This window comes from Camelina sativa, chromosome 3, assembly GCF_000633955.1.
Source record: "Camelina sativa cultivar DH55 chromosome 3, Cs, whole genome shotgun sequence".
NCBI classification, from domain to species: Eukaryota; Viridiplantae; Streptophyta; class Magnoliopsida; order Brassicales; family Brassicaceae; genus Camelina; species Camelina sativa.
In genome coordinates this window covers 25868996-25930564 of record NC_025687.1, presented here as the reverse complement: position 1 = coordinate 25930564, position 61569 = coordinate 25868996, and the positions used below count along the sequence as shown (strand labels likewise).

The 61569-nt window shown below is 37.6% G+C and overlaps 1 protein-coding gene and 1 pseudogene across 1 annotated transcript; both read left to right on the top strand.

The window, feature by feature from the left end:
* LOC104779319 lies at positions 9772-20301 on the top strand (annotated as a pseudogene).
* Positions 48739-49898, top strand: LOC109130896 (uncharacterized mitochondrial protein AtMg00810-like). The gene is made up of 2 exons (XM_019240988.1): positions 48739-49588; positions 49672-49898. Exons 1-2 carry the CDS (start codon positions 48739-48741, stop codon positions 49896-49898), a joined length of 1077 nt encoding a protein of 358 aa, XP_019096533.1.

The following is a 61569-nucleotide window of genomic DNA, read 5'->3' as shown; positions in this document are numbered from 1 at the left end:
TCTTGTTGATCCAAGTAGCTGATTAAACCATTAAAATCAGTTCCCCTACCCATTAACCAGCCCCTCTTTCAAGCCATGTTTATTCTTGTGTGTGTGAGGCCTATTTTTGGGATTGAGCTTGGTAGAAAGTGTTAGGTTTGAACTGACAAGAGTAAAGCCTTGTGTAGTTCTAGTTTGCATTTTTCAAACTAGATAGGACTAGGTGGTTCACTTGTTGGGTTTGGGACTCGGCTGTTATGAAAAGAAAAGAGGAAAAAGAGAAAGAAAAAAGGTAGAGTCTTTAAGAGGAGAATGTGTTTAAGTAAAGCTCTAAGTGAAAGGATGGGAAGTAAAAAAAAATATATAGCTGATTTTGTTGAAGATGGTTCTAGTTAAAGAAAGGAAAAGAAAGAAAAGAAATGTCTAGCAAAATGCTTATATGTCTTAAGAATAAGAAGAAAAGAGAACCATAGCAAATAAGTAAGAATCCCCCATCCCACTAGAAAGATCAAATAAGAAACCTCTCCTAAGACTTTAAAACCAAAAGAGAAAAGGGTGAAAAAGAAGAAAAGAAGTTAAAGGGTAGCACTAGGACCAATTGGGTTTAGATTGATAGGATAAACACTTTGGGTGCCTTTGGGTAGACAAGGTTTTGTTCTTGTATGTGTCTAAGTGTTCTTACCTTTAGCATTCTTCTAAAGCTCAATCCATTTTTTATGAGAGAACCTTGATATTGATAAGCCCTACTCTAAAAAGAGACCATCATTGTCTCTAAACCTTTTACTGCCAAGCCAAATGAGTTTAAGCATTGCATAGAATTGATTCATGTTCTTGATTAATGAATGTTAAAGGAAATGGTTGATTTGAATGCATGTGGATGTCTAAGGCTCAAATCAGTGAAGGTTGTGATATGCTTGTCTAAAGTCTTTAAGTATAGCTCATTCAACTTGCATCATAGTACTAGTAACTTGGACATTGATTCTAGATAGTCTATTTGCAAGCTTTAGGAGCTGAGATCCCACTTTCAAACCTCACCTACCTTCTTTTGTCTTGATTATTTGCTTGAGGGCAAGCAAAGACTAAGTTTGGGGGTGTTGATGTTCATATATTTTACCTTGTTTTCCCTTAGTTTATTCACAACTTTTGCATCTTTTGCTATCCATTTAGGCCATTATTGTGTAGCTTTAGGACTAATCATGCATTAGAGTATAGTTGCATTGCATTTGCATCTTTTCATGCATAAACAGGTGATTTTGGAGCTTAAGGAGCATGGAAGCAATGCTGAGGAGAAGTGAAGCAATCCTGAGGAGAAAACAAGAGAGTTAAGGCTGTAGAATCAAGGTCCGGAGTCCAACTCGACCGCACCACTCGACCACCACTCGACCGTGTGCTGAGGAGGACTCGACCGAGTGGAGAATGCACGAGAGAAGCCAGCTCGACCAGCCACTCGACCGAGCACTGGTCGAGTTGACCGAGCCGTTGACTACTTTGACTTTTTGTATTTTTAGGGCTTCCACCTCACCTCCTATATAAGGCCCTTGTACCTGCAGCCACCAAAGAGTCCAGCTTTTTAGAGAGTCTAAAACCTAGTTTTTACCTTTTTTAGATTTTATTCCTTTTGCACTTTCTTTTATTTTAGATTTTGTACTTGTTTAAGAAAGAAAGACTAGATTCTTGTATTTTGTTTGTTTCATAACTTTCAAAATATTAAGATTTCGAGTTTTATTTCTTCATCAATATTGTAGATCTCTGTTTCATCTTTCTAATGATGCAAGTTTCAATATTTTCTGGGTTTTTGACATATTTCACCATGTGTTCTTGTGAGTAGTTTGTTTAGGACCTTGAGGATGGGTTAGGCTGGGTTGATCTTGTGGTTTGTTTGATTTGGTCAAGCTTGATTGTTGTAGATCTCTTCTAGGCTAGATGATCTTAATGCTGATCCTATATCTGAGAAGGTAGGGTTTGATTTCAAGCATCTTAACATCACACCAATGTCTAAGGAGCATAGATAAGGCTAGATCTAGAGCTTACCATTAGGCTTGCTAAGAGATTAGAAGTCTTGTTTGGTTTGAGATGTATTGCTTAATGCCTGCTTGTGTAGATTCTTTACTTTGTGAGAACAAGTCTAGAGATGCATGAGTTTGATTGTTTCTTGCCATGAGAGTGGATTAAACATGTCTTAGAAATATATGTCTAGAGATTAGCTCAAGTTGTTTGAGATTTGTTGACCAAGTTAGATAACCTCAATCATAGTCCAGCCCATGAATCCCTCCTCAAGGCCTTCCTTGTTTATTGATTTCCTAGTTTAAATCCTGTTGTTTGACCGTTGTTTGATTTGTTTTTGTATTGCTCTATTTTTCTTGCATTGTTCTGTTTTCCAGATTTGTCCAGCTCGACCCTGCACTCGATCTACACTCGATCGAGTGCTTGCTCGAGTTCATCCCCAGAATTCTTGTTTATGCTTTGTAGTTGTCCTGTCTTGTTTCCTGTTTCATTTTAGTTGCATTTCTGTTACATTTACTTGGTGTCTTGTTCATTACTTGTCTTGCATTAGTTCATTACCATAGTTTCTATTTCTGTTCTAGCTTCATAACTGTTATAATCATTCTGTTTCATTTACATTTAGCACCTAGTTCTAGTAGCTTTTACATTCTACATTTTATATTTCATCATAGGATTGTTAGTGACAAACATCCTTAATATTTGACTTGACTTAGACATATATGCACCTTTTGATTGCTTGCAAACACTCAGATTGGATTGACACCTCTTATACTACAACAGCATAAGGGAAATTGAAATACTTTGCTTTCACCATTGTTCATCATCATATTATTCATTCACATTCTACTTCACACCACCACAAGAAAAATATAAGTTTCAATTATCTACTTATTTTCATGAAATTTGCTTTAGATTTGTACCGAGAGGGAAAAATAGAGAGGCGAATGCCTTAGCTAAGACTGCTTTACGAAATTCTTCTATTGTAAAGACCCAACTTTAATTTATGAAAGTTTATGATTTGCCAAAAAAAAACTATCTTCATCCATCAACTTAGCCCTTTTTCATCTCATCCACGATCAGATGCCAGCTTTCTCTCTCCCTCTCTCTATGTAGGTTTGCTTCTGTTTACGCCAATGTTAGATTTTCTTCTTCTTTGTTAAAACATTTATGCCAATATTTAACCTATATGTATATATATATATATATATAGATGTTATATATATAAGTATATAATATGACAAGGTTTAACTTAACTTTTCTTTTTGAGCTGACATGTGGCACTTTGTTTTTTCGACACTTGTTCTGTATTGCATTCTTTAGTAAACGTTTTGTTTTCAACGTTCAATTTTTCGTAGATTGGTTAATGTTTTAGGCAGTAACGACTGTTATTTTTGGCTTTAGAAAATTTACCTGTAGAAGTTTTGACTGTTAAAATTTTAACTATAATCTGATTGTTTACCAACAATTTTTAAAGTTGTAGCTGTTATTTATTAGGGGCATTTTCAAAAATACCCCTTTTCCATGTCATTTTTTAAAAATACCCATTCATGTTGACCATTTTTAAAACTACACTTCTTTATGTACAAAATAACCAAATTACCCTTTGTTTGAATGACAACAAAAATGTACAGTCACCAAAATCAAAAAACTTTCCCGCCAAAATAAAAAAAAAATCCGACCAAAAATGAAAAATTTTCCCGCCAAAAATGAAAATTTTCCCGCCAAAATAAAAAAAACTTCCCGCCAAAAATTATTTTTTCCCGCAAAATTTTTGAAATTTATACCTTTTAAAAATCTTGTAAACGCTTTTAAAAACCTTGTAGTAAACATTTTTACAAAGTGTTTAAAAACCTTTTAAAAACCTTGTAAACGCTTTTAACAACTTTGTAAAAGCGTTTACAAGGTGTTTAAAAACTTTTAAAACCTTTTAAAAGCATTTTTAAAAACATTTTGAAAAGCGTTTAAAAATCTTGTAAAAGCGTTTAAAAGGTGTTTAAAAACATTTTAAATACCTTTTAAAACCTTTCAAAACTCTTTTCAAAATCTTGTAAAAGCGTTTACAAGGTGTTTAAAAGATTTTTATGTGGTTTCTACCTTATAAAACCTTTTAAACACCTTGCAAAAATTTTTTGGCGGGAAATTTTTCCGAATATTTTTTGGCGGGAAAATTTTGTTTTTCTTTTTATTGAATAAAATATTTTTCATCTAAGGGTAAAATCGTCATTAAAAATTAAAGGAGGGCAAAAATAAAATGGCCAAAAAGGGGTATTTTTGAAAAGGGATATTTCAAAAAGGGTATTTTTAACAAATTCTCTATTTATTTTTATTATTATTATTATTATTATTATTATTATTATTATTATTATTATTATTATTATTATTATTATTTTTATTATATTAATAATAAATATAATTATGTTAAAACATTAATTCATATATCAATTTGATGACAAAAATAAATTTTAACATAGAAAATTTAAAGCTCAAGCTGTTACTTTTATCATTAAAATAGATATATTAATAATAAATATAAATTATATTAGAAATGAACTCATGTAGAAACTTAATGACAAAATAAATATTATTTATGATAAAATAAAAATTTAAGATGTAAGTCAATCAAATATGTGATTTTGCTTGAAAATTAATTAAAAACATACAATATATGATTTTTTTTCCAGTGAAACTTATTATAAAAATGACTATTAAGCCACATGATCGAGAAATATATTAACAATAAATATAAATTATTTTAGAAATGAACTCATGTAGAAAATTAATGACAAAATAAAAATTTAAAAATTAAATCAATCAAATATATGATTTTGCTCGAAAATTAATTAAAAATATGAATTTTTTTCCAGTGAAACTTATTATAAAAATGACTATTAAGGCACATGATTAAGAAATAGATTGCATAATAATTAAGTTTGCAGAGATGAATGGTGTTGACTAAAATTTACCACAAAATCCCAGCTGGTTTGCACAGATGTTTGCACTTATGGAGATGGAATTTGTTTGAGTGTACAAGACAAATATGAAACGTTTTATAGTAAAAAAAATTATATAGGCAAGTCTTTAGAGAAAATCCCATAGAATAGGTTTTAGTTTGTTTTAAAATTTTAAAAAATTATTATAGTGATTATGAACAATTTTTTTCATAAACTGTTTATCACTATCATTAATGATGATAATAAAAATAAAAATAATAACTATTGAAATGGATCTTAAAAAAAAAGAGAAAAAATGAGAATAATTAATTTATAAAAATAAAATAGTTAAATTATATATGTAAATTGTGTAGAACTTTTAAATAGAATGGGAAATGAACAAAATAAATTTTTTATACTTCTTTAATTTTAAAGCCTGGTTTTGAGGCTTTAAAAAATCTGAACGAAGGAAAACTTAAAAAAATAGCTTTAAAAACTTAAAAAAAACTAAAATTAAAAAAGTGTGATTGGTAAATAAATGATTGTAAAGGCTTTAATATTTTTTAAAGGGATCTTATTCTCTTGTACCCTTATATCTTATTCTCTTGAACCCTTATAGCATATTCAATCACTGACTTATTGAGATATAAGCAATTTTTAGTGAATCCTAAAAAACCAACATATATCTTCCATGGTGATGATTTTTTGTGTTATTTGGAATGGACTCAATATGAATTTAATGTGGGAAAACTCATAGTGTGGTGTGGAGCTTGTATTCGAGATTTCAGATTGGTTATATTTTTTTGTTAAAATCATTTGTTTTGTCCCAGTACAACTATGTGCAACTAGTACAACTAAATTTATGACTAAAAAAACCAAAGAAAATAATAATAATAATAATGTTGTATGAGATTCATTTCTTTATTAATAACTACAAGTCTACAACAATCATATTATTTATGTTGAAATCAAAATTATTTAATTTTCTATTAATAACTATCTTGTTGTCATACTTTTACATTAACTACCTTATATTTTTGTGATTACTTTGTAAATAGTCACCACATTATTATTTAAAACAAACAAATAAAGTAATTTAACAAATATTTTGATGTGAAAGTATAGTAAATATATTTTTATTACGTAATATCAAAAGTACAACTATAAAAATGAACTTATAATAAGGTACTATTGATAATAAGTTTAAACTACAAAAGTACAACTGTGTTTATGCTTGTATAATTTCATGCTTGAGTACAACTACTTGAAAATTTATTAATATTTCATATTTTTAAGTTTTATTCACACCTAATTCATTTATTAAAATATGTTATCCTTTATTTTAATTCATTTTAATTTAATATTTAATTCTGAAATTCATTTTCAGCTTAATTTCGAAATTCATTTTTTATTTCTAGTATATCTAAGATATCATTTGTACCGTTTGAATTTTTACTTGTATTTCACAAAATTCAGTTGTATTAAAATCTTTTTTCCACGATATATCACAAGCCAATATGTGTTGGTACACTTCAAGAGCTTCCGCAACATGCCCTTCGTCACAATGAGAGTTGATGATGTGATTATAGACGTGATCACATAGAGTCAAGGAATTATGTTGTAAAGATTAAGCCTTTGGCATGAGTGCAAAGTTAAATCTGTAAGTCATATGGCACGTTGGGATCATGTTTTAGAGGAGCTGCGGGATCTCGTCAGAGAGCGTGCGAGGTGACAATAATCCTTTAGTCGTTATAGTACCTCTACGTAATGCAAGCATTGGAATCTTAAAAGAGGTGACAATAATCCTTTACACCGCAAAACAACACATTCTAATTATAGAAGAGAATCTGTCTAAGCTTGTAAACATTTAATTTTGTTATTAGATAAAGTAAACATGATTAATGATATTCATTATACATGAGGATGTAGTTTTAGTTACTTAAGAGTTAAGATACATGACTCTTTCTCCAAAAAATAAACCATTTTTATCCATAAAAAAAGAACTCCAATTAAAAAAGCCAAAAAAAAAAAGACAATGAAAATCTAACCGTAAAAAAAAATTTGCAATGAAACAAATGACAATTATATACTAAAAACTAAGATAAATCCGTGTAGCACCGAACAACTCCGAGTTATATACTCTTCTACGAAATCCGACAAAATAAAATCAAGCGTTGAGAATTTTTGTTTGGTTCTTTAATGAAATGCAATGGACGTGGGTTCCATTATTACATCCATGATGCGCGCCTATTAGTGGAATTGGCAATACTGGCTGTGTGGGACGACGTCATCATATATTTACTTTTATTTCATTTTTTAAAATTGTATGTACGTGGTAGACTATTCTAAATCATATACCATTTTTAATATAATATATCGAACGTGGAGTCATAAAAGTTGTCTATAAGATACAATTTTATATCCATCAACCGTCCGTTCTTCAGCTCTTTCTCTCTCTTCATTGTTATAGAAGCAAAAACAAATGCAAACGATATTTGTACTGATGTATAGAACTAGTTCTCATCATCCATCACAAAGGAGTTTTAGGTGTATGAGTATGTTTCGAACATTGGCACATTACGCATGCTTCCAAACATAGTTAACAAAAAATCACTATGTAAGCGTAGGATCGTGTTTGAACATTGTGCACATAACCGATATAGAAGCACAATATTGGCGAATCCACGTAAGAGTATGTTCGGTTTATGTTGCTTCCGAACCTATAGTAGACACATAAACATCATATTTTGGCAAGCGCAATGGCTAAAATCTATAACTACACTAACAAGGACGAAAAACAGAAACATAGACAAATTGGTTCAAGTAAACATAAACAAACAAGTCATTGGGTTCAAGGTGCTTTAACAATTATAATCCATAGATTCTAAATTATTTCAAGGCATTAGTCAATAAACTTGACTATTAGTTTGCTAAACTTTCATTTACAACATCCTACCAAAATTAACATCAACAATCAAGTTCAATAAGTTCACAATGCATTCTAACATCAACTTTCATTGGCTAGAAAAACATTGCTCAATTCAGAAATCTTCAGGTATTTTATCGAACACTTTTGATGCATAAAATAATTTAGAATCTTAATTAAGGTTAGAGAGACAGGGACAAAAAAGAGAAAAATAATTAATCTCGGTTTGATATGGTTAACAGAAAACCGAAAGTTTTTATATTAAAGTTAATAATTAATTCAAATACCGGGGTAAATTTGGAATTTTATTTTTGTTGAAAAATCGTGGGTATGAAAATAACAACACTAATTATTTTGGGTTTTAAATGACACATTTATATTATTTGATGTATTTTTTCCAATCCAAAACAATTGGATATTAAACGTCCAAATAAAAATAATTTCGGGTTTTTTTTGACATTTTCCCTAATTAAAACCCACCTTGATAAATTTATGAACTTTTTGTTCTGAAATTCCAAATTTCCAATGTAGCAAAAAAAAAACACCTTATTTAACAATATGCTCCCAATAAAAGACCCAACTGTATTTTACAGGGATTATTATAGAAATAGGCATTTATTTAGCTAAATATTTGAAATTAGGGACTTTTGTCCATACTTATAAGAATAGACATTTTTTTGACAATTTTATCCTTCATTATCTGTATCTTCTTTCTTCCTTCTTCTCCGACCAACACCATCACAAAGCACACTTTTCCACCATCAACAACCATTTATGAGAACCAACAAATTCAATGAATTTAATAAATTGTGTTAATATATAAAAGAAACTAAACCCTAAAAGGATCATTTCTAGAGAACCCTTGGGTTCCAATCATAAACAATAATTGAATTAAAACTTCTAATTCATTTTCAAATCTGAACCAAAACTAAAAGTTACATGTTTTGTGATTGACAAATCTTGAATAAAATTAGTAGGTAACTGATTCAATTGCCAACCTTGAACGATGGTAACCATCTTCAAGGTGGAACTCACTATGATCGTCACTACCGTTGATAAGATTCGAGATCTTGTCGTCATCTTCTTAATCGTTTGGAAGTCAGAAAGGGTGAATTGTTGTAAAAAAAAGAGGGCGGATGAAACTTTCATCACTTGAGTTCAGATCTGCGTCGAGATCCTACAACCTAAGATTCTAATGGATATACGACCGACAAAGCTTCATAGACGATTAAGGATTTTTTTTTAACCATCAGAATGACCGACGGTCGGAAAGACGCAGGTCGTCGGAGAGATCTAAGCAGCCAATAAATCTCTCTTTGATTCACGATGAAGAACTGGATTTGAGAGTCTGAGAAAAATATTGGTTCACTGTAGAGAGAAAGAGGAAGACAGAGTTGAGCGTTGATGATAGGGAAGTAAGGGCAATTTTGTCTTTTAGGTCAAAATAAAATGCATAATCTTGTAAGCACGAACAAAAATCCCTAGTTTCAAATATTTAGATAAACAAACGCCTATTTCTATAATTAATCCGTATTTTACATTAATAAAAGACCCAATATTATACAAGACTTATATAAAAGATTTCTATTTACAAAGATTTATATAAAAGACTCAAAGCTTGTATATAAATAGGTATCATCCATCAGGTTATAGACGACCGCAGTACTATCTATTCTTCAACTTTCGCTCCACACATCATTAAAGGTCAGCTCTCTCTCCCTCTCCTTAAGCATATTTGAGAATTGTTTAAGCATTAAGTTCTCAGATAGATTTTTATAATCGTCTGTTTTTTATTTCTGCAAATGGTCTTCCTTCAGTCTAGATCCTGTTTGTTTATTGTTTTGAATTTTTTTTTATTTTCATTTTCCCAACCTATTGAAACACAAGTGGGTATTGATGCAAATTATTAGCTAAACAGCGCAATACAACACCATGTCTCAAGAATTAAAAGGGGGTCATGAGTGGGATGACGGATCCGACCATGATGATGTGACAAAGATACATGTGATGAAAGAATGAGATGCGAAAGAATGAGATGCGTGCTAGATCTACAGATTTGTATGACAGATCTGTATGTGCGATGTTTAACAGAGAGATGAAAGGATAGTGAAGAGACGACACAAGAGATTTGTTAACGGGGTTCAGATGACCTACATCCCCGGGGCCAAGTCCAGAATCATTCACTAGAATTAGAACGCAAAAGTCACATTTGCTAATGGTATCTAGCACACACTTGTGCCTACCACTCTAATCTACATGAACTAAAGGAACCACCACTCTTTGTCTTTTCCGCCGAGTGTGAACCTCTACAAAAACCACTAGCAGATTCTCTATCTTACTGGTGAGACAACACCACACACAACATGTGTGCTTCTCTCAACTTTAGGTCTAGGGTGCGTAAATTGCTTCTTGTTACCACTTCTTCCTTTTATACTTCTTAGAGTTCTCCACAAACCCTAGGTTCCACAAGCTTCTTCCTCTTTTCTTCTAGGTAAAAGCTTGTTCTCTTTTTGTCAACTTGACCCATACTTTTGTTCCTGTCGCACCTAACACAAACATGCTTTTATGACACAGCCGTTCCACTATTTGCTGCAACTTGACGCTTTTCCGCTCTGTTGACTACCCAACCTCTTCACGAGGTTTACCTTGTTTCCAGCTCAGTTTCACTACACAGCCACTACAAGTTGTATGCTCTATTTTCAGCTATGTTGCACTTCAAGTATACTCAACTGCTAAAACCTATTTCTGCTCTGTTGTGCTTTTCAGGTTTACGCAACTGCTAATGAAAGACTTGTTCTCATGAGCTTAAAGCATGACTGGTTGAGCTCTCACTTCTTGGATCTTCTCGATAAGACTCCAAGGTTCAGCATGTCACTTCATTCCATGTGACTTCACATTGAGCTGTCTTGGCTGAGCTAGTATTCTCTGATTCTCTTCATGAGGAATCATTGCGTCTGTGTCTGTAGCTGGTTACACATTCTCCAACTTGTTCACTGCTTCTATGTCTGAACATGTGTTTGTATCAGACTTGTTCACTGCAACATTCAATGAATCTGTGTCTGTACTCTTGGTTGTATCAGGTTTACTCATTGCTTCTTGATCATCTCTCTTGTGTTGTAGAACCAGTAACAACACCAATATATCTTCAATCTCTCCCTTTGTTACTGAGTTATAGAACTCAAGCTTTCTCTATTCTTGCACTTGATGATCTTCAAGCTTTCATGTTGTAGCATAATCTTTGGCAGCTTCATTGTCCTTAAGAGGATTCTGTCATTGTGATCTTCTCTCTTCTGTTTCAATAGTTGCTCCTTTACGCCTTGTTGTCAGTCTTACAATTCTGTCAACACAATGTATCTTCAATCCCTCCCTTGTTGATTGAATTGTAGGACTGACAAACGTTGATGATCTGCAACCTGTAAATATCATGTTCTTGTTTCTTTTGGCACATCCGTTTCAAACAACTTCAAACTCGGTCAACACACAAATCAATCTCTTTCTTGTTAGCTGAGTTGAAGGACTCTAACCCTCCCTTAATCATAACCCATCAAGTTCTTGATTTTGGCCTGATCACATCTTCAGTGAATATCAAACGCCTCCAAGTGTTGCCTGCAACCACGACATAGCATAGCAACAACAACAACTAGCATATGGGAGTAAATCAGAGAGTCTCCCTTTATAGCTCAGTTTGATATTCCACTTCATACAATGAAACCAACTCATCATCATCAAACCTTGGATTTTGAATGTAACGCCATCTTCTGCATTTATCAAACACCTTCAAGTTGTGACAGCAGCAATGACACAAGCATAGCAGACCCAACAACTAGCAAATGGGAGTAAGTACAAGAAGTCTCCCTTTTAAGCGCAGTTTGATATTCAAGCAATCAATGGCACTAACTCATCCTGCAAGGCAGCCATAAAAGCTCCCTCTGCTTGAGTGCATAACTAAGGTAAAAAGTAACATATCAAGAGCATAGTCCAATAAAGAACTCATTATGCAAAATAATGATCCTCCTCTTGCTTTGATGTTAAGAGTCTGCTCAGACTTGCCTGAACACTGCAGAAACTTCACACATACCAAAATCATAAAACCAGAACACGATATCAGCCATCAAACCATTGACAATGATTACTTGGTTACAATGACACATATGAGAGTAGCTCAGAACTAGTTAACCCATCTTCAGAAATGTACCGCTGTCGCCAATAGGATCAGGATCAAAGCCTGCCGTACGCACATGATAACTAATTTCTGAAGACGAAACACAAACTAGTTCTGAGCCAAGAACACTTCCTTGAGAACACAACTGTGAGAACACTTCTTTGAGAACACAACTGTGAGAACATCTTAAAATCCTCTTTGAACCTGATGACTCTTAACTCAATCATAACCTCATTAGCACTAGCAAGAATGGTGCTTCATTTCAAATCGCAGCCTTTGAACAATGGGAAGCAAAACTGATCAGAAGCAATAACATGATCATCAAAATAATACCTTTGTAGTCGCAGCGGAAACATAGACAATTCTCTCGAACCATGATGATCTTGTGAAATGTAGCACTGACTGAATAGCCTCAACTTATGTCTTTGCTTCTGTAGACTAGCTTGTTCAAGTAGTCTTAATCGAAAACTGTTTTTCATCCTTGCAAATATAGGCTTCAAGACGGTCTTCTTTACTAAGGCAGATCAGAGATCCATATGCTGTACTTCATGAAGTAGAGGTATCTTCCAAATCAACCAGTTACAATACATATCACACCCATGCTTTTCTTGAAACTCCTCCTGAACCTCAAACAATATACATACCAGAGATTTGTCACAGATTCACACACACACACTAGTTGCTTGCAACACCGAAAATACATCATGACCATAAAAATATTCTTCACCTTAAGAGTAACGTTGAGATAAATTCAGATGAATATACCTTGAGGAAACCTTTAAACAACATCTTTTGATCCCAACAGTGAACCAGTGAATAAGATAGACGATTGCAGCTTCTGAAGCAGTTGTTTTTTGAGTATTTGGAACATCCTTCTTCAACACACAAAAGAAGAACCTCATAAACAATCCTCAGATTTGAAAACTAGAGCAGCAACAATTTCTTGAATTTCAAAAGCGATGTCCCAACTTTCACTGACAAGACACTTCAGCTTCCTGGGTTACAACTTAATCGGTTTTACTCAACTCTGAGTATTCTACCTCAGATTGATTCCGAACAACATCTCCTTGCAGATGTCACTTACGCTAACCTTGCAGAACTGAACCGGAGTTACACAACTCTGAGTATTCTACCTCAGATTGATCCCGACCATCTTATACTACTAGTGAAAGTGAATCCTTCTCTTAAACTTTAATAATCGAGCGCTCTTACTCTTCTCTTCCAACACCCAGAGGTCTTCTTGAATATTCTGCAACAACTTACTTGTACACAATCCCAACCAATACAAGGCACAACAGAGAACAAAACCAATAACATCTGATAAGAGCTTCAAGGACATTCCTCACTAAAACCTCCATTTTCAACAGAAAAATATGGGTTTCACATCTTCATAGTAACACTTCTCTCGTGACAATAAGTCCCAGCAGATATTAATTCCTTGTAATCATATTCCATCACGCAGAAGATTTTACTTACATTGACATAGCTCTGAGGTAGTGACATAGAGGTGAATGTCTGCCTTGAACACTTCAGACTTTGGTGCAAGATATTCACCTTCAGATCAGATGACTTTCCACACTTCTTCACAATCAACTTCGTATTACTCACTGATGGATCATAATACTTTGATTGTGATTACCATACCTAGGAACATTAAGAACTTCTGTTTCTTTTTCCAACCATGAGGTCTTGATTTGAGCTTCTTCTCCAGCCTTGATGCTGAGCCTGCCTTGATGCAGAGCATAGACGAAATAACAAAACAGCCCAGAAAATTCCAAACTGTTGTGGGATGATTAAGGACAACAATGTAAGGCCACAAGAGAAAGCGGATCACAATTTGGGTTTAGATATTGAAAGTTAAGAACAATTTTCCAAAGCAGATCGAAAATGGTTAAACCTGCGAACATCTAACTTTGGAAACAGTTTCCCATCAAATGACACAGAATCAGAAGGATACCTTTATATCATTGGAAATATCCTGCTTTCAAGATTCCAAAACATCTTTCAATGCTAAAATTCGAGGTCTATAGCCATGTCAAACGAAGATGCAAAGTCAGACAGAAAACAGCTTCATGAACCTGCAACTCCATCAAACTCATAACTTCTTCATATCTTCTTCTTTTATCACTATGAGTTAGTTGTTCTCCCCCATGTTGATTATGTGTTTCAACCAAGAACTGTTCCATAGGAAACACACAATCAACACAACACAGACCTTGTCTCTTTGTAGACTTCAAAGACCTTGATATATCTTTCATAAGAACTTGTTAACCATCCTTGATACACGACATCGACGAAGTAGCAATTCAACCCAGAAAATTCTGCAACTTAGTAGCAAGATCAACATCAGAGATAGGGAGCCATAGGTGAAAGCAGATCATGGTTTGGGTTTACGGTTTGGAAGTTATGACCAAATTCCCATAACATATCCAGAAAGATAACCCTGCAAACAACCAGCTTCAAAAGCAGATTCCAATAATATCACACAGAACCAGAAAGGGATCTTTATGTCCTTGAGAAGATCTCATTTCCAATTTTCAAAACATCTGACAGCACTAGAAGCCAAGATCTGTAGTCAAAGGAAACTGTAGAAGAAGAACACATACCAGCGACACAACAATTTCCTTGATGTATGAAATTATAACAGGACTGCAGATTTCAGTATCAGAAAAATCTTTCATTTGATCTCTTCTCAAAAGCCAGCAACATTTTTGAGGTCCATAATCCAAATGATTATCCTGNTCAGATGACTTTCCACACTTCTTCACAATCAACTTCGTATTACTCACTGATGGATCATAATACTTTGATTGTGATTACCATACCTAGGAACATTAAGAACTTCTGTTTCTTTTTCCAACCATGAGGTCTTGATTTGAGCTTCTTCTCCAGCCTTGATGCTGAGCCTGCCTTGATGCAGAGCATAGACGAAATAACAAAACAGCCCAGAAAATTCCAAACTGTTGTGGGATGATTAAGGACAACAATGTAAGGCCACAAGAGAAAGCGGATCACAATTTGGGTTTAGATATTGAAAGTTAAGAACAATTTTCCAAAGCAGATCGAAAATGGTTAAACCTGCGAACATCTAACTTTGGAAACAGTTTCCCATCAAATGACACAGAATCAGAAGGATACCTTTATATCATTGGAAATATCCTGCTTTCAAGATTCCAAAACATCTTTCAATGCTAAAATTCGAGGTCTATAGCCATGTCAAACGAAGATGCAAAGTCAGACATAAAACAGCTTCATGAACCTGCAACTCCATCAAACTCATAACTTCTTCATATCTTCTTCTTTTATCACTATGAGTTAGTTGTTCTCCCCCATGTTGATTATGTGTTTCAACCAAGAACTGTTCCATAGGAAACACACAATCAACACAACACAGACCTTGTCTCTTTGTAGACTTCAAAGACCTTGATATATCTTTCATAAGAACTTGTTAACCATCCTTGATACACGACATCGACGAAGTAGCAATTCAACCCAGAAAATTCTGCAACTTAGTAGCAAGATCAACATCAGAGATAGGGAGCCATAGGTGAAAGCAGATCATGGTTTGGGTTTACGGTTTGGAAGTTATGACCAAATTCCCATAACATATCCAGAAAGATAACCCTGCAAACAACCAGCTTCAAAAGCAGATTCCAATAATATCACACAGAACCAGAAAGGGATCTTTATGTCCTTGAGAAGATCTCATTTCCAATTTTCAAAACATCTGACAGCACTAGAAGCCAAGATCTGTAGTCAAAGGAAACTGTAGAAGAAGAACACATACCAGCGACACAACAATTTCCTTGATGTATGAAATTATAACAGGACTGCAGATTTCAGTATCAGAAAAATCTTTCATTTGATCTCTTCTCAAAAGCCAGCAACATTTTTGAGGTCCATAATCCAAATGATTATCCTATGATGATACTTCCCTTTCTTGTGATCTCAACTAATCAATATGACCTCAAGTCTTCTTCTTTAGCTCGAAGCATCTTTGATAGGCTGAGACAAACCTCTGCAACACAACTAATGCAATTCAGCCCCTCCCTGATCACTTGTTCACCATACTGTTTCTATCTCCATCAGATCGCAATACTCCACGTTCTTCCTCAAGCGTACATAAAGGCTCAAACTGAACCCAAACATGTGGTTGACGTTGAACTCCACAGTCACCTGCAGCTTTGACCTATCTTCACCATTTTCTGTAATGGGCTTAGATATTATAGCACACTAGGCCTTTGCACAATTACCAGAAACCTAACATAACACAAGACCACACAAGATCAATTCTTCAATATTAGTGAGGATCAAACTTCATTCCTCACACAAGCTCTTCTTCACTTCCACAGAACCCAAATTCAGAGATCATAATTCTTTTCCGAGAATCACTTCCTTTCTTTTAAAACTGGAGAAAATAACCAGGGGTGTTATTAACTCTTTCTCTAAAATCCCAGCACAAGTAACACTTGTGATTGCAAAGAACCAACCAAAAAACCATTGAATCCTCAGCGGTGGAGAGACGAACGTCTTCTTCCCTTACTCAAAATCAGATGTAAACCACAACACTTCGTCACTCTCATTACTGTTAGAGACACAAAACAAGGACGCACCCTAGATTTGGATTATCAACTATGAGCATCTGGTGACATCTTCTTAGCCTCCAACTCTCTTTATAATTTTAAAAATGATGTAGTTCCACCTCAAATCCACGATATATACTTCATACTGTTACCAAAATCTCCAGTGAATTTTATGAAATGTTCAAGGAACAATTCACAACGGCTCACAGCTTTTCCGGCGTCGGAACATAAACTTCAAAAGCAGTGATGAAGGCAATCGCAAAACTTGAAGGCTAATCTTCCAAACCAAATCCAGAAGCTTTAAGAGAAAATACATGTTGATTCATGCTTCTTGTGACAAAGTAGAGACAATGGAAAATCCCTGAGCATCAACAAGATCCTCTATTAATTTCAAGGTGAAGACCAAACTGGAGCAGAAGATTCTCGTTGACTTGTTGATTTTTTAAAACCCGATCCACACATGGCAAGAACCCTCACGTGTCCAACACCTCAAAACAACTCCTTGTGGGCTTTTACTGGGCCTGATTTACGAATTTAGATGAAGGCCGACCAATAACACAAAATACCCATGTAAGAAACCCTTTCTCCTTTCTTCGACTACAATTTCTCACGACATGAGAACCAAGACATCTTGAAGACGACACTGAAAATCCTGGTGAACTGTACAAACAAAATCCAGCGAGTTTGTAAACAGATCTGCCGTCGTCATCTTTCTCTCTTTCTCTCTTTCTCTTTGTTCTTCATTTTCACCAACCTGGAGAGAACCCATCACTTGATTTTCTTCAAATAAGATCATAGCTCTTCTTCCTCATCTAGACACATCTCAGGATCTAACCTGTTAGAGATAATATAATCTTAAATCGGTTTCCTGCTCTGATACCAATTGAAAGAATGAGATGCGTGCTAGATCTACAGATTTGTATGACAGATCTGTATGTGCGATGCTTAACAGAGAGATGAAAGGATAGTGAAGAGACGACACAAGAGATTTGTTAACGGGGTTCAAATGACCTACATCCCCGGGGCCAAGTCCAGAATCATTCACTAGAATTAGAACGCAAAAGTCACATTCGCCAATGGTATCTAGCACACACTTGTGCCTACCACTCTAATATACATGAACTAAAGGAACCACCACTCTTTGTCTTTTCCGACGAGTGTGAACCTCTACAAAAACCACTAGCAGATTCTCTATCTTACTGGTGGGACAACACCACACACAACATGTGTGCTTCTCTCAATTTTAGGTCTAGGGTGCGTAAACTACTTCTTGTTACTACCTCTTCCTTTTATACTTCTTAGAGTTCTCCACAAACCCTAGGTTCCACAAGCTTCTTCCTCTTTTCTTCTGGGTAAAAGCTTGTTCTCTTTTTGTCAACTTGACCCATACTTTTGTTCCTGTCGCCCCTAACACAAACATGCTTTTCTGACATAGCCGTTCCACTATTTGCTGCAACTTGACGCTTTTCCGCTCTGTTGCACTACACAACCTCTTCACAAGGTTTACCTTGTTTCCAGCTCTGTTGCACTACACAGCCACTACAAGTTGTATGTTCTATTTTCAGCTCTGTTGCACTTCAAGTATACTCAACTGCTAAAACCTATTTTGCTATGTTGTGCTTTTCAGGTTTACGCAGCTGCTAATGAAAGACTTGTTTTCATGAGCTTAAAGCATGACTGGTTGAGCTCTCACTTCTTGGATCTTCTCGATAAGACTCCAAGGTTCAGCATGTCACTTCATTCCATGTGACTTCACATTGAGATGTCTTGGCTGAGCTAGTATTCTCTGATTCTCTTTATTAGGAATCATTGCGTCTGTGTCTGTAGCTGGTTACACATGCTCCATCTTGTTCACTGCTTCTATGTCTGAACATGTGTTTGTATCAGACTTGTTGACTGCAACGTTCAATGAATCTGTGTCTGTACTCTTGGTTGTATCAGGTTTACTCATTGCTTCTTGATCATCTATCTTGTGTTGTATAACCAGTAACAACACCAATATATCTTCATGTGATAGGTGGTAAAGAAGGCATAAAATTCATCAAGATTGACTATATCAAGTCTGGACAACCGAAAAATGGATCACTCCATGGATTCTCGGATATAGGTTTCACGCAGATGGTACGAATTTAAATATGCTAATGAATATCCCTTTATTAATTTGTGTTCATGAGGGTAATTAATATTGACTTTCTTTCCACCAACCTTTACACAGTTTGAGATTAACCATCTAAAAAATGAATATCTTGAATCCGTTGAGGGTTACTACATGGCAAATGGTGATAACATTGGAGCACTTCAATTCAAAACCAACTTGAGGGTCTCTGATATCATGGGATATACTAGAAATTTAAACTAGAAAACCACGGAAAGAAAATCACCGGGTTTCGCGGATCTGCTCAGTTTGAACTAAAAAAACTTGATGCCTATTTCACTCCGATTACTCCTACTAGAATGGAAGCACATGACAGTGTGATGAGGGAGCTGACCATGACAGTGTAACAAAGATTCAAGTAGGTATTAATACTAAAGGCATACAATACATCAAATTATATTATGTCGACAAGGATGGACATCCGGGAAAAGAGCAAATACATGGTTCTGAGACAAGTCCAAGTAACAAGCTAGAACCGGTACGTGTGAAGATGAATATTTAAATATTAAATTTGTTTCTAGGGGATAACGCGTCTTGGTTTTCTATATATTAATGCCAATTATTTATTCCATTTCTGTTGTAGTTTGAGATAAACCATATCGACAAGGAATATCTGCTATCTATTGACGGTTACTACGACGAAGTTTCTGGTGTGATTAAAGCACTTCAATTCAAAACCAACATAAAGACTTCAGAAGTAATGGGAGACGATGAAAAGGGTACAAAACACACTTGAATGCACCGGCCATGAGATCATTGGGTTTCATGGATTTGCTCAGGATAACCTAAACTCTCTTGGAGCTTATATCATATCCCTTCCTCTGACTAAATTAGAATACAAAGGTTGTGGGGGTAACATATGGGATGATGGTACTTTCCAGGGTGTGAAAAAGGTGTGCGTTTATAGTGTGAGTGGTATAAGGTGTATCGAGTTCGAATACGTTAACGGCGACGAAGTGGAAACCCGTGCGCACGGGATGAAGCTTAACACGGTTGAGTTAATAAAAGAGGTCATAATTCCTAAAATTCTAAATTATTGGTCGAACTCATATATGTATCTATCTATGTCTGTTCTTGAACAAGACTTATATGTACAAGCTCATTATATTTTATAGGAGTTTGTACTGGATCCAAATGAGTTTCTCACGTCTGTGGAGGGGACTTATCAAGATCACCGTGGCTACACGACTATTACGTCGTTGACTTTAAAAACATCAAAAGGGAAAAGCTCTCTAAGAATGGGATATGCGTCGGCGTCAGATAGCAAATTCTTGCTCGAGAGCAAAGGTTGTGCTATTGTTGGGTTCCATGGAGGCTCTTCTGCTTCTAATCTTCATGCTCTAGGAGCATATACTTTTCCGATGAATCAATCCTCTTCATGAGGTGGAGAAACTAGATGCACAAGCTGGTGATGGAGGAGTTCCCCAAGACGATTGTGGTTTCAATGGTGTTTGATCATCTTCATGTTTGAACTCGAACGAGACTTCCCCTACCAAGCTTTATCATGTTTTTTGTTTTTCTTTGTTTCTATGTTTCTTTGTTTTTAATTATCATGTTCTTTAATGTGTCTTAATTATGTACTCTACATACATATTCGCCCTATTAATCTTATATAATAAGAGAAGGTTTCTTCTAAACTTTGTTTGAGGCGATGATATCTGGAGCTTTATATAGTTGACACTTGTCTATTGCTAATTAAATTTTGCCACAATTGTCAATTTAATCTCTTTGTAATTAAAAAATTTGCCTTAACAAACAAACAAATGGGATCTGAACATGCAGCCCCTGTGTTTCTCTTCCTCCCATACGGTATTTAAATTGAAGCTCGAATTTAGTTTTAGTTTTGCATTCTGCTTTTGAAAACGTAACGTCTTGCGATCAAGCTAAATTAAGTCATTTGGTAATTGTTTTCTTATTTATTTTCAATTAAATATTAGTAATCTGTATTCCATAAAATTATAATCCAATAGAATTCAATTTCTGATTACTTTTATTATTATTATAATCTCTCTCCGTCAATCTACTAAGAATCAACACCCCACCCCACACACTAACTACGTTTCTAAAAATGTTACAACCTAAAAAAATTGCTCTCTACTCTACTATAGAGTTACTTTCTAACGATGACCACCGATAAAAATAAGATTGTTTTTGGGAAGCTCCATACTTTAGAAGAAACAATCTCTTACTCAGCTTTAAATGTCTCTTTCTAGACGAAAATGTAAATCAACTACCTAATTCACGCCACACCTATCTCACCTACTGATATATTAAAAACTTCCTCTCTAACTAATTTTTTACTTGCTTTCAGACATGCAACTCGCCTATCTGAGTTCGAAGATCTGTTGACTCGGGGAAAGCAGTGTCTCTCTTTGGGAAAAACTTGCCATTGAAACACATGCCAAACTTCTTACACTCTAGGCAGACTATTTATATTTGAATGCAACATCGTCAACCCAATGTTTTTTGAAATCCAACAATTCCGCAAAAGATATTATATTTCATATACATCTGGTTAATTATGTATTTGTTTTTTCCCCATTCTCCAACATGTAATATATATTGTTTCCAATTAAATCAGTTTTTGTCTTACTTTTCACATTAGTTTTTCCCAATATTCGTACAATAATCTTTTAAAATGAACAACAATCTTATAGTCTTTAATATCTTCCCCAATAACTATTTCAAGGCAAGTAATGTCCCGTCAATTTTAGTTGGCAAAATTTATTAAGAACCAAAAGATTTGTACATGATTGAACAAATAGAGACTTACGTCAAACAAAAGGATGGAGGCCAGGTAATATGACTAATTTATATTTTATTTTTACTACTATTACTTAAAACATCGTCTTGACATTTTTAAGGAACATTTGTTTTTGGTGTAAAACGAAAGTGGTTGAAGTTGTGTATTGTGCAATAGGTGGCACTACATTTCATGCACTAACTGTAATTTGAAAATGAAAAACTCTGGTTTGACCTTAACACGTCACACTTTCTCTCCATCCGAAGCTGTGGGAATACTCCGGTGTGTTATTTTCAATGAGTCTGGAGTGTGGCAATCCGTTGTTTCATAGTTCTTTTCATATGTTTTTTTATTTTATTTTGTGTACTAACTATTTGAAGGTACTATTCAAACTAAAATTGCCAACCCAAGTCACTTTTTTATTCTTAGGCCAACTTAGATGAATTGGACGACGAGGTGGCTTAGCTCATCAAAGAATTAATAGGGAAGACATTCTATTCCAATGTCAAAGAGTCTACATACATTTTCACGGCTCTGTGTACCAGAGTTTCACTGTCAGTCTGTCACATCTATCAAAGACGATCAACACCACTTACCCTTAGAACTTGAGACACACATGCGGAAAAAATTTCAACAAGGAATCATAAACCATTTACGCTTGAATTTTTACATTTTCAATTTTTCATTTTTCTCTTTCTTATTTTAATAGATAACTACTGATGATGTAAACCAAAGCTTAAAACTGAGGTTGAAGACTCTCCAAGATTTGCAAGGGATAAAGGCATTGATTGGGGTTTTAACATTACTGGTCTTTTGTTGACAGGAAATAAAACAACAAAAGTAAAACAACTTCTGATTTTGGGATAAACCAGCATGAAAAGGGAATAAAATCACTTGCCGTTTCATCTGCAAAGCAAAGACAAATACAAGCCACATAAAAAGAAGTCAGTACAAATTTCATATTTCACCGTATATGTATTACAAATTGGTAGCATCCCAAAACAACACATTCTAATTGTAAAACAGAGAGATATTTTAATCTTTTATACATTTTGTTATTTAATAAATTAAACAAGACTAATAAATTAAATTATACATCAAGGTTTGTTTTTAGTAATGGAGTGTTGGTTGGGGTTGGGTATGGATTAATTATTATTTATGCTATGGATTGTTCAAATCTCCTTGTGATGATGATGTCAAATATTGACAATAAGCCGATCTTTTTATCAGAATTGAATGATTTTAGGTTTTTAGAAATTGATTTGTTGAATTTAGTATTAGACATATTTAAGGATAATATATGTACCAAGTGAAATTTACAAGATCATGAGGTTTCTATTTTTCTCACTTAAGCTTGTGGGTAACTCTCTTTTGAAGAGAGAAAGAGTCTTTTTCAATAATTTAATATATTGAAAAATAAAAGTAAAAATAAATCTGTGCATAGCACGGAAGTACCTCTAGTTACTAATACGTTAATATCTAAAATTTGAAATTTAAAATTTAGAAACTCTCCAAAGTAGTTATATTCAAATCATCGTAAATTTAGGAACGTAAAGTCGTAACTTACAAAATATTTTTGTTAAGAATTTTATTCAGAAAAATCTATAGTTTCATTTGAATATATAGAAGATTAGATGAATCGACGAACTTATCCTATAAATATATTCATCGTGTGAATTAGTGATCTATATCACTCTTAATTCACCAAAAACTATCACATATATCTCCAGAAGCAAAATGTACTCACAATAGAGATTTAATATAAAAAATGAAAGCACCATCAACCAGCACAAAAGTCGTCAAACATTTCAATACGTCTTCATGCGTTACAAGATACTCCATATGTAGAAACAATACACTACACAGTTAGGAAAACCCTTTCTAAATTGTTCTCGATGATGAAACTGTAAATCTCTATATATGATAAATTTTATAGTCAATTGTATCTTTCTTATAACTTACTAACGTTATATGTTTTTATGTTGTTTGTTTACAGAGAACAAAAATGAATTTTGAAGTGAATAAGACAATTGAGTACAGCTTCTGAAGGTTACACTTATGCAATATCTTACGAACCAACAATTATTTTTTTTCATTATTCTTGTGATTTTAATTAGTTTTTGGTATTTCTGTTTAGTTTATAACTCATTCATCATCATCGTTTTTTTCCTATTGTAGAGTTCATGGAACAAACTTTTCTATTTTCTTCTATTAAAATTTATAATTGGTTGTAAATTTCATATACTTGTCATGTATGGGTCATGTAACTTAATTAGTGTCTATGGTAAGTCCTCTAAACATACAGATTAACAAAAAAACGTTTAATATATCAAATATGGGTACTTTCTTGAATCATTAGACTGTTTTCTATTTTTTTTTTGGCATCATTCGAGATTAGGATTGATTGCTCAATCTTTTGGTAAAACAGTCCTTATTATAGCTTGATCATGTCATATGATATGTGTTTAGATCGGTTTGTCTCTTTTACGTGTAAATATGTAGGTCCCGTAATGTGGTGAAGCAATTTATCGTAAACTTCATCCAGAGTAGGAGACTTATCACGTCCTTCAACTTTGTAGAAACTAGGTTTCCACAATGAATTTATTTGATAGGGAAAAAATTTAAAGACGTATTCTCTCAAAGAAACTCGATTCAAGCTTAAGAACAAAAAGGGATTTAAATCTCTTGGGAAAGAAGTTAGGTTTTCGCTGAAGAATAATGAAGAGATTAGGGTTTTAGTATTAATTGCTCGATGATTTACAATGGAGAAGTCTCCCCTTATTTATACTTTTTGTTAGATTACAGAAAATATCAACTTTCCTTATCTTGTTTCAAGTTATAAGGAAAATTGCACCTTCTTCTTCAAGTCGGTCACATGGCAAATTGGGAAGTCGGTTGGGCCTCCTTGTCCGAACAGGCCTCAAATAAACCATCATGATTAGAACTGAACCGGATTCTCGATTAAGTAATCGATTTATCTTTCTGGTTTAGATCGGTTTGTTGGTGGTGCTAAATCCCGCACCAACAATTAGTCCCCCCCAGTTCAGACTATTCGGAAGTAAATTTGAATTTTGGAACTTTAGGAAAGAAGATATCTGATCTAAACCATAAAGAGAAGTAGGTTAATTTTTTCGAACCTCCACCACGTGTCACATACGTCGCATCGGTTAGGTCGGAAGCTGAAAGGTCGCATAGGTTATGATGACTTTTTGTAGGGTTGCCGCCCACCTGACTCTATAAATACACAATTCTCCTCGTCATTTTTCATTTTCCGCCAACAACACAATGTATTGCGCTCTATTCTCTCATCTCTTTGCTTATTTATTTACTGTTGCAAATTCCGGCTTTCCTCCGCACTCTCTGATCATCTATCATGACGAGCACTTCGGAAACTGTCTCTTTGCCTAAAATCGAAGGTGATCAACTAATTCGGTGTAATTCCAAGCGCAAAGCTTCCAACCCAGAACGTGTCACGCAGATCGGAAGTTATGTCAGATCGGGCTCTGAAGCTCAACCACTTTTCGCCCGGTGTTCGGGTGGGGCTTCCTCCTCTCGAGCTCAACCCCGAAACTTAGGATCGGATCGCCACAAGGATGAGAACACCGAATCGCCCAATACCGATCTACGACTGGAAGAAGATCGGTTCATTCCCCTGGGAATCTCGATCGAAGACATTCTGCCTGCATTAGATCACAAAGGGCGAATTGGAGGCGAAAAAACTTTGAGTTTGATCAGATCGGTCAAAATTATGCTGAACTCTTGCGGTCTGGGTAACAGTGGTGTTACAATTATAATCCCACGGGATGACCATCGTCCCTGGAATCCTCCTGAAGGGTACGTCTGTTTGTATGAGGACAATTTTACTGAGTGTCGCCTTTGGTTTCCGATTTCGGCTCTATTATCGCTGTACGCCCAAAGACGCAGGATTCCGATCTGCCAGTTCGCTCCAGGCAGTAATTGTAACTTCGTCGCTGCCCTTACTATAGCGGCTGAAGTGGGAATCATGATCAGAGTTCAATGCTTCGAACAACTATCGAATTTTAAAATATCAAAGAGCAAGGAGAAATATGAGGTGAACATGAAACCGAAGCATAACTTTCTCCCTGGCAAAAAAGTTAGCAATTTCAAAAAGTGGGCTGCCCGCTATTTTTATGTTTGTGTCGACCAATGGTTATTCGAGAAGCTGCTGGGCTTCCATCGGAGAGTGTGGAATGGAAATCTTGGTAGATTTTTAATTTCCTATTTGCTTTGATTTGACCGTGGCATTTTTGACTTGCTTTAACTTTCCGTCCTTTGTTTTCAGATCGCCCATTCTGTCCAACACGTCTAGCTCGCGGTTATCAATCCGTCCGAGACGCACTACTATCCGGTATTAATCGGCAGTGGGAATTGATCACTCGTATTCATGTCAAAAGAGCGATAGGCAAAGCTAGGACAACATTCCCGAGTTTTGCAAGTTCATTGGGGCAAACCTCGGACCCTGTCGGATCATGCGTTATCGAGGCCAGCTGCCTTCAAGTCGTCCATCCGAACTCTCACACTGAAGTCCGATCAGACCCCGACCCTGTTCAGGGTGACGACGAAAACGTCGATATAGTCGGTCTTGAGAATACCGTGGAAACAGGTAACCCTCCTTTAATTCTGGAAGAGGCAGACCCTCCGATCGCCGAAGAGAATGTCCCCTCGCTCAAAACCGGGGAGAGAAGCAAAAAGAGGAAGAAGAAGCAAAACAACGGGAAGCAGATCGGAGACGACTTTGTTTCTGAACCGCAGCCCGTGGTCAATCGCAAGCGTTCGGCTGAAGATGCCGGACTGGAATATGCTGACTGATTCCGCATAAAAAGGAGAAACGACAAAACCAATCGATTCGCTTTTGACAACTTTGGCGATAGTCCTTTGGTTACAAATCGAGCAACCTCTAGCGAACTCTTTTGGAACCTGAAGGTATCCACTCGGATCCTTCCGGAGACGGACAAATTGGAGTTCAAAAAAGCATACCTCGACGTCGCCGAGTACCACCTAATGGTTCGTATTACTACTTTCCCTTAACTTGTTCATAGTTCGATAAGATAAAGGAGTGCTTAGAACAGATCCGGACGGCTAGCAGGGCCAAAGATGACAGGATCAAGGAGCTAGAGGCTATCATCGTCAAGAAATACGAAATCATTCCTCAGTCTGAACTGAATACGAAATCATCGCTCTTGAAGAGGAGAATCTGAACTGCAACAAGAGTGTGATGGGCTGAAGGTTAAGTTGGACACTGAAGTCAGCAGACTCCACCGGGATCGTCTGGAGAAAGTAGAACGAATGGCAAAGAAGGCGCAAACTCGACTGGATAGGGTGAGAGCCTATCTGGTTGAGCAAGATATGGTAGTTCGCCCCAAGGAGGATATGCTGAATCAAGCTGTTGGAGTTCAAGAGATGGTGCAGTATCTGATCGGGAAAGGGACAGCTATTCCCGAAGAACGAATCGCGGAGATCAACGAGAAGAAGGTACAACCCCAGGAGATTGTCGACGCGCTGGACATCATTGAATTGGGAGACAGCAATCTCGTCATGTCTCCAGATCAGCTCGGCTTCGGGCTTCTCCGTCCTGGGAGTGCAGCTCCAGATTCCGTGAGGCATCAACACGGATCTAACGCCGCCGTTTTCCAAGCCAATCTGTCTGGTGATTTGGATATCTAGCCGTTTACCTTTCATTCATTTTTTGTTTTGGTGATGAACTCGTTTGACTCCGGGTTTTGAAAACACTTGTGATAACATTGCCTGTTTTGTGGTTGGATTTGGCAATTATTCCTCTTTTTTTTTTTAGTAAGTTTCCTTTTGATATTTTAATGAAATACTTCCTTGCCTAATTCCGGAATTGGAAATCCATCCCACGGGGATCAATATAAATATTCCAGCTTGGCACTCCTTATCAACCTAAATCATAAACTCGAAACGAAGTAAGATTCATAAGGAATGCCAAGCTATGTCGACAGTATTGATCCCTTGGTTGAAATTGGGAATGATTTCCCGATATTCTCGAATTCGGTGGCTATCGAGAGGGCGATGCCGTACTACCCAAACATCCGAGCTCCATGGATTCTATTCTTCTGTGTTATTCCGGAAGCGAGAGCGGAACTGGAGACTTTCCTTTTTCACGTTGAAGAACGTCATGCTGAATATCGCAGCCGACTTGCTGCGGCTGAACAAAGGCGGAACGATCTGTTGTGCAAACTAAAACTGCTTGAGTCTCATCCAAGATTCTGGATCGAGAAAGGATTTGACAGGGTGGCGGCTATGCCATCGTGCTTGATCGAGTATTGTAACGACTGCTACTACTCGGCAAACTCTATTTCGAGTGAACCGAGCTTTTTGCTGAGTGGCAAGTTCATGCCCTCCGAAGTTAAACCGTTCTACATGAATAAACGCGCTAATAATGTAGAGGCCGCTGCAGCTCATGCCATTGTCCACCAGGTAACATTCTCGAACTCAATTTGTAATATGTCTTACCCAGTGTCAGTTATAACTTAACACCTTTTTTGGCACGTAGTTCGAATCCGTGCATCGAGAGCAATGCCATAAACTCAATTTGTAATATGTCCTACCTAGTGTCATTCGGAAGCCGAGGTCGCCACTTTGAAGGCGAAGAGAAAAAGAGCCATCAGTCGTCTTGATGAGGCCAAGCAGAAGACCAGGGCGTTGGAATCCCGTCCCGATGAGTGGGAGAGAACTGGACTTCAGCTGATATGGTCCATGCCGAAACAACTTAAGGCGGACACCCGAAAGATCGCAGCCGGGATCGCCCTAAGTTCTGGATAAATGATGTACTTGCAATTAGCGATTTGAGTCATTTTTAATATTATTATTTTATGAACAATTGTTGAATTAAGACAAATTGTGTTTGCAATAAATAAAGTTTTCACTTTACTCGAAAAATGTACAAGAGGGGGAACGTCTCCCGGCTTACATCAAGTAATTTTTATGTTAAATAAACTCTCTGGGCTCCGAAGAGATGGGTTCTGAAGGTGGGATATTCATCCCTAACAGAATATGTTTGTTCGGAGGGCGAGATGCTGGGCTCGGCTTGTCATTCCGTCCAAACTAAAGGTCGGGTGCGAAATAATTCTCTGGGTTCGGCTAACCATTCCATACAAACTAAAGGTCGGGTGCGAAATAAATACTCTGGGTTCGGCTTATCCCTACCATTAAAAGACAGACGTCGGGTGCGAAATAAATACTCTGGGTTCGGCTTATCCCTACGTGAAAAAGCTAGTGCGTTGTGACGCAGGTTGATCACCTGGCCAGGGTGTCAAAGAATGTATTAATGAGTTCGGTCCGAGCTGACGTACATTCAATCCAGATCGGAATGAAATTACTGTATTTTCTATATCAATTTTCTATAATTATATAAAGTTGGGTTTTGAAAGTTAGCCATTACAAGATTTTGACATGTGTCAAGTTATCAGTCTGAGATTTTGTCATGTGTAAAAGTTAATATTTAATAGAAAGAATTTGATTACAACAAAAATAAAATATTTTGTTTTAAAAAATATTAATAATGTAAAAAATAACTATCAAAAATGACAGAATTTATATAAAAAATACAAAGTTTTTTAAAATAATTATAAGGAGATTTTATATATATATATATATTTCACAAAATTCGAAATAATAATATTATTTACTTATATTTAATTTTAAGTTATTAATTCTACAAAAAAAGTAATGAAAAAGGGAATAAGTAAAATATACAGTTAATTATTAATTCTAAATTTTATAAATACTCACTTCTATATAAACATAGATCGTTTCATATTTAAATAATTTATTCAAAAGCACTGCTTTCAACTTTGTTTAATTGAAAAATAAAATAATAGGAAGGTACATTTTTCTTTTTGTTTTAAACCAAAATTTTCTCATACCTTCTTCTTTTTCAGTGGACATGGGCTCACTAAGCAAGGTGGCGGTTGAGGCGTTACAGATACATCATGGTGTGTCAAAGACACTTCCACGAATACATTATAAAATTTAACATTAGTCACTATCAAAAGATTTTGTGACGTTAGAAAAATGTTTTTAGATTCATTGGTTGTCGGAGCAAGCCATTTTGAGATAGCAAAAAGACGTGAACATTTTCTCTCCACATAAGAGGAGGGCAAAGCCAAGGTTCTCTCTATGGTGGAGAAGGTCGGACACAAGGTTATCTACCCAAGAGAGGAAGGTGGAGGAGGTTGGACGCAAGGTTATCTCCCCAAGGGAGGAAGGCGGAGCCAAGGTTCTCTCCATGGTGGAGGAGGTTGGACGCAAGGTTCTCTCCATAAGAGATGAGGGCGGAGCCGAGTTTTTTTCCATGGTGGTCATACATTATTGTGATGATACATCATTGATAGTATATTATGTAATATATAAACACATTAAGCCAACTAATTTACTTTCACTTTGGCATAGTTACTATCACGAATATATTTGGAAATTTAACATTAGTTACTATCAAAAGATTTTGAGACGTTAGAAAAAAGTTTTACGTTCATTGGTTGTCAAAACAAACCATTTTGAGATAGCAAAAAGACGTAAACATGTTCTCTCTACATAGGAGGAGGGCAGAGCCGAGGATCTCTTTATGGTGGAGAATGTTGGACACAAGGTTATCTCCTCAAGGGAGGAAGGTGGAGGAGGTTGGACGCAAGGTTATCTCTCCAAGGGAGGAAGGCAGAGCCAAGGTTCTCTCCATGGTAGAGGAGGTTGGACGCAAGGTTCTCTCCATAAGGAATGAGGGCGGAGCCGAGGTTTTCTCCATGGTAGTCATACATTATTGTGATGATACATCATTGATTAGTATATTATGTAATATATTTTTATTCAAAATGGTTTTTTGAGCAAATAATTTTAGTAATTGAAAAACTATGCAGAAGTAAAAAATAAAATAGTTGGCTTTAGGTGGTGAGAATAAAATAGTAACATACATAAACGATTTGTAAATGGATATAAATCAGTGTATTATAACAAAAATAATTTATAAATAACATACAACAAATTTTAATATATTTTTGTTAAATTTAATTTAATTTATAAAACTTTAAACCCGCACATCGGGCGGGTCCTCATCTAGTATGTATATATATATATATATTTTTAATGACACGTGTCTAGAAACATTGAATGTTTGTACGGTCCTGTATAGCGATTCTCGGGACGCAGCGAGAATCATACTGCACTCTGATTGGTGGAATCAATGGCGGTTGGTTTCGAAGTTTGAGAATAAATAGGGGAAGGGTTGGGTCTTTGCTAAACATTCTAAACTTCAATGAAAATAGCAAAGATGCCAGTGACTACCCGATCCGCATGGTTAAGGAGGGCTCGAGAAAGGACAGCCGCTGAGGCTAGCGGTTTAGATCCAAATTCGTTGGATAACTCCCTCCCCTTAAGAGGAAACGAGGGCGTCCCGATCCCGTGAAATCTTTCCGAGTTGCAGCACCGTTGAACCGGGAGTGGGTCCTTTGCAACAGGAACACTGGGGGTATCGAGCTCGCCGTAAAAGATTAGGCGCATATATCAAAGCGCTTTGTCTTAAACTTGATCAGGTCCATCGACTCTACCGTTTTGAAGGGACTGTTCGAGTCCTGGATGAGCTCATCGCCGAAGGTTTCTTCCTGGCGAAGTGGCGTATGGATCGTGTACTTGCTGAGCACACCGCGTGCAAAAAGCAAGTCGCTCGTATGGTGGTGCCCGATCTACTTGAAGGTGACCGTGAACCTTTGGGGGAAACTGTCTTCCCGTTGATCGCGGACGTCTGGGCCCACCGAGCTTTCCTGGAGAGGTTGATGTAGTACGTCAACTATCTGGAGTCGACAGACAAGAACTTCCGCGAATGCCATCTAGTTGAGGGCCCATGTACCTTTCTCGAGGACATGGTATCCAAGGGCGCAGAAGTGCCGATGGATAGGCTTGAACCGTTAAAGCGGTAGCGTCAAATCTGGCGAACTGAACTGAGCAAGCTGGCGGTGGAAGAACCGTTGGAGACGGACCTATCCGGTACGGCTCCCATCATGAGATTGCAGGACCGTCCAGAATGCTAGAGGGGAGTCATTTTGTACCGAGACTAGAAGACTCACGACTAATCTTCCTATGGGAACTGGTTTGCCGATAAGATGTTGCTGTTTTTTTTTTTATTATTGTTTTTGTTTTTAAATTTTGGCAAATTGCCGAACTGAATGTAATCGACTCGAAATTTGCAATGGAAATTTCGCCCGAAAAGAAACTTTATTGATAGTCTAGCTGCACTCGCTTAATCTTAACAAAAAGATAAGGAATTGCCTACGTACCGTGACACAGGGATCAAGCCAGTCGAAGTTCATATTGCAAACGAAACATAGGTGGAGGTCGGGTCATGAAGATAACTTAATAATAGTAACGCTTCAAACGGGCCGCGTTCCATGAGTTCCTGATTCGTTCACCAGCCATGGTCATGAGCTCGTAAACGTCAGGACGAACTGCCTTGGATACAAGGTATGACCCCTCCCATCGAGCGCCGAGTTTACCGGCGTTGACCTCTCTGGTATTTTCATAAACTTCTCGTAGGACCAAGTCACCTTCATTGAAGCACCGCTGACAAACAGTCTTATTATAGTACCGAGTTGCTGCGTCTTGGTAGTGTTGAATCCGGACTAGAGCCTGGTCGCATAACTCTTCATCAAAGTCGATGTGATCGATCAACATGTCGTTATTAAGGTCGGGATTATCGACTATCATGGTGCGGCGAAGTGTCGGGACACCTGCTTCTACCGGGGCGAGTGCCTCAAGCCCACAGGCTAGAGAGAGAGGGGACTGTCCCGTAGATTGCCGCGGGGTTGTTTGGTAGGACCACAATACACCATCGAGATGATCCGACCATGCTCCCTTTCTCCGCCCGAGTCGTTTGTTCAGTCCGTCGATGATCGATTTATTCGTAGCCTCGGCTTGACCATTCCCTTGAGGATATCGGGGAGTCAAAGTACTCAGACAAATTTGCCACTTGCTCAAGAAATTTCTGGTGATGAGCGAAGTGAACTGCGTACCGTTGTCGGTGACGATCTCATAAGGAAGTCCATAACGACAAATGATGTTTTTCCATATGATATTGGTCACGTCTAAAGACTGGATCTTAGTGAACGCCTCCGCTTCTACCCACTTGGTGAAGTAGTCGGTTAGTACGAGGATGAACTTCTTGGACCTCGACGGTGGCAGAGGCCCTAGAAGGTCCATGGCCTAGCGCATGAAAGGATACAGAGCCGTAACAGTACTCAGCAGTTCGAGCGGGACGTGTCGCATAGGCCCATGACGCTGGCAAGCTTCACACTTCGCCAAGAAGGGCTCACAGTCAGTAATCATGGTTGGCCAGTAATGACCGTCCTTCTTGACCTTTAAAGCAAGCGCCCGCCCGCCGGAGTGGTTGTCGCCGTCACCTTCATGTACTTCCATCATGATTCGTTCGGCCTCCTCGCGACAAACGCATGTAAGGAATACCCCGGACGAACTGCGGCGATATAATTTTACATCCAAAAGGATGTACCTAGTGCTTCGGGCTTTTTTACGCCGAGCTGCCCAGCGATCCGGCGGGACGATTCCTTCGGAGATATAGAGCTTATTCTCAATTTGCCAATCATCGGGTGGCTTCGTGACATCCGTTAGGTCTTCTATTGGTTTGTTGACTTCCATTGGAACCTAATTGATGCTGGGTGCTTTGCTGCATTCGACAGGAATAGTGCGCCGTAAATCGGGATCCGAGCAGTTTGCCAATGCTGCAAGAGCGTTTGCCGATGTGTTCTCGCTTCGTGGGACCTTTGTCAGAGAAAAAGAAGTGAATTCCTCAGATAATGTCCGGACCAACTGGCGGTATGCTCCCATTTGCTCGTTCTTAGAGTCGAACTCGCCACTGAACTGGCTGACTACCAGTTGGGAGTCGCAAAAAACTTGCAGGTGTGTCACTCTGAGTCCTCGTGCTAACCAAAGTCCTGCGAGAACGGCTTCGTACTCCGTTTCATTATTTGATGCTTTGAAATTGAGCGTCAATGCTTGTTCAAGCACTATGCCATTGGGAGATTGGAGAATGAGTCCCACGCCGGATCCCTGATGAGACGATGAACCATCGACAAACATTGTCCAATGCTCCTCTTTAGGAGTAGGATCTCCGAGCTCAGGAGAAAGTTCAATATTGTATTCGCTCAACTCGACCGCCCACTACGCCATAGGTCCTGATTGAAGGGGGCTATGGAGGATAGTTCGGAGTGGCTGATCGTTACGCGCAGCAACGATCACAGCGAGGGCCAATTTTTCTAGCGTAGGATATCGCGACTACGCATCATTGAGGGCTTTGCTAGTGTAGAAGATTGGTCTTTGGTCGCCGCGGTCGTCTAGGACTAATACGTCGCTAACTGCCTAACCAAAAACCGAGACGTAGAGGTATAATGTTTTGTCGTCCTCCGTTTTAACTATCACCACGTGACTGGTCAGATATTCCTTCAACTGCCGAAAGGCGACCTCGCAGCCTTCGTCCCAATGAAAATCCTTGTTTCCTCGGAGGAGCTGATAGAAAGAAAGGCATTTATCTGTTGATCGGGCACAAAAACGATTCCGAGCAGCGATTCGGCCGGTCAGGCGTTGCACCTCCCGTTTGCTAGTTGGGGACGGGAGTCTAAGTATGGCCTAAATCTGTTTGGGGGTTGCCTCTATTCCTCGTTCGGTAACGATGTATCCTAGGAATTCACCTGATGTGACCCCAAATGTGCACTTCGTTGGATTCAACTTCATCTGGAATTGGTCCAAAATGTCGAAGCATTCAGCGAGATGTTGAACATGTTGCTCTGCAATCAAAGATTTGACCAGCATGTCGTCGATGTAGACCTCCATAGTGCGTCCGAGCAGGTTGGCAAACATCATGTATACCAACCGTTGGTAGGTTATCCCGGCATTCTTCAGTCCGAACGGTATAACTGTGTAATAATAGGTTCCTCTTTCCGTGAAGAATGCCGTTTTTTCACGATCCATGGAACTCATGGCGATCTGATTGTATCCCAAGAAGGCATCCATGAACGAGAGAAATTGGTTCCCAGCTGTGGCTTCGAAGAGATGGTCTATGTGCGGCAAAGGGAAGCTATCCTTAGGACACGCCTAGTTAAGATCGGTGAAGTCCACACAAACTCTCCACTTACCGTTCTTCTTTTTAACCACGACTGGGTTGGCCAACCAATCGGGATACTGGACCTTCATTATTTGATCTGCTTTGAGTAGTCGTTTGACTTCGTCTTGGACTGCTTTTGCCCGATCTGGACCCAGACGCCTACTTTTCTGCCTAACTGGTTTGAATGTAGGGTCGATATTGAGCCTGTGGCAGATGACGTCGGGACTAATCCCGACCATGTCCTTTGTCGACCAAGCGATTGTGGAGGACCGAGATTGTAGGAAGGCGATGAGCTTTACCTCAATATGGTCTTCCAGTTCGGCCCCAATGCCAACGGTTCGTGATGGATCCGACACTCCAAAGACTTGAGCAGATCTCGCTCCGGCTTATGGGCACCGATGAGATGGTCCCCGCTCTGTAATTGCAATGCGTCCTCCTTTTTCCTTTGTTTTTTCTCGATTACGGAACAAGATCGGGCCATCCTCTGATCGCCGTAGAGCGTGCAGATCCCTGTGGGGCTCGGGAATTTGAGGCAGAGGTGGTAAGTTGACGGTACGATTTGCATCGCGTATATCCAGTATATCCATGGTGCCCCTAAAATGGCGTTGTAAATTGGGGGCGCATCGACGACCACGAACTTAGTTTTCCGGGTCACTGCGCCAGCACGCATCTGCAGTTTTACGTTGCCCATCGATATTTTTGCGATCCCGTTGTAGCCGGTCAACGTCCGGGTCTCGGGCTTCACCTGCTCGGGTGTGATGCCCATTTTTTGTAGCGTCTGCCAGAACAGAACGTTTACGGTGCTTCCAGTATCAACCAGCACTCTTTCAACATCGAATTCGCCCATAGTTACTTCAACGACCAGGGGATCCAAATGAGGATGTTGAATTCCTTTGGCATCTTCCGGTGTAAATGATATGGGGTCCAAACAGAGCGGAGGTTCGCTTGAGGTCTCTTGAAGGCTGCAAATCTAATGTGCCCTCTTTTTTAATGCGCGAACAAAATCAGTGCAATCCTCTGGCGGGCCAAGTATCACAGTTACTCGGCCTCGGTGAGGGGAGTTGAAGCGCTCGGGATTCTGCCCCCGCTGTGGCTTTGGGGGACCAGGTAGCTCGTTCTCTTAGGGCGTCTCTTCTTGGTGATCGGCGAATACTTGATTCGCTGGCTATTGAATATTGTTAGCCGGGCTACCACCTGCACCGCGGCCACCATTAGATCGACCACCTCGCCAGCCTCCGCGGCGACCACTCCCCCCTCGGGAACTCCTGGGTTGAAAGACGACTTCTACCTCGCCAGAAAGATATTTTCCATATAGATAGTTCTTTAAGTGCATGCATTCGTGCATGGAATGGCTGGGTACCATGTGGAAGTCACAGTACAACTCCTTTGGGTCGGACGTCGATTTGCTTTGGCCATCTACCTTGGGGATCGCGTGAACTACGCCCTTCTTTCGGTCCTGAGGATCGTGATGCTTTCGGGGCTCATGGTATTCCTCCCGATTCCTAACCTTCGTGGGGGCTTGGGGTTCGGGCGCTGTTTTCGCGGCCAACTAGACGTCCTCATCCTTCACGAGTGCAAATCGGGAGGCTCGATGTAGCGCATCATCGAGGTCTTTGGGTTCTTGGATGTTGAGGTCCTTCCGTAGGGGCAAACCGGGAAGTAGACTTTTCCTAAAAGCGGCAATTGCGCCAGTTTCTAGGACGGCCGCCAGGTTCGTGGGCCATTTTCCAGAGATCCGAACTCGTCACGCCTCGCTCGATGAAAATTCGATAATGCTTGAGAAAAGCTGTTGACAATTGGGTGAAGTTGTCAATCAAATTTGACTCGAGCCTTGTGAACCAAGTTAAGGCGGGACCGGAAAGACTATTGATGAACAACTGGCAGTTCGTTGGTGAACCGCTCCTTGGCTACAGTTGCCATAAAAGACGTCATTAAAAGGACTGGATTCTTATCTACGAGGTAGGTTGGGAGCGTTAATTTGACATTTGGTATGGCGGCTTGCAGGATCCGCTGAGTAAAAGGAGTGCGCCGAGTGACCTCGACAATTCTTTCGATCCCTGGGGCTGTGCTGATAGCCCAGTGGAGGAGTGAACTCATCCCACGAATCTGCGACTGGATTTCCTCGATCTCGAGGCAAGGTCCCATGTTTGTGGAGGGGCGACCTGGCTAGCCGGGGTGTCACAAATCCGTGAGTTCGGGTTTGGCGGCCGGATGCTCGATGTTGCCTGGGGGGAAGAGTTCTTCGTTCCAATTGTTCGACCGTCAGTATGTCCAAAAAATCGAGACGACGTGTGAGATCGCCTATCCTGAGTACAAGCGACTGCCCCGCAAAGAGTGGTGATGGGGTCGTCTGGGTTACGTCTGCATCGACTCTGCGGTTGTGTCAGAGATCATCAGGTAAATCTCCTTCGTCATGGTGCCGAACAAGATCTTGAAATCCTCCATAGAGATGACCTGCGGGTTCTGCACTGCTGTCGTAGTGCGATCAGGAAGATCCTCGGTTCGGGTGCCAGGTTGCTGCTCCGTGGCGCGCATCGTTTCCCCGTTCGAGGGTTGTTCATCTGAACGCTCTGCTTTGAGGTTGTCAGGTTGCTCACGAGTCTGCCATGTCCCTTGATCTAGTTCACCTTCGAACCCAGTCTCAGTCGGGAGTCGAGGCAGTTATCGGTCAAGTTGATCGACGTGGTGGTGTTACGACGAACGTAAATGGTCGTGTCTTGCATGGTTGGAGCGTGACCTTGTGCTTTGGTATCGCCCTGAGAAGGTGCAAGGCTCGTAGTGTCGGATAAGCTTGAGGAGGTGCGATTTGCGCCGATGACTTCATTGTTGGAAATTGGAGACATTGTCGTAGGCTTTGAGAGATCCTTTTGATCGAGCTGCTTTGAAGAGACTAACTTGTAAAACGATTTCACGTCCCCACAGACGGCGTCAATTGTAGAAACTAGGTTTTCACAATGAATTTGTTTGATAGGGAAAACAAATTCAAAGAAATATTCTCTCAAAGAAACTCAATTCAAGCTTTAGAACAAAAAGGGATTTAGATCTCTTGGGAAAGAAGTTAGGTTTTCGCTCAAGAATAATGAAGAGATTAGGGTTTTAGTATTAACTGCTCAATGATTTACAATGGAGAAGTCTCCCCTTATTTATACTTTTTGTTAGATTACAGAAAATATCAACTTTCCTTATCTTGTTTCAAGTTATAAGGAAAGTTGCACCTTTTTCTTCAACTCGGTCACAGGACGAATTAGGAAGTCGGTTCTCCATCTTCGGGACTGGGCCTCCTTGTCCGAACATGCCTCAAACAAACCATCAGGATTAGAACTGAACCGGATTCTCGGTTCTACATACATTTTCACGGCTCTGTGTACCAGAGTTTCACTGTCAGTCTGTCACATCTATCAAAGACGATCAACACCACTTACCCTTAGAACTTGAGACACACATGCGGAAAAAATTTCAACAAGGAATCATAAACCATTTACGCTTGAATTTTTACATTTTCAATTTTTCATTTTTCTCTTTCTTATTTTAATAGATAACTACTGATGATGTAAACCAAAGCTTAAAACTGAGGTTGAAGACTCTCCAAGATTTGCAAGGGATAAAGGCATTGATTGGGGTTTTAACATTACTGGTCTTTTGTTGACAGGAAATAAAACAACAAAAGTAAAACAACTTCTGATTTTGGGATAAACCAGCATGAAAAGGGAATAAAATCACTTGCCGTTTCATCTGCAAAGCAAAGACAAATACAAGCCACATAAAAAGAAGTCAGTACAAATTTCATATTTCACCGTATATGTATTACAAATTGGTAGCATCCCAAAACAATACATTCTAATTGTAAAACAGAGAGATATTTTAATCTTTTATACATTTTGTTATTTAATAAATTAAACAAGACTAATAAATTAAATTATACATCAAGGTTTGTTTTTAGTAATGGAGTGTTGGTTGGGGTTGGGTATGGATTAATTATTATTTATGCTATGGATTGTTCAAATCTCCTTGTGATGATGATGTCAAATATTGACAATAAGCCGATCTTTTTATCAGAATTGAATGATTTTAGGTTTTTAGAAATTGATTTGTTGAATTTAGTATTAGACATATTTAAGGATAATATATGTACCAAGTGAAATTTACAAAATCATGAGGTTTCTATTTTTCTCACTTAAGCTTGTGGGTAACTCTCTTTTGAAGAGAGAAAGAGTCTTTTTCAATAATTTAATATATTGAAAAATAAAAGTAAAAATAAATCTGTGCATAGCACGGAAGTACCTCTAGTTACTAATACGTTAATATCTAAAATTTGAAATTTAAAATTTAGAAACTCTCCAAAGTAGTTATATTCAAATCATCGTAAATTTAGGAACGTAAAGTCGTAACTTACAAAATATTTTTGTTAAGAATTTTATTCAGAAAAATCTATAGTTTCATTTGAATATATAGAAGATTAGATGAATCGACGAACTTATCCTATAAATATATTCATCGTGTGAATTAGTGATCTATATCACTCTTAATTCACCAAAAACTATCACATATATCTCCAGAAGCAAAATGTACTCACAATAGAGATTTAATATAAAAAATGAAAGCACCATCAACCAGCACAAAAGTCGTCAAACATTTCAATACGTCTTCATGCGTTACAAGATACTCCATATGTAGAAACAATACACTACACAGTTAGGAAAACCCTTTCTAAATTGTTCTCGATGATGAAACTGTAAATCTCTATATATGATAAATTTTATAGTCAATTGTATCTTTCTTATAACTTACTAACGTTATATGTTTTTATGTTGTTTGTTTACAGAGAACAAAAATGAATTTTGAAGTGAATAAGACAATTGAGTACAGCTTCTGAAGGTTACACTTATGCAATATCTTACGAACCAACAATTATTTTTTTTCATTATTCTTGTGATTTTAATTAGTTTTTGGTATTTCTGTTTAGTTTATAACTCATTCATCATCATCGTTTTTTTCCTATTGTAGAGTTCATGGAACAAACTTTTCTATTTTCTTCTATTAAAATTTATAATTGGTTGTAAATTTCATATACTTGTCATGTATGGGTCATGTAACTTAATTAGTGTCTATGGTAAGTCCTCTAAACATACAGATTAACAAAAAAACGTTTAATATATCAAATATGGGTACTTTCTTGAATCATTAGACTGTTTTCTATTTTTTTTTTGGCATCATTCGAGATTAGGATTGATTGCTCAATCTTTTGGTAAAACAGTCCTTATTATAGCTTGATCATGTCATATGATATGTGTTTAGATCGGTTTGTCTCTTTTACGTGTAAATATGTAGGTCCCGTAATGTGGTGAAGCAATTTATCGTAAACTTCATCCAGAGTAGGAGACTTATCACGTCCTTCAACTTTGTAGAAACTAGGTTTCCACAATGAATTTATTTGATAGGGAAAAAATTTAAAGACGTATTCTCTCAAAGAAACTCGATTCAAGCTTAAGAACAAAAAGGGATTTAAATCTCTTGGGAAAGAAGTTAGGTTTTCGCTGAAGAATAATGAAGAGATTAGGGTTTTAGTATTAATTGCTCGATGATTTACAATGGAGAAGTCTCCCCTTATTTATACTTTTTGTTAGATTACAGAAAATATCAACTTTCCTTATCTTGTTTCAAGTTATAAGGAAAATTGCACCTTCTTCTTCAAGTCGGTCACATGGCAAATTGGGAAGTCGGTTGGGCCTCCTTGTCCGAACAGGCCTCAAATAAACCATCATGATTAGAACTGAACCGGATTCTCGATTAAGTAATCGATTTATCTTTCTGGTTTAGACTGGTATGTTGGAGGTGCTAAATCCCGCACCAACAAAGCTGATCGACAACATGACTGTACTCATCAGGAAGACCACCAAGAATTTTCTCAATCTGATCCTCATGCGCCATGGGATTGCCAAGATGAGCTAGTTGATCAAACAGAGTGGTAAGGCCTTGGGAGTATGCTTCGATGGACTTGTCACCTTTTGTCCAGATCTTGATCTGTTGTCGCACTTGTTGAAAATGAGAAGGACTAGGAGCGGCGTAGATCGATGTGAGCTTATGCTAGATCTCTGCAGAGGTAGTCGTGGTGGAGAGCAACGGTTGGACAGACAAGGAGATGGCACCTAAAAGTGCACTGTAAATCAGGCGATCTTGTCGCTTCCAGATCTTATGGTCTTGATTTTCAGAGGAGACACCATATGTGGTGATGGTAGGAGGAGGGACGACAACGGTGTCATCGACGTAGCCGATGAGATCGTAACCATCGAGAAATGCACGTACTTGACGACTCCACATCAAGAAGTTGGTGCTGGTGAGCTTTATCACGTTCAACATGTTGACGGAAAGGATGTTCTGTGACGCGGACACAGCGATGGTCTCACCGGAAGAGGTTAACATGGTGAGCGGCGTAAAGATTTTTTTTTTCCTTTTAGGGTTTTTAGGTTGAGAGAGATGGAGGCTGTGATACCATATAAGATAAAAAGCTAAATAAGTATAATTAGATAGAGAGATTACATTATATAGTATGGATACAAGAGATACTTGGGTTCTATCATTTACACTTATGTCCTTTACATATATACATTCTACACGTAATATGTATGATATAATTTTCTCTATGTAGCAATCACAACTGTGGTAACAATATCTGAGATCTTGAAGAACAATCGAGTGATGGACTCGCATCAGAAAAGAGTAAGTCAATTCCCCAATTCTATCTTCTTAATTACCATCAATCTTTATGTAAACCATTATCTTTCTTTTTTAAATCAAGAATTTGTTTCCTCTTTGGTGCTTAACAATAGAGGTGTTAACATCAACAGTGGCAATGAAAATTAAACCAACGGAAGGATGGTTTAAAAGGTAAACGCAAGTTTTTTTTATTTTAACATGAGGTTTCATTAACTGCATACTTTTACTGACATTCTTTTGGTTTGAAATTGTTGCTGATTAAGATAATGGTTTGGGATTAAATCATACAAGTGACACTAAAGACCAACGACAAGACTCTGGAGAAGGAAGCTAATGAGGCCGCCTCGGAAGTCGGAAGCACAAAGAGTTGTTGCCACTGAGGTCTAAGATGCAGCCGGTTCCTAGAGACCGATCAAGCATAATACTCCTAATAAGTGAAACATATTCTTTTTCAAGGTTTTACTTATGAATGAATGGATGATGACAAACATACATAAATATGGATGATCAGATATAATGCAAGGTGTTTCAATACCCTTATGTAGTTTTAGCATAAAGGATGTCAATCCATAAAGTGTGTGTATGCATGCAATCAAGATGAAAACAGTGATTCAAGTTAAGCCAAGTATGAAAGTGGTTTTGGTGAAACAGTTTGATGAACAAATGTAAATGCAGAAAGTAAAATGCTTGAACAAAAACTAAATGCAAATGAAACAAAGTAAGCAATACTTAAATTAAACCAACAGAAACAAATGCAGTAAACAGAACAGTAAAGATGTAGAATTTAAACTGAAAGTAAATGAACAACCCAAAGGTGCTCGATCAAGCACTCGATCGAGTGTGTGATTGAGTGGTCAGGTCGAGTTGAGCAATACGAAGAGCAGATGCAATCTTGAAAACTTAGAACAGAAACAAATGCAATGAAACAGGATAATATGCGATAAGTAAACAATCAAATGACAAAGAAGGCTTCCAGAGATGGATTCATGGGCTGATGTTCAGGCTGTGGCTATATAGACTGGTCAACAAACCTCAATCAAACATGAGCTATCTCTAGACAATGATCTTAATAACTCACTAATCCACTCTCATGACAGAAGTGTTCAAGTTACAGTAACATCCTAACCCAACTCTCATTGGTGAAACCATACTGAACATGCATTAAGAACCAGACCATTACTTGTCAAAAATCACCTTGTGCAACCAATCACTTGTGACAACCATGATAATCTCCAGTGTTGGCTTTATCTAACAATCTAGACATTGGTGTGGTGCTAGGAAGCTTATGATTTGTTCTTACCCTCTCAGATACAAGAACAACTTAGAGCACACCCAATCCAAAAGAGATATTTAAACAATCAAGCTTGACCATTCCAGACTACCACAACCCTAAACCAGCCTAATCGATCTCCAGAATCCTAACTCACTACTCATATGAACAAAACATGATGATGATGAACATAAACCCAAAAAATGATGAAACTAGCATGATAAGATAGATGAGATGATGAATAACAACTTAATACAAAGAAGCAAACTCAGATTCTCAATACCCAGAAAGTTATGCGACTTACAAAGTATTGAAATATGAGGAAAACAGTAAATAAAAGCGAAAAACCCTTAAGGGGTAAGAACTAAGGTTTTTGTGGCTGCTGAGGTGTTTTTTCCTAAAAGAGAGTGTTGTGGGCGGTCATGGGGTAAAAGGGATATATATAGTGAGGGAAGGAAGCCCTGATTTGGCTAGTTGACAAAATAGAAAGTCGGCTCGATGTACTCGACCACAAGCGGTCGAGTGGCTTGGTTGAGTGGTCCCTCCTCTTGCTTCCAAAAGGTTGAGTCATTGAGTATCACACGGTCGAGTCCACGAGTTGCACACGGTCGAGTGCATTAGTGGTGATGGTCGAGTGCTTCATGCTTTGTTGGTCTTCTCCTTGATTCAACTCCCATCTCCTTCACTGATTGCACTCCTCTCATCTCAAATGCGATTTTCATGCTTCTTGAGTCCAATTCACCTGTATAATGCAAATGCAATGGAAATCCTACTCTAATGCACAAACAGTCCTTAAACTACATGAAAATGACAAGATAAGCTAATAAAACATGTAAAAGATGTGTATAAACAGTGGTTAATAATGGTAAAATATATACATATCAATAAGTTAATATGAAAGTAATTGTTTGTTTACCAAAAAATAGAATTCTTCACTTTTGCACCATTTAGTAAGTGCGTGTTTTGAATCTCTTACATGTTTTCTTATCTATTGGACTAAAATATACAATCTCAAATAGATAAATCTATACTATTAAAAGGAAAGCATTTTTAACTATATAGGCATAAAGTTCTTTTTATTACATATAATACCATTCAATACAGTTTTAGGAAAAAAATTACAAAAATGCATTTTGGTCAATACCAAAAAAAATAGCACAACCATTGCGAGGTAAGCCTATCAATATGGGTTTGTCACGCAATACAATTTAGGTCATCGAGTTTAGGAATTTTAATCATTATGGCAGAATTTATTCAGTTTGATAGATAATTTTGAGAAAAATAAAGAAAATTTGTATAATGTCCACTAATTTGTAAAAATTAAATATCCATACAAAAAGTACATGAAATACGAGTATCCCATCTAAATTTTCTACCTATTTCTTTATCTATCGGGCTAAAATATACAATGTCAAATGGGTAAAGTATTATTAAAATCACGGTTATGAAATAGAATAACATGACATATATGTGACGTGAAGGGTTTTTTCTGTCCAGATATAAATATTTTATTTTCGTCTAACTTTTTTTTAATTGTAGTTGTTTATACTTTTCGTCTAAAAAAACATATATGATCATTCTTTTTGTCTAAAAAACAAAACCATATCAAATACTATATTAATACGAGTTTGGATTATAATTTTTACAAATATTCGTTAAAAATATGTTTATAAACATTACCCTGCATATACGTAATATATTGCAAACCTGATAATAACCTTAACTTTTGAAATTAGTTCAAATCTAGTTGAATATTAATTGGCTTACATGAAAGGTATATATATGTCTTGACTCCATCAAACAACGAATTTCTACAAAAACAACTGTAATCCCTCTGTTTCTAATAGATCCATGTTTTCAGTTTTCTACGTGTAGTTATTGTTTCTTTTTCTCAATTTACACATGTAATACTAATTTTTTTTTTTTTTTTTTTTGACAACATGTAATACTAATATTATAATACTTAAAAACAGCATTTATGTAGAATTCAATAAAACAAGGTTAGAATTGTCATTTTAATATTTTCATTAATACAATATGTGTGAAAATTCTAGATAGAGATTAATAACGAGTAGAGGGAATATTATATTTCACTAGAGGTCATTTTTAGACCAAAATCATTTTTGTAAAAGAGCCGAAACTTGTATACAAAGAGCCACCTCCTAGGCTCCTACACTAAACTTACAAATCAAGATAGCAGTCACTTATGAGACAAAACCAAACTAAACTAGACGTTTTGCTCTGCATTACTCAAACCAGTAATGGGCCTGCTATAGTAGAGCTTAACAAAGGAAGAGAAGTGGGCCTTGCGACCAAACCAGAGCCCACCAAGTTTGTCCCACAAACTCTGCATCAAGACAGAGGATCTCTGCAGAACTGTGACGCAAGGACTGTTAAGTCTGTTCCTCAAATCAAGTTGAGCAACACGGTCAAGCCTGCTCCCCAAATCAAGCTGAACAACCGTTACGATTGTCTCCTATCACAAGATGCCTTCGGCAACTAGTCATATGTCGTTTATGACAATTCATCATTTATGCTTTATGCTTCTGTCTATATAAAAACGAGAGTAGTTGTAATCTTTTTTCTTTAGTTGAATAAAGGTTTTTCACCATTATCTTCTCATCAAGCTTCTATCAAGATCTTGACAGATCTTTCATGGTATCAGATCATCATGGCTCTCGATTCAACTCCTACTTTAACTACTGTTGCTACTCTTTTTTCAGTCACTTCTCCTTCTCTTTCAACTACACTTATTTCCGCCTCGGCTAACCTAGCCTCCTCCGTCGCTCGGGGCTAAGCATCTCACAATGCGTCACACTAAAACTCTCCTCAAACAACTATCTAGTCTGGAAAACTCAATTTGAGTCCTTCCTCTCAAGTCAAAATCTGCTTGGCTATGTCAATGGTGGAACTCCACGTCCTCCCTCGACAGTCACTGTCAGATCTGGAGAAACAACCTCAGAAGCTCCAAATCCAGACTTCCACACATGGATAGGCAAACGCTCTCAGAAGAAGCACTACGTAATGTCTACGGTCTCCACACGTCTCATGAGGTATGCAAAGTCTAGCCAAAAAGTTTAATCATGTTTCAGTCTCTAGAAAGCATGATCTCCAGAGACGTTTAAACAATGTACCTAAGTTAGGAAAAACCATGGCTGCATATTTAGATGAGATTAAGGCTATTAGTGATCAGTTAGACTCCATAGGCTTTCCAGTCTTAGATCAGGAGAAAATTTATGCTGCTCTTAGTGGATTAGGTCCAGAATATCAGTCTATTGACACATATGTTGAGAACTCCATGGACCAATTCCCAGGACCAACCTTTGAAGATGTGGAGTTCAAGCTGATCAACTTTGAGAACAAGCTTCTCAAATATGCTGAGACACCTGCAGTCTCCCCTCATTTGGCGTTCACACTAGTCGTGAGTACTCCAACAGAGGTCGTGGTCAGAGTAATGGCAGAAACGAAGGTTACAGAGGACGTGGCTCCTACTTTACTCGTGGTCGTGGATTCCACCAACAGATCAACACTTCAAACTCCGGTTCCTCTGAACGACCTACTTGTCAGATTTGTGGGAAGTACGGTCACTCTGCAGTAAAATGCTATAAGCGGTTTGTTCATGCCTACCAATCAGAAGAACTTCACAATGCTTTAGCTGCTATGAGGATAACAGATCAATCAGGTCCACCAGGACATGAGTGGTATCTAGACTCGGGTGCTACTGCACACATCACCAACAATGTGGAAGCTCTCCAGTCTGCTCAACCTTACACTGGTGATGATAGAGTAATGGTAGGGAATGGAGACTTCCTTCCCATCACTCACATTGGTTCAGTTCCTCTTCAAACTGTGCAAGGTACATTTCTACCTCTGAAAGATGTACTGGTCTGCCCTCAAATGGCTAAGTCTCTTATGTCTCTGATGATTATCCATGTTCCTTCAAATTTGATTCTGATGGTGTCCTTGTGAAGGACAAGCGGACAAAGCTGCACCTAGCACAAGGAAAGAGACATAAAGATCTCTACAAGTTAGAAAATCATCAAATGCAAGCTTTTTACTCCTCTCGGCAGCAAGCAACTAGTGATGAAGTGTGGCACATGCGTCTTGGTCACCCTAATAAGGATATTCTCCAGCTTCTTTCAAGTACTAAAGCTATAGTAATGAATAAAACAAGCTCTCGTGTGTGTGATGCTTGTCAGTTGGGAAAGACATGTAAACTCCCGTTTCTTGCTTCAGAATTTGTTTCTACTAGACCTCTTGAACGCATCCATTGTGACTTATGGGGTCCTGCACCTATTGTTTCTACACAGAGCTTTCGGTTTTATGCAATCTTTATTGATAATTTCTCAAGATTCGTTTGGTTTTATCCATTAAAGACCAAATCAGACTTCTACTCAGTGTTTGTCATGTTTCAACAGTTGGTGGAAAACTTATTTTCTCAGCAAATTGCTTGCTTTCAGTGTGATGGAGGGGGTGAGTTTACAAAAAACAAATTGGTAACACATCTGGTAAGTCATGGTATAAAACAACTCATCTCCTCTCCATATACACCGGAACATAATGGTCTAGCTGAGCGTAAACACAAGCACATCACTGAGTTAGGTCTGTCAATGCTTTTTTATAGTAAAGCTCATTCTTCTCTCTGGGCAGAGGCTTTCTACACTGCAAGTTTTCTGGGAAATCTTCTTCCCTCATCGGTTTTACCTGATCATAAAAGTCCATTTGAGATGCTCATGGGTAAATCTCCTGTCTATACTTCACTAAGAGTCTTTGGTTGTGCTTGTTATCCATACCTTATACCATATGCTAAGAACAAGTTCCAAGTCTCTCCTCTGCGTTTTCTTGGGATATATTGAGAAATACAAGGGGTATCGAGGCTATCATCTGCCTACAGGGAGAGTCTTTATCTGCAGGCATGCTTTGTTTGATGAAGCTCACTTTACTTTTAGTTCCTCCTATGCTCATCTTCTGCCTCCATCATCAACACCGCTTGCAACTGCTTGGAGAGAATGTTTTTCACCATCGTCATCACCTCAACAGTCTTCCACATTGTCATCACAATCTGATACTGCTGAAGCTAGTGTTCCATTGACTATTGTGGCGGAGAGATATCCTGAGCGTACGTCAGGCTTTGATCCTATTATTATTGGTGACAGCGTTCCTCTGTCCATAGACAGTCCAGTGGTTGTCTCTAGTTCAGCTCCATCAGCAGTGTCTCCCAACAATGAAGTCACTACAACTACAAGCTTGCCGGCAGTCACAATAGAAGATGAGATATCTTTATTTACCGATGATGAATTTCCTCCTTTATCACGAAATGAAGACTCTACCTCCTCAACACTGAACACACATCCCATGACTACAAGAAGGAAAGCAGGAGTGATAAAGCCAAATCCTAAATATCCTCTAGTTACTGTGAAACAGAACTATCCAGAACCAAAGATAGTGCAATCAGCCTTGAAAGATGAAGGATGGACAGATGCAATGACCGATGAATATGATACACTAAAAGTCACAAATACATGGGATTTGGTTCCTCCAGAAGAAGATATTAAACCTCTTAGCTGCAGATGGGTATTCAAAACTAAGCTCTGTGCTGATGGATCTTTGGATAAACTTAAAGCGAGATTAGTGGCTAAGGGATATGAACAAGAAGAAGGTGTTGATTTTGTTGAAACCTACAGCCCAGTGGTGAGAACAGCGACTATCAGATCAGTTCTTCATCATGCGGTAGTCAACAAATGGGATATCAAACAAATTGATGTTAAAAATGCATTCCTCCATGGAGATTTAAAAGAGACAATTTATATGGTACAACCTCTAGGATTCGAAGATGAGAGCAAACCAGAGTTTTTATGAAAGCTCAACAAAGCTATATACGGCTTAAAACAAGCCCCCAGAGCATGGTTCGATAAATTTAGTACCTTTTTACTCGACTTTGGCTTCTTTTGCAGTCTCGCTGATCCATCACTATTTGTGTATGACAAGGGTTCAGACAAAATGTATCTCTTGCTTTATGTGGATGATATATGTCTCACTGGAAACAATGACGCTCTCATCAAAAACCTTCTTGACAGTCTTGCCAAAGAATTCATGATGAAAGATCTAGGTCCTCTGCCAAAGAATTCATGATGAAAGACCGTGGATTACAGGCTTACTTTCATAGAGATGGATTGTTCTTGTGTCAAGAAAAGTATGCTACAGATCTTCTCATTAATGCTGGAATGAAAGATTGCTCTCCAATGCCTACTCCTCTTCCTCTGCAACTCGACAAGTTACAGGGTCAACATGAGCTGTTTTCTGATCCAACTTGTTTTAGGAGCTTAGCAGGAAAGCTTCAATATCTTACTTTAACTCGTCCAGACATTCAGTTCTCTGTTAACTACGTCTATCAAAAGATGCACCAGCCGACAGTGTCAGATTTTCAACTTCTGAAACGATTACTTAGATACGTTAAAAGCACAGTTCGAATGGGGATCAATCTGTACAGCAACTCTGCTTCTAACCTCACCGCCTTTAGTGACAGTGATTACGCAGGCTGCAAAGACACAAGACGTTCGACAGGCGGATTCTGTACGTTTCTTGGAACCAATATCATCTACTGGTCTGCTAAGCGCCATCCCACAGCCTCCAAGTCTTCTACTGAAGCAGAGTATCAAACTATGTCAGAAGTGGCTTCGGAGATGAAGTGGATATCATCTCTCCTCCGCAATCTGGGTATAGCTCAACCAGACACCCTAGAACTCTTTTGTGATAATCTCTCTGCCATATACTTATCAGCCAATCCCACTCTTCATAACCCGTCCAAACATTTTGATACTGATTTTCACTATGTGAGGGAACGTGTCTCCCTTGGCACATTGGTGGTTAAACACATTCCTACGCACTCCCGGATCACATATGTGTTTACCAAGTCACTGCCTCAACAACCTTTTTGTGCTCTTCGTTCCAAACTTGGTGTTTGCTTACCACCCAACACAAGTTTGCGGAGGTGTATAAGACAAAACCAAACTAAACCAGAGGTTTGCTCTGTATTACTCAAACCAGTAATGGGCCTGCTATAGTCGAGCTTAACAAAAGAAGAGAAGTGGGCCTTGCGACCAAACCAGAGCCCACCAAGTCTGTCCCACAAACTCTGCATCAAGACAGAGGATCTCTGCAGAACTGTGACGCAAGGACTGTTAAGTCTGTTCCTCAAATTAAGTTGAGCACCACGGTCAAGCCTGCTCCCCAAATCAAGCTGAACAACCGTTACGATTGTCTCCTATCACAAGATGCCTTCGACAACTAGTCATATGTCGTTTATGACAACTCATCATTTATGCTTTATGCTTTCTGTCTATATAAAAACGAGAGTAGTTGCAATCTTTCTTTCTTAAGTTGAATAAAGGTTTTTCACCATTATCTTCTTCATCAAGTTTTTATCAAGATCTTGACAGATCTTTCTTCTCTGTTCCTTAAAATCACTCTCTCTTCTCCACCAACCCTTGAATTCTTCTTCGTTGATCCTTGAAGTTTTTAATGCTCCCCTTATTCTAACGCCAAACTTTTCGGGCAAGAATTGCAGGTGGGGGAACTTCAAGTACTTGAAATAGCAGGAGAGTTTAGGGTGTGAGATCTGTCAACTAGGGGTAAAATCATCCATCCACAAGCATCCTAATACAATATGAAGAAAGACATGATAAATTGATGAGAGGAAAGACACATAATATGTTAGACCAAGAATTGTATTAGACTCTCAAGATTGCAATTGTACAAGATACATTCTCTTATATAGAGATGAGTTTCCTAAACTAGGATAAGGATAAATGTAAACTATATATATTTATACATTCATGAATATAATAAACTTCGTAAACCAATATAAACATTTATCTAATATCTTCTAGAATAATATCTTCATAATTTCCATTTTCGGGTTTACCATCTCGACCGTCTATCTCGGTCGATCTCCAGTTCTCCATCTCCCAATACCCCCGGCAAGCTCATATGTGGTAACACGGGTGAGATTGGACAAATCTTCAAAATAACGACTACTATACCCAGCTGTTAGGTCATTGACATTTATACCCGATCGTAGGGTCATCAACAACGTTTATACTCGGCCGTAGAGTCATTGATGGCGTTTATACTATGCCGTAGTTTCATCTTCGTGGCATGTATACTCAGGAGTCAATCTCTATCGATTTATAATCACAAGTTTGGATCGTTCTTCAAACTTCTTGTTTATGAAGAAACTTGTGTAGTGGTCATGACTAGATTCAAATTCTTCACCGTCGGATCAACATCGTATCCATCGGAGTCAGAGTCAAGTATAGACGCGTATCTTCACGACTTCATCTTCTTTGCATGCAATGAAAAACGTAAGCGTCAGATCAACTTCATGGCATAAACTCTTGCCATTAAGGCCTTAAGTGGCCGACTTCTTCGCTGACATCGTAAACACAATCATGTGACATCGTAATTATTTTCCTTGCACCCTCGTCCATGTCATTGCATGGGTAACATGAACGTCTTTCTTTATTTTTATTTTTTTAGTTAATAAAAAATACTGATAATTGCAAATAAGAACTGTCCAACGTCAGAGTAAAACGATGGAAGTAGGTCAAGAAAAGAAAAGAGAGGAGACGAAACTGAAAGTTTTTTTTTCTGAAAAATATCAAATCAAAGAGAAATAGCTAGAAAATCATAGAAGCAGAAACAAACGTAATGAAACCATAAACCACATTAAGGATCTTGGCTCTGATACCAAGATAAATTGATGAGAGTAAAGACACATAATGTGTTAGAGGAAGAATTGTATTAGACTCTCATGATTGTAAAGATACATAATGTGTTAGAGGAAGCATTGTATTAGACTCTCATGATTGTAATTGTACAAGTTACATTCTCTTATATAGGGATGAGTTTCCTAAACTAGGATAAGAATAAATGTAAACTATATATTTTTATACATTAGTGAATATACTTAACTACCTAAACTAATATTAACATTTATCTAATATCTTCTAGAATAATATTTTCATGATTTCCATTTTTGAGTTTATAATCTCGACCGTCGATCTCGGTTGATCTCCGGTTCTCCATCTCCCAATAAGATAAAGTCAAGTCAAATTTAGGTAGTGGTGTCATACCTACTAATAACCTAGCATCAATCAACAACAGCGGATAACCAAACAATATCATTAAACCAATAAAAATTTAAGCAATGAATAGTCTAATAAACTAACAAGTCAATAACCCAATTCCAACATCCTACAATGTCCTATTGACTCATCTTTAGCAACCTAACAATAGCTAGACCACAATCAACCATGTCTCTAGAACATCCTCCTATTTCATCGCCCTGATTCCACGACCACATTTTGTCTTTACCTACGCCACAACATAAAAGAGAGGCGTAAGTATTACAAGAAATACTTAGTGAGGCAATCCTTCCATCTACTAGGCCATACACACAAGCAGTAAGAACTCCAAGCACAAAACAACAATCACAAACAATACAGTCAACCAAACCACAAAGCATCGCCGGTTAAGGTCTGCATCGACCGACACATGCCTTATGTTGATCAATGCACCTTTGCACCTCGCGTCGACCAATGCACATCTTGCATCGATCGATGCAATTCTCCAAATCCCTAGATGCGTCGACCGATGCACTCCTTACATCGACCGATGCATCGCCATGATTGTTCGCGAATCCTCGCGATTGCGTCGACCGATGCACTCCTTGCATCGATCGATGCAGTTGCCCTAGCGTCGATTTCTGAATGTCGTCTTCATCGAGAATTGTCCTCCAACATCACCAATCGACCAATAACACATCCACAACCAAAACCAGTCAGAGAGAAACACGAAAATCATAACAAATAATGAAAAAAATTCCATAATCACAAAGAAACGCAAGGAACTTAGAGATCTCATGCTCAGATAAGCCATGGTCATGCACTCACATTGAGAATGACAAAATCTGATGAAGAACAACGAGAAAAATATTTTCCACGACCCCTACTCGATCCCACACTCAGATTTCCTTCTGCGCATTCCAATAACACCAAAAACTGACCCAGAAAGCTCCCAAACCCACATAACTTCTCAGAAACTTTTCTAACTCTTTAACGATGACAAGTAAAGGCCAAACCTCACAATTGTCGACCTCTCACCCTTAAATACCCGATCCAAGGGTTTTCCAACAAGTAAAACGCAACAAAACGAGCGTTTTTCTTAATCGCTCCGTACAAACCAACACTTGCATGAACTGATGCATAGCCTTCATCTATCGATGGATCCCATAAACCGGAATTCTGGTTCGCGGAAGTTACAAGAGTTTATGGCCAGAGCAGAAGCTGCAAGACAAGCTTTGTGGCTTAAGGATTTGCTCAGTGAAGTCACTGATCTTTCTTGCGAGAAAGTAATTATTCGTATTGACAATCAGTGTACAATTGCTCTCACAAAGAATCCTGTCTTTCACGGCCGAAGCAAGCATATACACACGCTATCATTTCATTAGGGAGTGTGTCGAAAAGGAGTATATAACGGGGGAACATGTTTCAGGTGAAGAACACAAGGCGGATATCCTAACAAAGGCGCTATGAAGAATCAAGCACAAGGAGATGAAATATTTCATTGGTGTTCAAGATTTGGAGAAAATTAAGTTCAAGTTTAAGAGGGAGAATGTTGGTTCAATCTTAAAGGAATCTCGAGACTTAAGCTATCCTAAACCTGTTTGGATTATAGTTCCTAGAGAGATTAGGACTATAGATTGTTTAGGAGTTATCTAAACATAAATTACCAAATATGAATAAGATTAGTGGTTTTTGGTTTTTTATATATGTATAGGGATGCATATGTGTTGCATAATCTATGAGTTTTATGAGAGATTGAAAGATTGAGAGATTGAGAGGTTTGTGACTTTAGTTTTGAAATATTTTCTAAAGTTTAATAAAGAGAGTGATTCTTTATAGGTTCTTTTAAGTTCATAATCATTCATTCTAAAACAAGATTATTTTTGTTCTAAACTATATAATGTTTTTACTAACCAATGCAAAATTAATTAGTATTTTATTTGTTTTAATGATTTATATTACGCAGATTGTTTTATGATTTGTCAAATCGTGAACAGATAGATATGAAGTATTGTTATAGTTTAAAAATAAATAAAAATTAAATTAGTTCTTTCTGTGAATTAGTCTAGAAGATCAACTAAAAAGAACGAAGGGAATCTTATTATCCCTTTAAACATCTTATGCTTTCAAAATATGAAATATGAAATAGACTCTGTCCTAAACATGGATTAAGTAAACTTGTATATAACTTGTGGATAAAGATGAAACTTGTGTAGTGGGTATCACGTATTTGCAAACTTGTATAAGCTAATTTATAGTTTCTCTCATTTTATACCTTTTCAAATTTAATGCAATAGATGCAAGCGTTGACAAAAATGCAATTGGTACCTTACATGTGAAGATGTCCAAAAAATAACATAGAATAAGTTAATGAATGTAGTCGTACACTATATTCATTAACGAACGCCAGGAAATAAATGCAAACGTTGACAAAGTAAAACTAACATAAATAATTTTTTTTTTTTTGAACTAAAAAACTAACATAAATAGTTAAATACTATAATTCCCGAGAAGACTTTGTGTAGTCATTGTTTTCTTCATTTCTCACGATTTCGTATAGTCTTTTAATATGACTATATATATTATGACCAGTAGAAGTCTTTCTTTTCGTTTTTATTTTTTAGGGTTTTCTTTATCTCCACCACTTAATGTAAAGAATTTATTTGATATCGTAAAGGAGATGTTAAAATTTATGTAGACTTCAATATAAGTTTTTTTTTTCCATCATAATTTAATATTTAATGTAAATTATGAGAATTATTGTATAAACGATTCTATTATAAACAATTCTTTCTGATTATGTTAGATTCACCATAGATTACACATTTTCCCTTTGACGGACGATACTTTCTTCTCCATACGTAAAATCACGGCAAACAGTTCTAATTGTGCATCATTGTTTGTCTACTTAATCTGCAAATTAATTATTAAATCGATGGCATTATATCGGCATCAAACCCAAAACCTATTTGAAATGAAATCATTAATCAATCCTTGGTCAACCATTGAGCTAAGAGGGCTTCTACATAATTCGATATAAGTTATGTGAAAGTTTTGGCATAAAATCATTTTTATTTTTCTAATTTTTTTTAACATCCTTTCTTAAATAAGAAAAACCTATTTAACAAAGAAGAAAACATACAACACAAATGATCACAACAAGTAAAGGATTAATTAGTTTTCCACTGAAATAGAAAACATAAAAAAGTGAAACAAACTTTCTTTATAAAGAAAAATTATTGGGTTCACTCTTAAGACTGAACCTCTCTTATTCATCCATTTTAAATTAGCTTATCAAAATACAAAAATATGCCATGTAATACTATATTATATTAAAAAATTAGAAAAACAAAATAAACAAAATAAGAGTTCGAGTTTATAAATAAGCTTGAGATTATAAATAAGAGTTCGAGTTTAGATTTTATAATTAAAAAAAGTTATATGTCAGTTTGACTTTATACAAAAGAAGTATGATTTGAATTTTACAATTAGATGAAATTATATGTCGATTTGGTTTTATAATGAGGATTAGTTTTAATTATTTTATTTAGATAATATTAATTATTTTTGTTTGTTTGATTCTGTTATATGGTAAATTTTGATTCTTTAATTAAGAAATGGTGGATAAGAGGGGTGAACCATCATTTCTGTTATGGTACATTTCTGGTATGGATTTTTCCTTCTATCTATGTAAATAGACTTGTATTTCCAGTTGTTAGCTTCCCTTACATACATCTTTCGACTTCGGGGATATCATGTTTTTCCGCCAACTTATGTTGTAACCCTAAGTTGAATGATTTCAATTATAAAATTCTAGATGATAAGAAAAAGAGGGGTGAACCAAAAAATTGTCTGTCTATGTAGAATTCATTAAAATGATTTTCGCGAGCATAAGTTGTCTAAAAATGATGCGTTGAAGTTATGATCAGAAACTTACCTTTGTATATAGTAATAGTTTACCTTTGTAAAAAAATGAACTCAATAACCATATTCCCCTGCATCTTTTTCTCCAGTGTAAATAAATATTAAACTATATTTGTCTACTTTAGATTTCCTTTTTGAACAACAGTTACTTATAATTTACTTTTGACCAAAATTATTCTCAAACATTCTTTTTGAAACATTCTTCGGCAAAAATAGTATTTATCTGTAAAAAGCTTAAAGCAAATATTATTTAACATTCTTTTGCAGTCTCATGGCCATTATTTACTTGGTGCAACAAAAGAGATGATGATGAGCTTATTTGTAAAAAGCTATAAAAAGAGATATTGTTTTTGATCGTGTCTTAGTTAATGATTCATGGCTTGAAAAGTTTCTGCAGTCGCATAGTATTTTTGAGGCGGGGATGTTCTGATCATATATGGTGTAGGATCCAAATCAGAGCAGAAAAGCTTAAAACGCGAAAGCCTTTTAAGTTCATCAATGCACTGGTTTCCGATAAGAATTTTTTGTCCATGGTTAAGGCTCACTGGGACATCACAGAGACTCTTAATCACTCCACTTTAGCAATATATCGTTTTTCCAAAAATCTTGATGGCGGAAAGACAAACACTCTCTGTTTGATTTTGAGCTTGTTTGTAAAAAAATTTGTATGGGTCCACCTGAATGGGGACTTAGGAGTAGCGGTAAGTAGGTCTAACTCATCAAAGGCACCATATGTGATTTGAAATCTTTGAAATTACTATCGATATCCAATATATAATTCCAGCTAATCAAAAACAATATTATGCAGATTGTTTTCTGATTTGTCAAATTGTGTTCAGATAGATATTAAGTAGTGTTTTAGTTTAAAAATAAATAAAAATTAAATGAGTTCTTAGTTTCTGTGCATTAGTCTAGAAGATCATCTAAAAAGAACGAAGGGAATATTATTACCCTTTTAAACATCTTATGTTTTTAACATATGAAAGTAAATATATATGCATAGAAATATACAAGATGAAATATGAAATAGACTCTTTCCTAAACATGGATCAAGTAAACTTGCATATAACTTGTGGATAAAGATGAAACTTGTGTAGTGGGTATCACGTATTTGCAAACTTGTATAAGCTAATTTATAGTTTCTCTCATTTTATACCTTTTCAAATTTAATGCAATAGATGCAAGCGTTGACAAAAATGCAATTGATTCCTTACATGTGAAGATGTCCAAAAAATAACATAGAATAAGTTAATCTTATACTATATAGAGTAACAACATTGTTGTGGTTCAGGAAACGGTTCATTCAATGAGACGTAAGAAGGGAAGGAAGGGATGGATGCTTTTGAAGCTCGATTTGGAGAAAGCATATGATCGTATTAAATGGGATTTTTTGGAGGACACTCTGAAAGCTGCAGGTCTTTCAAACTTATGGGTTGACTGGATATTGCAATGTGTCACTGGTCCTACAATGAGGGTCTTATGGAATGGAGAGCAGACAGAAGTGTTTAAACCACTGAGAGGTCTTCGTCAAGGTGATCCTCTGTCACCATACTTGTTTGTCATGTGTATGGAGAGGCTATGTCACATGATTGAAGCTGAGATTGCGAAGAAAGCCTGGAAACCGATAAGTCTATCTCTAGGGGGTCCAAAACTTTCTCATATTTGTTTTGCAGATGATCTCATCTTGTTTGCAGAAGCTCCGGTGAGTCATATTAGAGTCATTCGAAGTGTTCTGGAGCGGTTCTGTTTGATATCTGGTCAGAAGGTCAGTTTGGAAAAATCAAAAATCTTTTTCTCTGAGAATGTCTCTCGGGAATTAGGGATGATGATTAGTAACGAAAGTGGGATTAAATCGACAAGAGAGTTGGGTAAGTATCCTTGTATGCCCATCTTACAGAAGCGTATCAATAAGGAAACCTTTTTAGAAGTTCTTGAGAAGGTTTCTAGTAGATTAGCGGGATGGAAGGGGAGATTGTTAAGTTTTGCTGGACGTATCACTCTTACTAAGGCTGTATTATCATCTATTCCAGTGCACTCAATGAGTACGATAAAACTCCCAATGCATACTCTGCGTGATTTGGATAAAATCTCCAGGAACTTTTTGTGGGGAAGTGATGTAACAAAGCGGAAAATTCATCTGATTAGCTGGCAACGAGTATGTGTGCCTAAGTCAGAGGGTGGTTTAGGGATCAGAATGGCATGTGAGATGAACAAAGCTTTGATTGCAAAGATAGGATGGAGACTATTGCAGGACAAGGAGAGTCTATGGGCAAGGGTGGTGAGAAGTAAGTATCGGGTTGGGGATGTTCAAGTTCGAAGTTGGTCTGTGGTGAAGAGTAATTGGTCCTCTACTTGGAGGAGTGTGGGAGTTGGTTTGAGAGAGGTGGTGTATCCGGGAGTTAGATGGGTACCTGGGGATGGTCGGAGCATTTGCTTTTGGTCAGATAAATGGCTATTAGAGAAACCCTTGGCTGAACTGGTTGTGAATACGTTACCACCGAATTCAGATAGGTTGACTGCTCGAGACCTCTAGAGAGTTGGAGAAGGTTGGGATCTACCTAGAATCACTCCTTATTTATCTGAGAATCAGAGACTTGCTCTTGCAGCTGTGTTTTTGGATTGTGTCACTGGAGCAAGGGATCGACTATCCTGGGCGAACACTAGTGATGGTTGCTTTACTGTGAAGTCAGCATATGTCTCTTTGACGAAGGCTAAGCACTCCAAGCAGAATATGGAGATGTTTTTTAGCAGGATATGGAGAGCCCCCGTTCCAGAAAGAGTTCAAGCTTTTCTCTGGCTGGTAGGAAATCAAGCTATCTTGACAAATACGGAGAGGTATAGGAGACATTTGTGTGACACAGATGTTTGTCAGGTTTGTAAGGGAGGGGTGGAGACCATTATTCATGTTCTCAGGGAATGTCAGGCGATGGCTGGGTTGTGGCTTCGTGTAGTACCACCAAGGAGAAGACACCGGTTTTTTACATCATCTCTATTGTAGTGGTTGTATGAAAATCTTATTGGCGGGAGTGATGTGGATAACTCTTGGGTGATAATGTTCTCCATGGCTATCTGGTGGGCCTGGAAATGGAGATGTGGTAACATTTTTGGTGAAACACGAGTTTGGCGGGACATAGTACGGTTTATTCGGGACTTAGCTAAGGAGGTTCGGCTGGCTAATCTGACTAACCAACATGTCTCAGGTACTAGTATGAGGGAGGAACGATTGATCAAGTGGGTAGCACCGAGAGAAGGTTGGTATAAGCTTAATACTGATGGTGCTGCGCAAGGTAACCCAGGCTTAGCGTCTGCTGATTCGTAACGAATTAGCAGAATGGAGTGGTGGCTTTGCTTTACAAGTAGGTCGGTGCTCAGCCCCTTTAGTGGAGCTATGGGGAGTCTACTATGGTTTATGTGTTGCTTGGGACCGCCAGATAAGGAGGCTGGAGTTGGAGATAGATTCAGCCATGGTGGTGAAGTTCTTACAAACAGGGATAGGCGATGCTCATCCTCTGTTTTTCCTGGTGCGCTTGTGCCACAGTTTTCTTGCAAGGGACTAGATAGTCCAGGTTTCACATGTGTATAGAGAGACCAATAGTCTAGCCGATGGATTAGCCTCTTATACATTTTCTTTACCTTTCGGTTTTTATGTTTTTTGAGGACTTAGTTGGACCTGCGTGTCCTAGACTTATTCAACTGTAATTGTTTCATGTTTCACTTTAATAAATAACGGGAGTTTCCTCCCGTTTTCTCACCAAAAAATATATAGAGTAGCTAGAAATATATAGTAGTACACTATATTCATTAACGAACGCCAGGAAATAAATGCAAGCGTTGACAAAATAAAACTAACATAAATAGTTAAATACTATAATTCCCGGGAAGACTTTGTGTAGTCATTGTTTTCTTCATTTCTCAAGATTTCGTATAGTCTTTTAATATGACTATATATATTATGACCAGTATAAGTCTTTCTTTTCGTTTTTATTTTTTAGGTTTTTTTTATCACCACCACTTAATATAAAGAATTTATTTGATATGTAAAGGAGATGTTAAAATTTAAGTAGACTTCAATATAAGTTTTTTCATCGCCCTAATTCCACGATCACACTTTTCTTTTATCTGCGCCACAACCCAAAAAAAAAGCGTAAGTATAACAAGTTTTACTTAGTGAGGCAATTCTTCCATCTGCTAAGCTATACACAGAAGCACTAAGAACTCCAAGCACAAAACAGTACAGTCAACCAAACCACAAAGCATCGCTGGTTGAGGTCTGCATCGACCGACACACGCCTTTTAACAACCGATGCAGATTTGCGCCTCGCGTAGATCGATCCACACCTTGCATCGACCGATGCATTTCTCCAAATCCCTAGATGCATCGACCGATGAACTCCTTGCATCAACCGGTGCATCGCCACGATTGTTCGCGAATCCTCGCGAATGCATCGACCAATACACTCCTTGCATCGATCGATGAAGTTGCCCTAGCGTCGATTTCCGAATGTCGTCTTCATCGAGAATCGTCCTCCAACATCACCAATCGATTAATAACACATCGAAAACCAAAACCAGTCATAGAGAAACATGAAAATCATAACAAACAATGAAAACAATTCCATAATCACAAAGAAACGCAAGGAACTCAGAGATCTCATGCTCAGATAAGTCAGCATCATGCACTCACCTTGAGAATGACGAAATCTGATGAAGAACAACGAAAAACAAGCTTTTCCACGACCCCAACTCGACTCTCACGCTCAGATCTCCTTCTTCATGTTCCATTAGCACCAAAAACTGACCTAAAAAGCTTCTAAACCCACAGAACTTCTCAGAAACTTTTCTAACTCTTTAAGGATGACAAAGAACGGTCAAACCTCACAATTGTCGACTTCTCACCCTTAAATACCCGACCCAAGGTTTTTCCAATAAGCAAAACATAACGAAACGAGCGTTTATCTTAATCTCTCAGCACAAACCAATACTTGCATGGACCGATGCATAGCCTGCATCGATCGATGCATCCCCTAAACCAGGATTTTGGTTCGCGGACGTTACAAGAGTTTATGGCCAGATCAGAAGCTGCAAGACAAGCTTTGTGGCTTAAGGATTTGCTAAGTGAAATCACTGGTCTTTCTTGCGAGAAAGTAATTATTCGTATTGACAATCAGTGTACAATTGCTCTCACAAAGAATCCGGTCTTTTACGGCCGAAGCAAGCATATACACACGCTATCATTTCATTAGGGAATATGTCGAAAGGAGTATATAACGGGGGAACATGTTTCAGGTGAAGAACACAATGCGGATATCCTAAGAAAGACGCTAGGAAGAATCAAGCACAAAGAGATGAGAGATCTGATTAATGTTCCAGATTTGGGAAAACTAACTTCAAACATAAGCATAAGAGAAAGAATGTTTGTTTAATCTTAAAGGAAGCTCAAGACTTAAGCTATCCTCAAACTATTTGGATTATAGTTCCTAGGGAGATTAGGACTAGATATTGTTTAGGAGTTATCGAAACAAACGTTACCAAATAGGAATAAGATTAGTGGGTTTTATTTATTATATAGGGATGCATATATTTTGCAGAATGTAACATCCCGGTTTTTAATCGGGAATTGGGCTGGTTTGTTTTCTTTTCTTTTCAAGCCCATTAAGGCCCAAGAAGAGCAAGTCACAAGGACGACAAGGGTTTACTGTGTGTAATTGTGTTAACGTGTATACGCTTATATCGCCGTCGTTGTTCAGCAAGAGAGGAGAGTCGATGAACCCTAAAAACACACCACCAACTTGATCGTTGTGTCCTGGAAAGCTTAAGTTGTGTTCTTGTTGTTGGTGTTGTTGTCAGTAAGAAGGAATCGATGGAGAGACGTTGTTGTGATGATGAGTCTCGTGGAGGAGAAGCGTACCGTAC

Excerpts from the sequence above, each read along its gene's own strand:
- LOC109130896 (XM_019240988.1), top strand. The coding sequence starts at position 48,739 with ATGAAAGACCGTGGATTACAGGCTTACTTTCATAGAGATGGATTGTTC. Across the intron at positions 49,589-49,671 it reads TTGCTTACCACCCAACACAA|TCGAGCTTAACAAAAGAAGA; the intron begins GTTTGCGGAGGT and ends GGCCTGCTATAG.